Source organism: Dendropsophus ebraccatus, chromosome 11 (genome assembly GCF_027789765.1).
Source record: "Dendropsophus ebraccatus isolate aDenEbr1 chromosome 11, aDenEbr1.pat, whole genome shotgun sequence".
Classification (NCBI taxonomy): domain Eukaryota; kingdom Metazoa; phylum Chordata; class Amphibia; order Anura; family Hylidae; genus Dendropsophus; species Dendropsophus ebraccatus.
This window is the reverse complement of record NC_091464.1, coordinates 11,784,283-11,856,371: the sequence shown is the minus strand read 5'-3', so window position 1 is coordinate 11,856,371 and position 72,089 is coordinate 11,784,283. Positions and strand designations below refer to the sequence as shown.

Below are 72,089 nucleotides of genomic sequence, written 5' to 3'. Positions count from 1 at the left end.
CGTTTAGAATTCCCTACTAGAGTATATGAAAATGAGTTGAATAAAAGGATAACCCATTTAAAGGGTTTGTCTTTTTCTTATGGTGCTACAATGAATGTGATATATGTGGTTGGTATGTAAGCATCTTTTATTGAAATCATCAGAATTCTATGCAGAGTTATTATTATTTCTTTTTTTAGAAAGCCGGTGGTTCCAGAGCGCTGTACATATGATGCAAGGGCTGACAGTCCACCAGGTGAGGGGAGGGAGACGGTGGGCGAGGGGGAGCAGCTGGTCACAGCGGGGTGCAGTGGCGGCAGGATTATTGTGGGTTGTAGCCTATTCTGGGTTATCAAGTCACTTCTGAAGGTCTTAATGGTTGGTGAGAGCCGGATGTGTCCATGAAATGTTCTTGTGTACCCGATGGGGAGAGGAGGTGTCAGCTGCAGCCAGACTTCACTGAAGCTGAATTATCCCTCCAAGAACAAAAGGGTCAGGTGGCAAAAATCCTGCCTTCTCTCCATTGGCATCATCCACTCCACCAGCTTCAGTATAAGATGAAACCCTTCATGTCGATTCTTCTCTAAATCAATATCATCTGTCAGTAGAGAATAAGGAGGCTCCATAAAACTTATACTGTCAGCCAAATCTGCTGGTGGCGGTGGTTTAAAAAAACATGGCCACTTTCTTCCAGAAACAGCACAACCCTTGTCCTCACTTTGCATGTTGCTTTGCAACTCAGTTCCATTGAAGTGAATGGAGCAGCATTTTCTAGTCCTAGATAACCCCTTTAATATAAGGGTTATGGGCACTATATGTACACATTGTGATCTGATCATTTTCTCCGCAATATGGGCTAGCGTCAGACGCGGACTGACCATGCAGGGTGCTGCCAAAGGGCCCGGAGCAAAGCAAGGACCACTGTACTCCACCTAGAATTGCTACCCTATACTTTTGTGGATAACTGGGACATATTGTGGATAAGGGAACATATTTCTACCTGTAAGGGGCCCAGGCAATTCTAAACCTGGTCATACATTTTAGATCTCTTGCAATACCTCCCCATACACACACGGCTTGGCCAATCATCCAGGCAGTCGGAATGGGGAAATGGGAGGAAACAGTTGGTTTATCTCCCTGAGAATAAAAGGACACATTACACTTACCCGCCGTCCTTTTTTTGAACCACCACCTGGTTCCCACACATGGCGCCAGTTTATTCCTGAGCACCGGTTGGGCATGAAGCCCTGGGGGTGGGGCTGACAGCCCCCCAGTGTGACGATCTCCCCTCCCCTCCCCTATGTGACGTGGCTCCATTGATTCTAATAGAGCCTTCTCACGGAGGGGAGGGGGTTTCGTCAAACTGGGGGGCTCTCACCCCCATCCCATCAGGGCTTCATGCCCAACCGATGCTCAGGAATAAACTGGCGCCATGTGCGGGAACCAGGTGGTGGTTCAAAAAAAGGACCATCCGCATGCCGGCGCCAGTCTATTCATGTAAAAAAAAAAAAAAAGCAATGTACCTAGCGGTACATTCGCTTTAAGTCCTTTTGTGGCTTAAAGGCTAATACAGTGGCACCTTGGTTTAAGAGTAACTTGGATTGAGAGCGTTTTGCTAGAAGAGCTCACAGTTTTTCAAAATTGTGACTTGGTGTAACAGCATTGCTCTGGTTTAAGAGCTCCTTGTACTGGGTGGGAGGGCGGGTGGAGGAGGGACATGGTCTGTATAGCAGGGTCTACAGCCCTGTACTCTGACCCAGGAAGTCTCCCTCACCTTCCAAATCATAGCAGATCCACTTCAGGCTGGGGCTCACATCAGGGGACAGGACTGTAGAGATAATCTCTTCATAGCTGTAAACCCTCTATGTGCCCACATATGTCCTGCTCATTCCTTCATGCTCCCTCCAGTCTCTGTCAGATATAATGTGCCTGCACTTACACTCAGCTATACACACTGCTGCTATTATGTGCCTGCACTTACACTTAGCTATACACACTTCTGCTATAATGTGCCTCCACTCACACTCAGCTATACACACTACTGCTATAATTTGCCTGCACTTACACTCAGCTGCACACACTGCTTCTATAATGTGCCTGCACTTACACTCAGCCATTCACACTGCTGTATATAAAGTTTCTGTCACTGTCCTCCTGCACAGCTTTGTGATTCTCCTTTCCTGATTGGTCCATGCTGAACACACCCCTCTTCCCCATTGCTGTCATGTGACGACACAGACCTCTGACAGCAGCCCTGCTTCTCTACTCTAGCCTGTTATACTACGCTACTACATTATGGGGATCCTGTATCTACAAACTGCTGCTGTTTCTTTAGGTTTATGCCCTTACTATACATTATACTCCACATGCTGATTGCTATACTTGTACAGTAACCAATTGTCGGCATTTTATTAATTTCTTATGGGAAAATTTGCTTTGGTTTAAGAGTGATTTGGATTACAAGCGCGGTCCCAGAGCGAATTATGCTCGTAATCCAGTAAGGCCAGTGCTGAATGGGTTAGTAAGATGTTTGCGAGGCTTTTCCTCTGGGATGTATTGTGACATAGACGATCCCCCTCCCTCGCTCCCCCTCTCCTATTACCTTCACTGCCCCCTCACTCTCTGCCTGTGCTATAGGAAGCCCACCCGCTCTTCACCTGCCTCATCACTGCCCTCTCTCCTCATCCTCCTCCTCTCTACCTTGGTTATTCACATTGACCACCCCTCCCTGCCCTTCTCCCTCTTCATCTGTGGGTTTTCCTTAGTGAGGGATCCCAGAACTGTCACACAGAGCTGGGAATCTGCAGAAAGCATCAGAAAGGTAGGGGGACGGAGCATCGCTGCATCTGTACAAGTGTGTGTGTCGGTGTGTGTGCCGCTGTGACATTGTGCATGGAGGTCTTTGTATACACTGTGTATATTCCTTTATATATCAACGTATACTTTTCATTTACTTACACCTAGTAGAGCCTTTTATAGCTTTTATAATGTGCATACGGTATATTTTATAGTAGCATACTACTATTTACATGTGCACATACGGTATATTATATAGTAACAGACTACTAGTTACATGTGCACATACAGTATATTATATAGTAACATACTACTATTTACATGTGCACATACAGTATATTATATAGTAACATACTACTATTTACATGTGCACATACAGTATATTATATAGTAACATACTACTATTTACATGTGCACATACGGTATATTATATAGTAACATACTACTATTTACATGTGCACATACGGTATATTATATAGTAACATACTACTATTTACATGTGCACATACGGTATATTATATAATAACATACTACTATTTACATGTGCACATACGGTATATTATATAGTAACATACTATTTACACGTGTACATATGGTATATTATATAGTAACATACTATTTACATGTGTACATACGGTATATTATATAGTAACAGACTATTTACATGTGCACATACGGTATATTATATAGTAACATACTACTATTTACACGTGCACATACGGTATATTATATAGTAACATACTACTATTTACACGTGCACATACGGTATATTATATAGTAACATACTATTTACACGTGTACATACGGTATATTATATAGTAACATACTACTATTTACATGTGCACATACGGTATATTATATAGTAACATACTATTTACACGTGTACATATGGTATATTATATAGTAACATACTATTTACATGTGTACATACGGTATATTATATAGTAACAGACTATTTACATGTGCACATACGGTATATTATATAGTAACAGACTATTTACACGTGCACATACGGTATATTATATAGTAACATACTACTATTTACACGTGCACATACGGTATATTATATAGTAACATACTACTATTTACATGTGCACATACGGTATATTATATAGTAACATACTACTATTTACATGTGCACATACGGTATATTATAGAGTAACATACTACTATTTACATGTGCACATACGGTATATTATAAAGTAACATACTACTATTTACACTCTTTCAGTGAAGATTTTTGTCCTGCACCTTGGAATGGTCCCTATTGTTTTCATCCCAAAATATGAGACCGACCCCTGCAGATCCCACCCTGATCCTGATGTGTGGGATTTTTATAGACAATTTTTTCTAGTCATTCCAGTGTTTGTTGGAGGGACTTATGAGATGTTTTCATGTTTTCTTAGGTTCCCACCTTATTCAGCTTGTCCCTCTCAGCCCCTCCTTGAAAAACAGGGGGGACCCTCAGTGTGTAAGAGCGGATCAGGCGGAAGAGAGCACGGCACAAGATATTCTGCAGCCACAGGGGGACAAAGAGAGAAGGGGGACAGACACAGACCTGGCGGAAACCTGTGAGTATCATATAGAAGATATCATTGCATTGTGAGATCAACAAGAAAAGGGAAAGGAATAGGGAAGAAGAGGGGAGCAGCCGGGGGGGTGACATGGTGAGTTCATAGGGTATTGTTGTATCTTCTGGCAGTGAAAGAGTGGAGCAGCAGATCAGAGAGCAGAATGCGCAGACCATCCTGCCATCTCATAATTACAAGGGGGAAGCACAAATGGAGGGAGAAAGAGACGGAGGTAACTGAGCCTAAAAGATGGGCAAGGTGCTTAGCAGGGGGAGGAAGAGGAGGGTGAGTGGTGAAATTGGCTACATTTATTCTGCCCGGGGGGTAAAGCTGCTGAAAAGAGGTGTTGTGTATGTACAATATATATATATATATATATATATATATATATCACAAAAAGCTTTGCAAGCAAAATGGTTTGTGTTTCGCCGGTCAGAACAAAATAATAAAACTAAACCACAATGGACTAAGCTATAATTACTTGGTGGGAAGCAATAGCACAGACAATAGACTCTACAGCCAGGAAAACTAATAGCGGAGGCCTTGGTAAGGGTTAAGGACAAGCCCAGAGTGGCAGGAAGGCCAATGTATTCATGGTCAGAGAGGGAGGGGAGAGGGAAGACATAGGGTATGAAAGAGACGGACAGGGGCCGGGGAGGACAGCATTACACTGTACACTATGGATACCATATTATGTCTCCATGATATATAGCAGATATAGGCAGCTTTCATGCCCCCTGGGTGTTCTTCTGTATTACTATTCCATTCTTTGTAGCTCCAGATTGGGAAGTCTTTGTTTATGTGACCGATGTCCAAGAGCTTCCAAACTATCCGAGTATTTACACGAGGAGGGATAAATGTACAGATGGTGTCAGTCAGTGCTGAAGTCACCTGCACCTGTCACAGATCCTGGCTGCCAGCGTGCCCCCTGTACTCAGGCAGGGGTTAGTGCTGCCATATAGTTCTACCTGGAGGGTCTCTTGCATGGGAAAATTGTCCTGTAAAATGTAACATCAAGGAAAGTTTGCCGCCATTGTGGCTCGTGAAAGCGTGTTGGGCCATTACAAATTCTTTTCTTGTTGTTCCTCCGGTAATATAGTGTGGTGGTCACAAGAGAAATGACAGGCCATCTTAAAGAAGCATTCCGGAATCTTTTATTTGCCCCTCCACTACGATGATCGGTGTCCCGCGGCGCGGCTTCCTTCCAGTGCTGTGTCGCCGTCCAAATCCCACGCGCGTTCACGTCACCACTCTTCTGTCTCCATGTTGATTGAAAGCCAGAAGTTACGCTCTCCAATGCATTCTATATGGGAGAGCGTGACTTCCGGCCTTCAATTGACATGGAGACAGAAGACGGGTCAGAAGGGCGGTGACGTGAACGTGAGCAGGATTTGAATGGCGCTGCAGCACTTGAACTAAGCTGCGCTGCAGGACACCGATTATCGCTGGTGAGTATTCCGCCAATGCACAGTGGGGGGAAATAAAAGAAAATTCCGGAATGCTTCTTTAAATGGGGAACCTTCGGCCCTCCAGTTGTTGCAAAACCACAATTCATATTTGCCTGGTCATATCTTGATTCCTGAGATATGACCATTTATGTAAATATGCTAATTAGCTAGTCTGGTGCACTGGAGGGGCGGGGCCAGCGCTACCCTGTGCACCGCTTCCCCTCCCATTGATGATAGTCCTCATTATTATTCATCTCAACCCGTCATCAATGGGAGGGGAGATCAGTTCACAGGGGGGCACTCACCCTGGCTCCAGTGCACCAGACTAGCTCATAAGTATAGTTCCAAAAAACATTGATATCTCCCTATTTTTCTCCCTATGACGGGACAATTGTCATCTGTCTCATAAGGGTTTTTACCTTCCTCTGGATTAGGGTTTAAAAACATATAGCTATGTTCCCTCTATGTCTTTGGCTAATTTATGGCCGACTTTTTTGGACCGCCGCCATTTTCCTGCCAGATAACGTCCGTTATTTCATAACGACAGGCATTATTTGTGAGATCACGGCTTTTATTCTGAAATACCGGACGTTATTTGCAGTGAAAACGACCGTGTGAACAGGGACATGGTGTATCCAATTAACAAGTGTCATTTAAAGTGTACTTAGAGGGTAAGTTCATACACGGTAAAATAAAAGTTTTAAAAATTAAGAAAGAAAAGAAAAAGAAATGGCTATATATCTCAAAAGCAGGTGGTAAATAATGAGCATGTTCAGTACTTGGACGGTCACAATCAATTACAGATGTAATTCTATATGGGCGCATACACTGCCAGTCAATTTCCCATTGATGGAGCGCATTATTAGGCTGTGTTCAATATGACGCTATGCCGTAGGTAGCGCTAAACAACGGCCGTTGTTTATACAGCGTGTGAACAGAGCCTAATGCTGGGTTCACACTACGTATATTTCAGTCAGTATTGTGGTCCTCATATTGCAACCAAAACCAGGAGTGGATTGAAAACACAGAAAGGATCTGTTCACACAATGTTGAAATTGAGTGGATGGCCACAATTTAATAGTAAATAACGGCCATTATTTCAATATAACAGCCGTTGTTTTAAAATAACAGCAAATATTTGCCATTAAATGGCGGCCATCCACTCAATTTCAACATTGTGTGAACAGATCCTTTCTGTGTTTTCAATCCACTCCTGGTTTTGGCTGCAATATGAGGACCACAATACTGACTGAAATATACGTAGTGTGAACCCAGTTATACTGAAAATACGGCTGCATTTTTACCTCAAAATTACTGTTGTATTTTACCTTTATTTTATGGCATAGCCATGAAGTTATAGAAAAATGATTATAGTGCAGCACTGTGCACAACAATCATTTTTCAAAATGATATTACTAAATGCATTCTGGATTTTCTGATATTCCAGATTGAGAAATTGACAATAAACTTGACAAAAATATGTTTGCAGGTTTATAGGGAAGTGACATTCCGTGCTATTAGCCGTTTAATCCTCATGCTAATGAGGCATTTTGGTGCACTGGGGACTATTACCCCCAGTGCACCAATCTGCCCCGACCACCCCACCGAGGCAGTAGTCCCGCCCCCAGTGCACCAATATAGCCTCATTAGCATAAGGATTCAACTGCTAATAGCACAGAAGCGATGCAGATGATGGAGGTAAGATAATCACCGTCATCCTTACCGCCCCCTGCGCTATAGGGACTGATGTATAGAGTAAGAGCAAACTGTGATGAGAACAAGTCCATTATGAAACAATAAAATCCGATTATGGACTGCTTTACCCGGCCATAACATGGGAACATTAGTGCCGTTACATTACTGCCAGAAACAAACCAATATAAAGACACAATGCCATGGGATTATATATACACCTTGCTGCAAGTCAGTCTCTAGTCGATTGTGTATGTATTTATAGTAAGGTTCAAAGCCAGGAATATTGAATTTATATTCCCCTTGAAGCAAGTTTTCAGTGCGGCAGGAAATCTATATAGCTATATACTGCAGATGAATGAAAATGATATATTATGTTACAGAAGAAGTATTTACAGATTATCCGAAGAAACATCCCCCCGCCTCCCAGTAAGATTGGATTACCGCTGTGCATACGGCTAGGAGCTGGCACAAATGTTATCACTTTCCTACAGGAGACATAGCAGGAATATTCCACTACAAGAAAGATGAGGGATGGGGATTTATCAGATTAAGGGTCCTTTTAGACACAAAGATTTCTCGCCTGGGGGGCCGCAAATGAGTGGTGATCAGTGAGATCGGTGATCACTGATCAGCGAGATCGTGGCTGGTTTGCGGTGCTTTTACACAGCATAAGAAGTTGGACAGATGGGCTGCAATGTTCCTTGTATCGCTCATGCAGCCCTGGAAACTGATAGCACAGGTATTAATATAGGATATACTGTACATATAGGATATGTATATATTGGGGTCTGGGATTTGTATATATCTGTGCTGTCAGTTTCTAGATCAAAAGCAGCAGTGTATACTTACCATCCACGCTGCTTGTGATCCGGTATTCTGCTCTCCGATCCTTGCTCCGGCTGTATCTTCAGATCCTGCCTTCTCCAGCTGTCAAACGTTCCGAAGGAGGCGGGGCTTGAAGTTACAGCCGCGGCCGAGGATGAGAGAGCGGGATGCAGGATCACAAGCAACGTGGCTGGTAAGTATAAACTGCTGGCTGGGATCTGGAAACTGTCAGCACAGATATATCCTGTACATATCCTTTATTTACAGTATATCCCATAAAAAGATCTGTTCTGTCAGTTTCCCTTTATCTTTCGTGGCTACACAACCCCTTTTTTTTCCAATAATGATAAATTTTAAAGCAGGCTCAAAAGATATGATCAGCCGATAATCGCGTGCTTGTCCATTCTTCAGATGATCGTTGCCCCTTTTACAAAGACAGATTATCGGCTGCAGTAAATCTGGCATGGGGGTGAGGATTACGCTGGTCTTGGGTATGACGGTCTTGGGTATGCTGGTGTTGGGTATCCCAGTCTTGTTTATGCAGTCTTGGGTTTGCCGATCTTGTGTATGGTGGTCTTTATGCAGTCTTGGGTATATGGTCTTGGGTATGCCAGTCTTGGGCATGGTGGTCTTCTTTATGCGGTCTTGGGTATATGGTCTTGGGTATGCCAGTCTTCGGTATGGTAGTCTTCTTTATGCGGTCTTGGGTATATGGTCTTGGGTATGCCAGTCTTCGGTATGGTGGTCTTCTTTATGCGGTCTTGGGTATATGGTCTTGGGTATGCCAGTCTTCGATATGGTGGTCTTCTTTATGCGGTCTTGGATATGTGGTCTTGGGTATGTCGGTCTTGATAACCCCCCCCCCCTCCCCCCCGAGGTGTTTATCAATAACTAAGCTATAAAGAAACCAATCATGATATAATCATGACAGTTAAAAAACAGTCACAATCCACAATCACACAATTTTTTGTCCACTTGACAGACTTTTTTTGAATGGCCGTAATTTTGTACCCAAATAATGTCCGTTATTTGTGGAATAATAGATATTATTTGTGCACAAAAAAAAAAACAGCCTTCCAAAAAATGTCTGTCAAACGGCCAAGAAAGACGTTGTGTGGTTGTGTCCCGAGTGTCATCGAGAACTATATATACTAAAGGTCACCTGGAATCTAATAATATAGTCATTGCTTATATGGAGAGGGCACTGTGTATAGACATGAGGATTTAATTACTTGTTTATTACATAATAAATCCTGCTAATGGACCCGGACCCCCCAGCGTGCCACCGGCCCTCTCACTGGCCATGATACAATGAGCTGGGTACTTTACTTTACCAGTCACTGAGGCCGTATATTACTGGGGTATGACCGTTTTTAGGGACTGCTGGGTTAAATTGACAAGTGTCATGTATTACTAGGCATGATGGGAAGCCTAATTGTCATTTTAGTAAATCTGATTCATTTACCTATAACCCATTTGTTGCTAATCTTTCATTTATTTCATGGAAATAATTTATTGGGTTTTCCCATTAAACATTCTATACTATTTAAATTTTACAGCATTTGGCAGAGCTGAACAGTCAGTATATAACAAACAAAGGTACAGTATATATATGTACCAGTACCAAGGGACTTATACAACTTACATTGTTCTGTTCATCTGTTCTCCTTATATGTAGGAGAATGGGCTTCTTCTGACCTCCAGCTGCTGAGTGACAGCTGTGTGCTTATACACAGTATATATACGTAGTATAGATAGACAACTGCCAATTAGCGACCGGTGGACAGAGTGAGTGGGTGCTCATAAATATGGAGGACTTCTGAGCACACACACAATGAATTCTCTGACATTCCTGGGTTTTCCACTATATTCTGACCATTCCTCTGAGAGGGATTGGAAATAGCAGAGATAGCGGTTGTTTGAACCCTGATCTATTTTGTATATAAGGTGTGTGTGGATGAGCGCGATCTTAACCGTCCAAGAGTTAGTTTGTTCTCAACGTTTTGACACGTCCTTCAGATTAAGCCCTTTTTTTGTTCTGTCTTTCTCTTTCTTTGTCATTTTCAAGTCAGGACTTTTGAGCCATTTAAAGGCAGATTTAGGGTCTTATTACACAGAGGCATCATTTGCCAAATCAGGCCAATTCGGCAGATTATTGTTCCATGCAATAAAGACAATGATCACGTCTTTTGGCCCTGCCTAAAACTCGACTGATAACTGCGCGTCCCTACATGTAAGGGCCCTAATACACGGGACAATTATTGTGCAAATTATCGTTATAGTGTTCTGATTTAAATGATCGATTTGTGTAAATGCAGATAACGATCAAACGACCAGCGAGAAATCGTTCATCATTCGTTTGGTGCTGACACCAAAATCATTGCAAATCATTTGCTGTAATTCCACATTTGTTCGCTAATGTAAGGGTCCAATCACAGATTTCATGTTGCAGATATGTAGTTGCAAACAGCAATGTAACTAAATGATGGACCACACGCTCCCCAGTGCTTCTGCCCGCTCCCTGGTATCTTCCTGGCTTCTGCCTGCTCCCCGGTATCTTCCTGGCTTCTGCCCGCTTCCCGGTATCTTCCTGGCTTCTGCCCGCTCCCCGGTATCTTCCTGGCTTCTGCCCGCTCCCCGGTATCTTCCTGGCTTCTGCCCGCTCCCCGGTATCTTCCTGGCTTCTGCCTGCTCCCTGGTATATTCCTGGCTTCTGCCCGCTCCCTGGTATCTTCCTGGCTTCTGCCCGCTCCCCGGTATCTTCCTGGCTTCTGCCCGCCACCCGGTATTTTCCTGACTTCTGCCCGCTCCCCGGTATCTTCCTGGCTTCTGCCCGCTCTCCGATATCTTCCTGGCTTTTACCTGCACCCCGGTATCTTCCTGGCTTCTGCCCACTCCCCGGTATCTTCCTGGCTTCTGCCCACTCCCCGGTAATTTCCTGGCTTCTGCCCGCTCCCCGGTAATTTCCTGGCTTCTGCCCACTCCTCCTGCCCGCTCCCCGGTATCTTCCTGGCTTCTGCCCGCTCCCCGGTATCTTCCTGGCTTCTGCCCGCTCCCCGGTATCTTCCTGGCTTCTGCCCGCTCCCCGGTAATTTCCTGGCTTCTGCCTGCTCCCTGGTATCTTTCTGGCTTCTGCCCGCTCCCCGGTATCTTCCTGGCTTCTGCCCGCGCCCTGGTATCTCCCTGGCTTCTGCCTGCTCCCCGGTATCTTCCTGGCTTCTGCCCGCTCCCCGGTATCTTCCTGGCTTCTGCCCGCTCCGCAGTATTTTCCTGGTTTCTGTCCACCCCTCGGTATCTTCCTGGCTTCTGCCCGCTCCCCGGTATCTTCCTGGCTTCTGCCCGCTCCCCGGTATCTTCCTGGCTTCTGCCCGCTCCCCGGTATCTTCCTGGCTTCTGCCCGCTCCCCGGTATCTTCCTGGCTTCTGCCCGCTCCCCGGTATCTTCCTGGCTTCTGCCAGCTCCCCGGTATCTTCCTGGCTTCTGCCCGCTCCCCAGTATCTTCCTGGCTTCTGCCCGCTCCCCGGTATCTTCCTGGCTTCTGCTCGCTCCCCGGTATCTTCCTGGCTTCTGCCTGCTCCCCGGTATCTTCCTGGCTTCTGCCCGCTCCCCGGTATCTTCCTGGCTTCTGCCCGCTCCCCGGTATCTTCCTGGCTTCTGCCCGCTCCCCGGTATCTTCCTGGCTTCTGCCCGCTCCCCGGTATCTTCCTGGCTTCTGCCCGCTCCCCGGTATCTTCCTGGCTTCTGCTCGCTCCCCACAGCCTTTATTAGAACTGCGCAGCCCGTCTCTGAAGTGACAGGCCACTTAGCCAATCACTGACAGAGATAGGACAGCACCACGGCCAGTGATACGCTGAGTGGTCTGTCACTTTAGAGACCAACTCTGCAATTCTTGAGGTGGCTGCGGGCAGAAGACAGGAAGACACCGGGGAGTGGGCAGTTCCTTTTTACTTTATCTTTTGGTCCCGTCACTCCGTTAGCTCGGCAGGTTCTGCTAGAATAACAAGGCTGCATAGAATATTTATTTATTTACTGCAAGGATATTACCCTGCTCATTCATTTAACCTGGGATTGATTCAGCAAAAATGTTATCTCTCGATGTACCAGGCCAGAGTATCCCCCCAGCCCAGACTATACCCAGGGTTAAAGGGGGACTATCATCAGGTTTGTCGGATCTAACCTGCTGATAGCCCCCTATTGCGCATTGTGCAAGGGGTCCGGAAATGCTCCTAATGGTGCTCCAGACTGAGGATTACACTGCTAACAGCACAGGAACGGTAGGTTAGAGACATACCGTCCTCCTCGAAGTCCCGTGTACAATAGGGGGCTATCAGCAGGTCCTTAATGTGGCCGCAGCTAGATTATACCCTGGGTCTATTTTGGCCTAGGCCAATTCATACCCCCTCAGGCCATATTATACCCCCAATAAATCAGTAGTATTGGGAGATATACCCAAGAATTACTTAATTTTTCAAAATGTTTTTGGGGATTCAGTTTTGTCTGCATGAGAAGCTACTGACGTAAATCTTAAAAGTCTAAACACATTGGAGACATCGGGGAGATGTTGTGCTCATCATAAAAATCTTCATTCATTCATAAAAATTTTCATTAGCGCCTTTTTTTTTTTTTTTTACACTTTTGCGCTGGGAGGGGGCTTAGTTTTCTATTAGCTTTTTTTTTAGATTTATCATGTGCAAATTTTCACTTTTTGCACAAAACATTTTGCAGCAGTACTCCACTCCTACCTTAGTGTAGTTTTTTTTTTTGCCAAACAGTTTTAGGCAAAAATTGTGCTCGATTGATCAAGGCACTTGGGTCTAATGATGACTTTTGTGCAAGAATAGTAAAATTTTGCGCAGCCCATAAAATGCCCCTCCTGCTCCAAAAAAAATTGTGCCGATGATAAATTCCCCCCATAGACTATTATTACTTCAACCAGAAAAACTTGACTGTTCGTAATATAAGGAAGAATGTTATCTTATAAGGGTGCGTTCACATGTACAGGATCTGCAGCAGATTTGATGGCCTAAAATTGATTTGCTTTGAATCTGCAACTTCAAATCTGCACCATCAAATCTGTTGCAGATCCTGTACGTGTGAACGCACCCTAAAGGTGCGCTTTACATGGGCCGATTATCGGCTAAATGTTCATGGGTCGCCTGATCAGCGTACGACCTGTCCATAGGAGATAGCTCACTTTTCAACAAATTAAAAGAGAAAACCAGCGGAGTGACACCTTTATGGCTTTGAGGGATATAGGCAGCCCCAGGTATAGAGTTTATCCGCCGGGGTATATTCTGGCCTGGAGGGGTATAGTTTGGCCTATGCTATTTTACACCCTGGGGTATAGTTTGGCCTAGGATGGTTTATCTCATGGGGTATACTCTGGCCTGGAGGGGTATAGTTTGGCCTAGGCCATTACAGCCCAGGGTATAGTTTGGCCTAGGCTATTACAGCCCAGGGTATAGTTTGGCCTAGGCTATTACAGCCCAGGGTATAGTTTGGCCTAGGCTATTACAGCCCAGGGTATAGTTTGGCCTGGAGGTGTATAGTTTAGCCTAGGCTATTACACCCCGGGGTATAGTTTGGTCTGGAGGGGTATAGTTTGGTCTGAAGGGGTATAGTTTGGCATGGAGGTATATAGTTTGGCCTAGGCTATTTTACACCCCAGGGTATAGTTTGGCCTAGGCTATTTTACACCCTGGGGTATAGTTTGGCCTAGGCTATTTTACACCCTGGGGTATAGTTTGGCCTAGGCTATTACAGCCCAGGGTATAGTTTGGCCTAGGCTATTACAGCCCAGGGTATAGTTTGGCCTAGGCTATTACACCCCAGGGTATAGTTTGGCCTAGGCTATTACAGCCCAGGGTATAGTTTGGCCTAGGCTATTACAGCCCAGGGTATAGTTTGGCCTAGGCTATTACAGCCCAGGGTATAGTTTGGCCTGGAGGTGTATAGTTTAGCCTAGGCTATTACACCCCGGGGTATAGTTTGGTCTGGAGGGGTATAGTTTGGTCTGAAGGGGTATAGTTTGGCATGGAGGTATATAGTTTGGCCTAGGCTATTTTACACCCCAGGGTATAGTTTGGCCTAGGCTATTTTACACCCTGGGGTATAGTTTGGCCTAGGCTATTTTACACCCTGGGGTATAGTTTGGCCTAGGCTATTACAGCCCAGGGTATAGTTTGGCCTAGGCTATTACAGCCCAGGGTATAGTTTGGCCTAGGCTATTACAGCCCAGGGTATAGTTTGGCCTAGGACAGTTCATCTTCATACTCTGGCCTGTGCCAAACTATATCTGGTAGGGGGGTAATTTGGCCTGCTACACTGGAATATCCCTTTAACTGAGGCAAATGAGGACTAAAAGACATTTGTGTGGATTCTTTTATGACCTCCTGGATTTGTATCAGTGCTGCTAGACCCTTCATTGATTGGCTAGTAAGCTATTTCCTGCTGGGTCAATAAAAGCAGAAGGAAGAGAAGAGCACAGAAGGATTGGGGCAGGTGAGTATACATTTTATATGTATTTATGTATGTTTTGTTCATATTTGTGATATGTATAGCTGGGAGCAGAGGGGTTTATATTCACAAGCATAGACGCATAGCTGGAAACCTTCCAGAGGGAAGAGAGGAGCTCGCTCTGGTTCAGCGTCTCTACTAAGAAGAGTGAAGCAGATGATTAGAAATAGTAGAGCTGCTAGAATCCCGGAGGCAGCTTGTGGTTAGTGTGTTCCTGCTAAGACTTTCCCTCTAATTCTGCTTTGATTGGGCTGCAAAGTAGCGAGTCTACAGAGTTCCCCATTATTAATGGGAGAAATATTACTAGGGAGACAAGTGGATATTGGATTCCACCTTTGAGCTGTACCAGGATCCAGCTTACTGCTCCGGGGAGAAGGACAAAGGGACTAGCAACATCACAAAGAGCTAGAGTAAGAAGGACAAGCATCACTACCCACCCTTGTAGACGCCAACTTTGAGGGTTACTCTGCTCCATTCTTAAAGTGATACTGTCCCCCCCCCTCCTCCCCGCTCTTAACTTAGATGCTGCACATATGATATATACCTGTATAAAACCTGTCTGAGTCTTCTTTCTGCTCTAAAATCTCTTCATTGAATTGGTGGACAGTGTCACATAGGCGGGGCCTAAAACGAGGGGGTCCAACTGCCATGAAGCCCCGCCTAGGTGACACTGTCCACCACATAGAACTGCACATAAGGTCCCTATTATCGTTTCATGTGAATACAGGAAATGATCGAAATATTGTTTGTGTAGTTGATCGCACCTTTTGAGCTGAACCTAAAATTGTCGCTAATCACTCGCTGTAACTCCGCATTCGGTCACTAATCCTTCAGTGTAATTCCACATTGTTCCTTTATTTGCTGGGATCAGAGGGAGTAAACAATTGTAGTAATGATAATGACTATCGTTCTGTGTAATATGTCTTGGAAGGGAGGGGGGAGGAGGGGGAGACAGAGAAAAAATCTCACACACAGGTTTTGTGTCTTCAGCAGATATCAGCAGATCAGAACTGGGGGAAGGAGACTGAATGAATAGATAATAACGAGTATTATCCAATAGGACATGTCCCTGCACACATTGACACTGTTCATTCTGTACATAGTCAGTGTGGAAGATATCTAGCAGCCTAAGAAATTAGGAAAATTAAATTTTTCCTAATTTATTTTAAATCCATAAAAAAGCTAAATCATACCTGTAAATTCATGTGCAGAATATGGTACTACTAATACCTTAGTAGGCCTCTAGTCATAGCTGCTCAATGTCAGATTGCATATTGGCACACAGAACTGTTCATACAAATCAGCTGCTGTATGTCCTGCAGAAAGTGGTATATTTTTTCCAGTATGACACAGCGCTCTCTGCTGCCACCTTTGTCCATGTCAGGGACTGTCCAGAGCAGCAGCAAATCCCCTTAGAAACCTCTCCTGCTCTGGACAGTCCCTGACATGGACAGAGGTGGCAGCAGAGAGCACTGTGTTCTACTGGAAAGAATATACCACTTCCTGCAGGACATACAGCAGCTAATAAGTACTGAAAGATTGAAGATTTTTAAATAGAAGTAATTTACCAATCTAAATAACTTTCTGGCACCAGTTGATTTGAAAAAAATAAAATAAAATTCAGTTCCCCTTTAATTGACAGCCTGAATGCAGGAAGCAGCCGGGCACTCATACTATCAATCACACCTAGCTGGCAGGATGACTGTATGACAACTGTAATGAGAATGGCCATGTCTCTTCCCCTGTGATGTGCTTTCAGACAGCTGTTCCTCTTATTAGTCAGGGCCTAGAGCCAGGGAGTGAGGCACCATGGACCTAAGCAGATAGACATAATTTATCATTGTTTATTACTGGATCATTGTACAGTTCGGAAGACCTATCCCGTACTTTATATCACATGACGTTCTCTAGGAGCAGTATCCTAAATAAAAAACGATGACAGCTGCCTGTGGGTCTGGATCCATACTAACTAGAGATGAGCAAATTTACAGTAATAAGGAAAGGATCCACTCATCAGCCGACTGCCTTATAACTGACTGCCGCCCTGGCCGTTCCTCCCCGGGTGCTGGGAAAAGCTGGATCCAGTCCTGGGAAACTTCTCCCAATTTCTCAGGACTGGATGCAGCTTTCTCCAGCACCCGGGGAGGAGCGGTAGTCAGTTATAAGGCAGCAGCTGATGAGCGGATTGCAGAGATAACAAAGCACCTCGCTTCCTGTAAATCCGCTCATCTCTACTGAACCATACAGGCTCGGGGCACTGCCATGTATGAACAGACCAGCCGTTCCAATCAGTATATCAGAAAAGATAAGTATTACCTGGAATGGCTGGGAAAGAAGATACCTGGGAACCTGTGATGCCAGGGTCGATGTTCTGTATAGTTCTGGCTGTTTTACCTTAAATTCTGGCTGTTTTACCTTAAATTACTCCGTCTAAAAAAATGTAGTCAAATAAGTAGGAAAATAAAGTATAATAAACAGTAGTGTGGAGCGGACCTGTCAAAACCTTTGGGTTTGGCAATGTTTTCCTTACCCGGACTCTCAGCATTTACGGAAGATGGATGCAGCCTTAGGAAGTCCTGGAAAACATGGATACAGCCCATGGCCTATTTTCCTGGCAGCCCCAGGACGGCATCCAACTTCTGCAGCCGCAGGGAATCAAACAGGTTCGGAAAACGTTGTAGAACCGGAACATTTTGACAGGTCTGCTGAACGCTAGAAAACACGTAGCCATTTAGACCAACATTTATGAAAGGTCCTGCTGGGGCATACGCCAGGGAGAAGGCGCAGATTCGCCCCTTCTCTCTGCCATACGTCTGCCATATCAACCGCTTACCTGATGCTCGGGCGGGGGGGGCTCTGGGGGTGCGCCTCATTTATAATGGCCGGAGGGATATCTAGCTGGTCCTGTGTTTCAAGACTCTTTAATGAGGCTCCCCAGGCTCTTCTTTTGCATATTCATGTTTCCCAGGGAGCAATGCACCTAGGATTTCACTGCATTGAGCGCTTTCACTAGCAGACGGCAGTGTTATCTTTGACTCGTCTCCCTGAGATCAGTGATTTATTTTTTATTTATCACGATATAGCAGGTGTAGATTTGGTACATCGGGCGAGTGCGCCTCTTAGTGAATTCGGCAAGGGAAAAGAGGACGAGGCCTAATGTAAGACCAGTGTACTCGTACGCCGGTCTTGATAAATCCCCCCACCATAGTTCTTATTTCTGAACTGATGTTCCTATTGAATCTGTCCCTTCCTTATTTTATAAAAGTTGTCTTTGCTGTAATCCTTGGTACTTGGCACCTGCGGAGTGGAGGGTGAGTGTGAGTGGAGGATGGCAGCAGGTGCACAGATTGGGAGCTGCTTCATGGTCCGGTTGGGAGGTGTAGAGATGGGGAGCACATAATAGCCTGTTGCATTTCTGTTTCACGGACCAGAAACAGCTGAATGAGGCCTTTGTTAACTTGCTCCTTCAGGAATAGAGAAGGCAAATTACCTGACCCCCCTTCCCTCTAGCTCTGCCTCCAACCCCTCTACTCCCCCCGTTCAATCTCACCCACTTCACCCCCCATCTCCCCTCCTTCATCCATCTCAAGTGTTCGCTGCAGGCCTGATGGGTCCCTTTCTGGGAGACTAGAGGAAAGGACAAGAGCGCAGACGTAGGGAAAGGGGAAAAGCTGATCTGGAAAGAGACAGAAGTGAAGGAAAAGGTGCAAGACTGCAAGAATATGAGAAAGCTGAGACTTTCAGGAAGAGATGATGGAGGAGAAGCCATGAGTTGTAACTGAGGATGTACAGGAGCAGGTAAAGCTGCCGCCGTGGGGTGGGATCTCTCAGACAAAGACGTTGGGGTCTACTTATCACAAATGTAGGGGTTCTTAGGGGGGGGGGAAGCCCTTGGCCCACCGCCAACGGGGAGTTCTCCAGATGTCACTGGTTATACTGGGAGGCTGCTGGGTACTTATATAAGGTTATATCATCACCAGTCCATATGGAGGGGGGGGGGTAAGCATCAAACTAAAAGGCTCCCCTCCTCTTCTCTATCTCCAGATACTTTCTACCTGAAGGTTTCTTTGTTAGGACGTCATTTCTTTAGGTAAACTAGAGTATATATGTGGAGTATATATGATGCCCCTTCAGTATACACAATCCTGTCTGATATTGGATATATACTGATATACTGAGTCTTTGTGTGTTTTGTGACTTTGTGTGTATATTGTATAATCCATAGTCCGGTATACATGTATCTGGGAGACCCCCCTGCTGGGGTATATGGCTTTTTATTCCTATGTGATTGCATTGCTACCTCACGTAGGGCTGAAAGCCATGCACTGCACAGGGGACGATCGCCATTGACCGTGCACAATACTTCTATACACATTCACCACCCATGATCCCATCCATCCGGAGGCTTCATTATTATACCTGTTATATATATACGGTGCAATATGGACGGAGAGATCAGAAACAAAGTTTTATAGAACGTGGATAACCATGAGTGTATTCAGGATGTGTTCTATTAGCTGTATTAGGCAGCAGCTATAGGAGGGGAGACGGGGCTGGTGGCCTCTTTGTCTTGGGGCCCATATGGGGCTACAGCAGTAAGGCCTTGCTTATAGGAGCCTGCCTGCCTAAACACATTGGGTAACACTTATTATTCTCTTTGCGCCTTTATTTTGGCCAATTTGGTGTTTTTGCGCACAGTGTAAAATTTTAATCAACATTAAGCAGCTTTTTTTTTTCCAGCTCGGAGGGGGCTTGGTGTGGGCGTGGCATCATGTTAGGCTGGGTTCACACTACGTTTTTGCAATCCATTTTTTTCATCCGTTTTTGCATTTGTGTGCATCCGTTTTGATCCATTTTTCCATTATAAAAAAAACCAAAAAATCAAAACACATCCGCTTTTTTAACATACACAAAAATAAGGTCAGCTGTGTTTTTGTGTACGTTAAAAAAACAATTTGATCTTGTTTTTTTTATAATAAAAGCCAATGGAAAAACAAATCAAAACGGATGCACACAAATGCATCTGTTTTTCATCTGTGTTTTGCAAAAACGGATGAAAAAAAACGGATTGCAAGAATGTAGTGTGAACTCGGCCTTAGCTACTTTATTAGCCAGATTTATCACGTGGGATTTTTTTTCATTCTTTTTCACAGCAGAACTCCACTCCTACCCTGGCGTAGCTTTATTAGCCCAAAAATTGTGCAAATTGTTAAAAAAATGTGCAAGATATATTTAAGGCCTAATGATCAATTTTGAGCAAGGTCTGTAAATTTTTGCACAACACAGAAAAAAATGTGCAAGCACAAAAACAATTGCACAGATGACAAATGTGCCCCATTATGTTCGGCCTGTCCCATGATACAAATGAGCCTGTCCCTGCTTACTGTACATAAATTAAACATGGGGGTCATTACATTCATCGGGGTATGATGACATTGCCTGCCTGAGGCCTAGTTACATATTTTCCTGCCATAGACTCAAGTTAAACATGTGCATTATGGGAAATATCTAGAAATATCAGCAGACATTATACTCTGTGCCCTATGGATGGTAGGGATGTCACTGAGACTGAGGCCCAGCATTAGTACCATAGTATGTATATGCTGCTTATCATGTGTGAGGACAGGCCGAGATCTGAGTTAGTTGGTTGTCCTCCTCTGTATAAAGGAGGCACTACTATAGAATAGGGGAACAATAGGTAGCTGATGGTACTGCTGTATATACACATCCGATTATGTTACCCATAGGGGACCTCAGTAGATGATAATGCTTTCCAAATAATAAACTGTATATTTTACTACATTATTCATAGTGAACAGAGACTGAGAACAGTGGAAAGACTTTCTACATTTCACATATATAACCATGTAAAAATTAAAGGGGTTATCCAGCATTGCAAATACATAGCTGCCTTTTTCCAGAAACAGCGCCACTCTCCTCCAAAGCTTGGATGTGGTAGTGCAGCTCAGTTCCACTAAAAGAGAATGGAACCAAGTTGTAATACCACAAACAACATAGAGGAAGCTGTGGCGCTGTTTTTGTTTTCTAATTACCCATCCATCCATTCTTCTATCTCTTTATCTCATCTCTATCTGTATAATATCTATTGGGCAACATGAGGACTACACCATAGCCAGTGGCGTAACTGCCAGGGTCTCAGCGGTCGCCGCCACAAGGGGGGGCCCGTAGGTCGCCTATGAACCACTCTTGTGACCGCAAGCATTGTTTTGCTTGCAGTCACAAGAGGCCAACTCCGTCTGCTGATGCACGGCTGCCGGGGGTGTCGCGTCCTATCCCCGCATCATAGAGATCCCTGTGGCTGTGACTTCCTGCACAGGGAGCGCACGTTAGAGCCCCACCCACCCCCATAGGTCTCCTCCTCTTTAACCCCTTAAGGTCCAAGCCAATTTTCGTTTTTGCGCTTTTGCTTTTTCCATTTTATGTTTAAAAGTCCATAGCGCTTGCATTTTTTCACCTAGAGACTTATATGAGTGCTTATTTTTTGCGAAACCAATTGTACTTTGCAATTACAGGCATAATTTTTCCATAAAATATGTTGTGAAACCGGAAAAAAATCATTTGCGCTGTCAAATTGAAAAAAAAACGAATTTGTTTTGATTTCGGGGAGTTTTGCATTTACGCCGTTCGCCCTATGGTAAAACTGACTTGTTATGCATGTTCTTCAAGTCGTTACGATTACTATGATATATAACATGTATAACTTATATTGTATCTGATGGTCTGTAAAAAATTCTAACCATTGTAACAAATATACGTTCCTTAAAATCGCTCCATTCCCATGCTTATAACGCTTTTATCCTTTGGTCTATGGGGCTGTGTGAGGTGTCAGTTTTTGCGCCATGATGCGTTCTTTCTACCGGTACCTTGATTGCGCATATACGACTTTTTGATCGCTTTTTATTACATTTTTTCTGGATTTGATGCGACCAAAAATGCGTAATTTTGCACTTTGGGATTTTTTTGCGCTGACGCCGTTTACCGTGCGAGATCAGGAATGTGATTAATTAATAGTTCGGGCGATTACGCGCGCGGCGATACTAAATATGTTTATTTATTTATTTATTTATTAATTTATATTTATAAAATGGGAAAAGGGGGGTGATTTGGACTTTTATTAGGGGAGGGGATTTTTTATTAATAAAAACACTTTTTTACTTTTTTTTTTACATGGACTAGAAGCCCCCCTGGGGGACTTGTATATAGACAGCACTGATCTCTCATAGAGATCAATGCTGTGTATATACACAGCAAAGATCCATGAGATCGGTCATAGATTACTATGGCCTGCTGCAGACCATAGCAATCTATTGCCGAGCCGGGATCAGCGTCATTCCGACGCTGAGGCCCGGCACGGGCAGAAGAACCCACTAGACACCAGGGATAGTGTGCATAAAGCACTTCAATGCAGCTTTCAGGTTTGACAGCTGCATTGAAGTGCTTAATTAGCCAGCGCGGCAACGGGACCCGCCCCGGCTAACAGAGGCACTGCCCGGCTGCACATGTCAGCCGGGATCAGCGCCGTTCAGAGCGGGGTCCCGGCGGGACCCCGCTCTGAACACCCCCCGCGGCGCCATGACGTATCAGATACGTCATGGGTCGCTAAGGGGTTAAAGAAGTAAAAAAAAAAAAAAAAGCCATACTTACCTTCTGTGCGGTTGCAGTACTGCAGTCTTCTGATGTCAACTCTCTCCCTGTTCTGTGAATGCACGAGTGACATCACACAGCTCTAAGGGAGGGAACGACCTATTGTTGCCATAACAGTGATTGGCAGGGTGGAGAGCCAATGCTCTCATCTCCTTGTCAATCACCCTGCTGCATTCAACTGTATGTTATCCTGGCATACAAGCTCATACAGCTAAATGGTCAGACACAACATTCGGCAGCCGTGTGGGCCCCCCAGGAGCACTGGTTTCTGGCCAGGGGCCACCTACAACCTGTAGAAATTTGTTAAGTCTGTCTGCGAAAGCAATAGCCTTTGTGGACAGCATTAACTGGCAAAATCTTCAGTGGGCCCCCTGCCTGTGTGGGCCCAGGAGCAGCTGCCTCCTCTGCCCCCACCAAATTACACTACTGACTGTGATACAACATATCCACCTCAGTTACTGTCTATGTATTGATAGAATTAATAAATGAAGGATCTCGTCACAGGAGGAGGAGGTCGTAGGTATAAGCAGCATGTAGAGACCTAATGGACACCAATTGGGTGTTGCTGCTACCCGCACCACCAGTCTTATTGCCATTGTGCACTTTTGTGCAGGCAAAGATAAAGAAATAACAATACAGATGTGAATAAAGCTTAACTTTTATAGCTTTACGTATCTTGCGACTTCTGACTAGAGGGACTCCAGGGGAAAAAATGTTTCCCAATCCACTGGTGTCAGAAAGTTATATAGATTTGTAAAGTACTTCTATTTAAAAATCTCAAGTCTTTCAGTACTTATTAGCTGCTGCATGTCCTGCAGGAAGTGGCGTATTCTTTCCAGTCTGACACAGTGCTCTCTGCTGCCACCTCTGTCCATGTCAGGAACTGTCCAGAGCAGCAGCAAATCCCCATAGAAAACCTCTCCTGCTCTGGACAGTTCCTGACATGGACAGAGGTGGCAGCAGAGAGCACTGTGTCAGACTGGAAAGAATACAACACTTCCTGCAGGACATGCAGCAGCTGATAAGTACTAAAAGACATATAGATTTGTAATTTACTTCTATTTAAAAATCTCCAGTCTTCCAGTACTTATCAGCTGCTGTATGTCCTGCAGGAAGTGGTGAAATCTGGACTAGCCCTTTAAAGCTGGGCTAGGCATTTTTTAAAGGCCATTAAGAAAGCCAAAATAGTTTTTCTGGCTCAAGAATACCAAGAATTCCTCAATAGAAATCCTAGAATCCCATGAAAACGCCTTATCTAATTTGCACAAAAATTAACAATATTACAGAAAAATAGGGGTGTTTTTTGTGCCGTTTTTTCAGCCCCCCTAAAAATGTCATGCCGAATTAGTGTGAGAGGAAAGCCTAAAGCTAGTAAGAGGCGATGTACCATTACCAGCTGAGCTCATGTAACACAGTGGGGTGATAGTGACCTGGACATACATATTACATTGCCTCCACACTCTCTAATTCAGGCCGGACAAGCATATTTGATTGGCAGCTCTCTTTCCTTATGCACCCGTGCACATGAACGCTTGGCTGGGCTGAGCGCTCCTGTGTTCTGAATGGAGTGGGAGAGAATAAGCACCTGCCAGACTTATCTCTCCAAGAACAAAAGGATCGGGCAGTTTAAATTCACCATGCCCAATTGTTCTCTTTATCTGTTGGGGAAACATTGGAAAACCACCATATACATCATGTACATTAGATACTCAGCTGGTCCCCCCTTGACTAATCATGTGGCTTGGCTGCACGAATGGTTGCTGGATTGTTTTTACGGTCTTTTAAATGCATTGTTATCTGCCACACATTCACTGTTTAGACAGGGAGATGTGCGGCTGATGGCAACAATTTATATGGCAGCACAAAAGATTCAGTCAGGCGACCAGTTAGCATTTGCTTATCGGCTGATCGCTGCCTTTAAAATAATCTGCTGTCAGCTACACAGCTCCCTGTGTAATGGTAGATGTGTGGCTGATGGAAGAGAAGAGCCGCACTAGCAACGTTTTAGGTGTGTATTAGGGCCCTAATAGATGGCCTGATAGAGAGCCTATTATATTGCTCAATTATTGTGCAGCTGGATGTGTTTTTATATATACTACTGTGTGTATATACTGTATGTATATATATATATATATATATATATATATATATATATATATAGTTAGTGATGTCCGTGTAAACCTTACTTAGTAAATAATAAATGTTATACTTACCTGTCCACACTCCCTGGTGTTCTCCCGCCCGTGTCTCACTGGCCAAGACGGGACAGTGCCAGTGATTAGAAACAAAATATAAGACAGCGCTCCATAGCGTAATTCAGACAGGGCTGAAGTGGTGAAAGTAAGCACATAGAACTCTCACCTGAGTAGGTTGTGCCGGTGTAAGGCACAACTCTTACTGATAGCATGTGAATGAACCGCAGCCACTCCCGACTAATCCCCACAGGGATTAAAGACAGACAGTATCCTCCTCCACTCCAAGGTGGGTAAAACAGGCGCAGGTCCAAGGGGTAATAGTGATATAAAATATCATAAAATTTATTAAAAGAATTATGCCAGCGACACAATGCGTTTCGAGACCGGTCCAGTCTCTTTATCAAGTGTCTAATACCATAATAATACAAAGGCACATATATATAGAGAGAGAGAAAAATTTTTTTTTTAGGGTGGAACCACCACTGCTTACATCATCATAGGGAGGATCAAGCAAGGGTTAACCCTTACCCTCCAAAAACATAATATGCTTCCATAAATAACTCTCTCATGTATATAAATCCACTTTGAAAATAGACATATTTTTATCATTATAATCTCGGACATAATCGACAATGACTGTGCATAAGTCCAAATCAGCAATTATAACTGATGGACTAAACAAGGCAAACAGTGATTGGCTGAGGGGCCTGTCACTTCAGAGACCGGTGTAGAAGTTTAAGTGGCAGCTGTGGTAAGTGTGAAACAGGCAGGAGGACACCAGGGAGCGTGGACAGGTAAGTATAAAACTTTATTATTTTCTATTTACTTTAATCAGTTGCCAACTGCGCACCTCTTATTACATAGTGCGGTGTGCAGTCAGCAGATATGCTGAAAGACAAGAAAGATCAGCAGATGATCGGCTCCTCAGCTGATCGTTGTCTTTATTACACAGGGTGATATCTGCCTAATTGGGCAGAACGGCCACGGCTTGGGCTGTGTAGTACTTTTTTTGTGTCAGACAAACCTGTACGTATGGAGTGCCTGACTCTCCCAGAGAGAAGGAAATGTTGGATTTCCACTTCTTTTCACTCCTAATTCCTCTTTTTCTTGGGAAGTAAGCCGCCACCGAAGGAGTCTTACAGTAGCAAGCTCTCTTCTCTCTATCAAAGGGTTAAACACGTATCTCCTATCTGCATAGGATATAAGGTGGAAAGTGTCAGATAATAGGAAGGGGGCTGCTGGGATCCCTGCGATCTCGAGAATGAGGACTAGAGTCGTCTTTTAGAAGTCAGGCGTGTGCCTTGCTGCACTACTGTCCATGGAGCTTCTAGACAGCGGACATTGTACCTCCTATTCTCATTTTTTTTATATTAGGGGGCTTCCCTATCATAGGACGCCTATCCATCATCCTATGAATAGGGAATCAATAATCATCTTTAATAATCCTCTTAAAGTGTACCTGTCACTGTCAGAGGTACATGTCAAAGGTTTTTATCGGTCAGGGTTTGAGTGATCAGACCGCGACCGATCAGTAGAATGAGCAGCTGGGCGGCGATCCTCTCTCTGCGGAGACGTGCCCCATAGACTTATACTATCAGGCCATCTCCTCTTGTGACACAGAGCCGGGAGGGGAATGAGCTGAGCGGGACTTCTCCAGGCTCGCTCTCCCAATCTGTTGTGGTCTGAATGCTTAGACCCTGACCGGTCAAAACTTTTGACATGTCTCTCTAACATTTTTTTTTGGACAGTGCCTCTTTGACTTGGAATACTCCTAAAAGGGGTTTTCCGATTTAAAGTTATCCACAGGATAGGGGACCAGTATGGGAATGTGGGGGGTCCGACCTTTATGCCCCCCAAGAATCTCTAAATCCCGTGACCTGCAGCTCCAATCATTCTCTGTGGAGCCAGCGGAGAGAGTTGAGTACAACACTTGGCTTTTTACGGCAGCTGTAAAGAGAATGAATGGAGCTGCAGGTCATGCGACAACCCACAGCTCCATTCATAAAAAAAATCTGTGTACCAATCTAGGGATCCCCGGGGGCATGGAGGTTGGCCCGTTACTTACACACAGTAATGCAATAAGCATTGTGCCTATTACCAGGTAATAATGTCTCTATGGCACTATGGCAGCATCCAGCCTTCTCCGGACACTTTAGAGGTGTGGTCGGGGCATTACATGCAATATGACGGCCGTTCAGTGTTTTACACACCAGATTCGCAGCACTCGGTGATCTTCATCTGTTATTCTATATTTGATGCTGTGATGAAAGGTTTATGGTGCGCTTCCAACCATTCCCACCAGAGCTGATGACTGTGACTATTCTCCTACAGGCAATTTACTGCTTGTCTGCTCTTTATTTAAAAAGATGACTATAGAAATCTATCCAGACGTACGCTGATGATCATCTTGTCACTTTAGTTCTTTAAATAATATTCCGATTGCTGATGTTAGAGGTGGGCAGATGGCAGGGAGCACATATGCAGGATTGTATCTGGACTCCCTGCCCTACAACCACTAACCGGCAAAGCTACATGCTCCTTTTCAATCACCCTTGAGGATCTCTAACATCTGTTCTTCAACTTCTTGCTGTGACCTAGAAGGAACAGCAGTAGAACTAAATATATTAAAACTCCCCCCCCCCCCCCCCAAAAAAAAAACAACAACAAACAAACAACAAAAAAACAGCAGGCTTGGCTGACATTCGTAAGGCCACCTTAGGGTTATGTTAACTGGTAGAATGAAGGTGCTATGTGGTGATACAGAGCACCAGGAAGAGCCGAGCATGCACACGGGCACATGCTGCTCACAGTGCCCTCTATTACTAAATGGCAGATACCCAGTTCTATCTGTCTCTAGCAAAACTTTGGAGTGAGAGAGCATCAGGAGCAATGAAGGACACTGCAGCCAGTGGCGTAGCTACCATAGAGGCAGGGTAGGCAGCTGCTGTGGGGCCCGTGGGGGAAGGGGAGCCCAGGGATGCACAGGGAAAATAAGAGCTGTCCTGTGTCTTTCTGCTTAACCCCTTATATACTGGAGTGTATAGGTGACCCAGTGTTCACTTATATGCTGCAAGTAGGGTTAATAAGTAGAGGATAAGGAGATCTCTGCTTCACTGCTCTGATAAACCCTGACCTATGTTCTCCTGCTGCTGCAAACAAGTAGGAAATTGTGTGGAGCTCCATCCAAAGGTCAGGGGTTATCAGTGCAAGAGCAGTGAAACAGAGATCTCCTTGTCTTCCTTTTTAACTCTTTTTTGTGTGTGTTGCAGCATGTAAGAGAACATTGGGTCACTCACACACTACAGTACATAAGGGGTTTAGCACAAGTCTGCTCATGCACCTACAGTATGTATTCAACCATGAGGGCTCCTAATGGGCCCTTATAGTTTAAATACAGTGGACTGACAGCACAAGCAGCTATCAGCTCTCTGCTCTGCCAGTAACTTTTGTAGCTGCAGGCAGGATTCTGCCTCTGGTTACAAGAGATTTATTTTTTGGCCACATTACCGAGCCTATATATTTATATATATGCAGTGCTTTGGAGGGGGGCCTCTTAAATCTTAGCTACGCCCCTGACTGCAGCTATGCCATTGCCTTTACAGCTACTATGTACAGTAAGGACAGGGCACAGCTACAGCAGTTTAGGGAGTGGGCCCTACACAAAGGGGGACAGAAAATAAACAGCCCATTTTTACCTCTCTGTGCTTCCCCGATGTCATCCTAGGTCATTTTCCGGTCCCGATTAAGTGATTGTTTCTCCACTTCCCAGAGGGACTTCTCTGAGGGTAACAGCCCACTCAGCCAATCACTGACCACAGCACTTGCCCCTCTCAGTCAGTGATTGGCTGAGCAGGCCGACACTGCTGAGACGAATCTGTCTCGGAAGTGGAGGCAGGGACCCGAAAATTATGTAGGACATCGGGGAGCACGGAGAGGTAAGTATAGGCTGTTTGTTATGTTCTCCCCAAGGGCAGCAACATATTAAAAGTTTTGTTTGAGCGGAAAACCACATTAAGGCCCCTTTTTGTTCACACAATGTAACTTTTGTATTAATCAGGGCCGTTGTTGCCGATTTGCAACAATGGCTGTGATTAATTCAAAAGTTACATTGCACTACAGTCAAAGGGAATCCCGGCTGGAGTGTATACACAAAGTATACGCTCCGGCCAGGATCCCTAGCGGCCACAGGAAAAACCGACATGTCAGTTTTGTGCAGCCAATATTCATTGAATAGCAGTCGCATAACCCTGAGAACTCACACAATGGAAAGTGCGGCCGGTACTTCAGTACCAACCGGATGAACTTCATTTGTGCTGAATCGGGATCCGGACGCACTTTCACTGAACTTCACTGACACCGGCTGTTCTGTGACATGGGCGGGTTAAAGAACGGCCGGTGTCTCACAGTGTGTGAACCCGGCCCAAGGTTGTGTTCACACGTACAGGATCCGCTGCAGATTTGATGGCCCAGATTTGATTTACTTTGAATCTGCAGCATCAAATCTGCTGCAGATCCTGTATGTGTGAACGCACCCTAATAAAGTAAATTTAAAAAATAGTTACACTGGTCAATGCCAGGAACTGTCCAGAGCAGCTGCAAATCCCCATAGAAAACCTCTCCTGCCCTGGACAGTTCCTGACATGGACAGAGGTGGCAGCAGAGAGCAGTGTGTCAGAATGGAAAGAATACACCACTTCCTGCAGGACATACAGCAGCTGATAAATATGTGAAGACTTAAATTTTTTTTAAATAGAAGTAAATTACACATCTATAAGACTTTCTGAAACCGGTTGATTTGAAAGAAAAAGATTTTCGCTGGACAACCACTTTAAGGCTCCCTTATAAGCAACAAGCGTTTCTAGAAACCCTCAATACTAGGCCCAAGTAAACGTGTCAGTGACAGCTGATGACTGGGAAAACGCCCACTCAGCTTCACATCTCTCTGTGTAAACGTGAGAAATGCAGCCAATAAGAATTAATGCTAATGGACGCACAAATGATGTGATCGTTCGTGCGGCCTGGCAAATTTATCTTGCCTTGTAAAGACACTGCAAACACGCGATGATCTTACTGATCAGAACTCATTTGCGGTCGCAAATGGCCGAAGATTCGGTCATGTAAAAAGGATCCTTAGAATAAGCAGACCATAGTCTCTTCCCCAAACAATTGGTCCTTCCCCTCCATCACCCTAATACACAAAACAGATCTTGCTGCTGTTAGGGCTACGGCGGCGTCCCGTGCTCCGGACCACCGCCGCACCCTCTCTCCCGCATCTGCAGCAGCCGGTGTCCCTAGGTAGGGACCCGGCGCTGCTGTTGCTTCGGCCCCGGGGGGCGCCTCACCTCACCGCGCTCCTGTCCGTCGCTGTGCCGGCCGGCGCGCGCGTCCCCGCCTCCTAGGGCGCGCGCGCGCCGGCTGTCTCGGACTTAAAGGGGCAGTGCGCTCCTAATTGGCCTGTATGTCTATCACTCCCCTATAAGTTCCAGCCCTGCCCCCTTCCAGGTGTTGGAGCCTCTACATGCTTCCCATAGCGTTTGGCCCAGCTCCCTGTTGTTCCTGATTCCTATCCGCTACCTGGTCCCTAGTCCTCGTTCCTGGTTCCTGCTCCCCTGTTACACTATTGCTCCTGTGTTCAGCCTGTCACCTGCGGTTTCGCCTACAGACCTCTGCCAGCACCATCTCCTGCCTACTGCTCCTGCCACGCCTCGCCTGCCATCAGTAGCAACCAAGCCAGGGGTAGCGACCTGGGGGTCGCCTGCCGCAGCAAGTCCTTTCCGCCTTGCGGCGGGCTCTGGTGAAAACCAGCGGCCCCTTAGACTCCGCTCCCTGGTGACGTCAGTGCCATCGCTAGTGACGGTCCAGTGGATCCACTACTCCAGGCGTTACAGCTGCTGCCTTGATCTTCACTCAGCACCGAATTGTATTTGTCACATGGACTGGAATATTTAAAAAATTAAAGGGGTTGGCCATTTTATAGTAAAATAGTTCAGTGTACAGTATTAGTAAGTGTACTTACAATATATACTGGCAGCAGCTCCTGTCCATAAGATGGCTGACATGGAGGAGCATGTGACCATGCCCCGCCCCCCAGTGTCCTGCATAGGCATATACAGGCTCAGTGGTGGACACTGGGGGGTGGGGCATGGTCACATGCTCCTCCTTGTCGGCCATTTTATGGACAGAAACACTACAGAGCAGGGCAGCCCAGCCTGGGGGAGGGGAGTCTGATTTTAGCTCTATGAGGTACACAGGGAGCTGCTGTCAGTATATACAGTGAGTACACAGGGAGCTGCTGTCAGTATATACAGTGAGTACACAGGGAGCAGCTGTCAGTATATACAGTGAGTACACAGGGAGCTGCTGTCAGTATATACAGTGAGTACACAGGCAGCTGCTGTCAGTATATACAGTGAGTACACAGGGAGCTGCTGTCAGTATATACAGTGAGTACACAGGGAGTTGCTGTCAGTATATACAGTGAGTACACAGGGAGCTGCTGTCAGTATATACAGTGAGTACAGGGAGCTGCTGCCAGTATATACAGTGAGTACACAGGGAGCTGCTGTCAGTATATACAGTGAGTACACAGGGAGCTGCTGTCAGTATATACAGTGAGTACACAGGGAGCTGCCGTCAGTATATACAGTGAGTACACAGGGAGCTGCCGTCAGTATATACAGTGAGTACACAGGGAGCTGCCGTTAGTATATACAGTGAGTACACAAGGAGCTGCCGTCAGTATATACAGTGAGTACACAGGGAGCTGCTGTCAGTATATACAGTGAGTACACAGGGAGCTGCCGTCAGTATATACAGTGAGTACACAGGGAGCTGCCGTCAGTATATACAGTGAGTACACAGGGAGCTGCCGTCAGTATATACAGTGAGTACACAGGGAGCTGCTGTCAGTATATACAGTGAGTACACAGGGAGCTGCTGTCAGTATATACAGTGAGTACACAGGGAGCTGCTGTCAGTATATACAGTGAGCACACAGGGAGCTGCTGTCAGTATATACAGTGAGCACACAGGGAGCTGCTGTCAGTATATACAGTGAGTACACAGGGAGCTGCTGTCAGTATATACAGTGAGTACACAGGGAGCTGCTGTCAGTATATACAGTGAGTACAGGGAGCTGCTGTCAGTATATACAGTGAGTACACAGGGAGCTGCTGTCAGTATATACAGTGAGTACACAGGGAGCTGCTGTCAGTATATACAGTGAGTACACAGGGAGCTGCTGTCAGTATATACAGGGAGCTGCTGTCAGTATATACAGTGAGTACACAGGGAGCTGCTGTCAGTATATACAGTGAGTACACAGGGAGCTGCTGTCAGTATATACAGGGAGCTGCTGTCAGTATATACAGTGAGTACACAGGGAGCTGCTGTCAGTATATACAGTGAGCTGCTGTCAGTATATACAGTGAGTACACAGGGAGCTGCTGTCAGTATATACAGTGAGTACACAGGGAGCTGCTGTCAGTATATACAGGGAGCTGCTGTCAGTATATACAGTGAGTACACAGGGAGCTGCTGTCAGTATATACAGTGAGTACACAAGGAGCTGCCGTCAGTATATACAGTGAGTACACAGGGAGCTGCTGTCAGTATATACAGTGAGTACACAGGGAGCTGCTGTCAGTATATACAGTGAGTATACTTCCACTTACTATCTTACTATAAAGTGGCCAACCCCTTTAAGGATTTGACCAGATATTGTCATGGTGAATGGCACTAACCTGTAATACTTTTGGAATTACTACATTGGACTTGTACTATTGTTAGCAGACCACCACTGACATATACTAATTGTCTAGGAGGGCTGTCATGTCCTTAGAGAAGACCCATCTACTTGTACTGAGGGCTATCCGCAATGGACTTTGTCCTGGCTCTGTCTGCAGGTAGATAGAATGTAGAGAGCTCTGGACCGGTTTGGTTGCTATGGGCTTCACACCAGCAGGGACACCTCTTTGGCGGGGTACCCCAGCTGTGCTGGGAAGAAGCTGCTGTTCTACCAATCGGTTAGCATCCTAGCAGAGGAGGGAGGAGCATGACTTATCCTTCCATATCACAGTGCATACTACAGAAATATAAATATTTGTAAGTATGTCTTTTTTTTATTATTTTTTGCTTTCCATAGAATGCAATGAATGTCAGACGCACAGTTATCACCTCTGACATATACACGAGTCAGTCTACCCATTAGAATACCCATTGTGTTACATTTCCCAGTGCAGTAGGATTTTACTGGTTTAATTACCAGTTCTATTTAATGATGTGAATGTGACTGAGAATCTCCTGAATCCCAGGAATCCATAAAGAGCGGCAATATCATCGGGTTCCCCATGTCTTGACCTTAGTGAATAGATATTTAATTGTCTATTAAATAAAAAGCTCGGCTGAGACTTGAGGGCTCATTAGGGCTAAGAATAGCGTCCGTCTCCCGTCCACTGGTGTGAATAACGGCCCTGAGTCCGGACGACAGTACTAGAGCCAATAAATGGCCGTACATAGATAGGACTCGCAATGTTACCTTTCTTTCTTTCTTGCTCTTTCTCTTCCTGTCTAGATCGATTTGTCTATATCGATTCCTCGTTCCTTGTATCGAAGCTTTTACATTTATTAAAGATAATTTTTTCCACCTATTTGTAAATCATTGTCCGGACTGTTTGATGTCAAGAAATCAGATTAGGAATGAATAGAAGATGAAGAAACAGTCATTGTTAATGTGTACACAGATTTAATATATTCCCGTCTACTTTCAGACACGCAATAATATTGAAGGCAATTAGAACTTTATATCGGAGAAGTTGCAGATACGCCGCTGTATTCTGCATTATGCGCTATTGATCAGTTTTCTTGTACTGTTTCTGCTATTCGTACAGTGGTCTTGTCCTCCTGCTATGCTGCTCTTAAAAGAGTGTTCTGGCTAAAAAAAACCTTTATCTGATTAAATGTAAATGCACCTTTAGCTACTGTCAGTAATATACAGTACTTCTATTTGCTGTCTTATGCCGATCCTCTTCTTTCGGCGCGTACTCACTCCCCTCAAGTGGCGAAATCTTCATGGATCCAGGTCCTCTCTGTCTCACTCTTCTTTTGCCCCCTCTCCTTGGAGACAGAGGACATGTGATCTCAGTTTCTGTGGGACGGGTCAGCTAACCGATGACTAACCCGGCCCTCAGGAGACGTCACAGACATCACATGACCTCCATCTGCAGGGACCAAAGGGGAAACATGTTGTGTATTTGTGTTTTTTAAAATAGATATTTACAATTTCTCAAGTGAACGGCTGATTCCTGCATTCTGTAATTAGACGCCAGTGTGTTTACTGTACAGCGCAGCGCATTAGGGGCCGTTCACACTACGGAATTAGTGCACAGTTTACAGCGGAGTCTGGGTAGCGGACTTGAAGTTTCACCTGTCAATTGATTAAATAGGATGATGTCTCACGCGCATTCTGCCATCCGCCCAAAGAATTGACATGTCAATGGGATATGCGGAACTTAAAGTGGAGTCTGCCGGGCAGACCCGCTTGAAATTCTGCTCTAATTCCGTAGTGTGAACAGACCCTTATGAGGCAGGGACTATTAGACAAGGGCGGGTAGACTAGTCTAGTAAACGAAGCATGCGGCATGCTGGGAAATGTAGTCTCCCAGGCAGCGTCATCTTGGAAATGTACAAACGTTAAGAAAATTTTATAACTAAGGATTGTAGTGGTGTGGAAACATGGGAGAGGTGTCAAACTGAGCCCTGGGAAAAGGTGACTGATCCTAGGGGGCATTGGGATTGTTTTTCCAGAATCGCCAGAATAAGGAACCAGTATTCCAGCATTTAAAAAACTGCTGGGTGCTGGGGACCTAGAAACATGAAGGCTATACTCCTATACTCCTGCCCCCTGCAGGTGCTGTGGTCCTCCGCTGCTTTTATTGTCTGGTTTTTATATTCTACTGGAGAGAATGAGAGGGGTAACATGATTCCCTATGAGAAGGAACCCTGGCCCTCCAGCTGTTGCAAAACTACAACCCCCATAATGCCTGGACAGCTTTAGCTTTGGCTGCCCAGGCATGATAGGAGTTGTAGCTTTGCAACAGCTGGAGGGCCGAAGGGTCCCTACTCCTTGCGTATACGATGACCGGGGGTGGATGGGGGGGAGGTTAGCTTGATCATCTTTGGCCTAACAAGTAAAGAAATCAAAAATTGTTATGTGTAAAAGCACTTTGACTGAGAAGTATAAAATAAATCAGTTATCACTTCTATTCCTGCTTATTTTTCCATCACCATCTGAGTTTTCTCAGTTTTTTCCCTCCTCCCCTGAAGTTTAATTTTAGCTCCTTAGGTTCAGAAGTTGGGAAACCCCCTGTATTAATATAACCACAGGGTGGGGGGATTCCCGGTGTACGTTTCTATATTGTGGGCAGATGGGAATGCTCTGGGGTCAGTATTCATGTCATAAAAACACTAAGAATTTTTTTTGGTCAAAATGGAAAATAATTTGTGTCACTTTTGGGCCTTTTTTTAAATGACTAATTCTATCAGTTATATATATAATATATGGGACGAGCTGTAACTTTGTTCTCTTACTCCAGGTACACTTGGACGTCATCCTGAGTCCCAACGCTACAGTCCATGCCTCAGTTTACCTTTGCATGTTTCTGTGGTCTTCATGGATTCTGCAAGATGAAGCCAAAGAAAGAAGAACCGCAAGCTGAGCAGGAGACTTCAGTATGAGGGACATAGACCCCCCCTCTCAGGAGGGGGACTTCTACCAATGAGTATGTAGGCGCTCATACAGTACCAAAGCTGGCACCGCTCGCAGGGTATGAATTTCTGGCATCCAGAACTAAAGTATGTAACTATGTGCTGTTCCCTTTGTGAGGGAATCTATGCCACTACATAATGGCAGCAACCTGCAAAGCCAGAGAAGCGCACAATCTTAAGCCTGTTTAAAGTAACTTTTTAAAGTATCTATCGCTATTCCTGTCCTGAAACAATCCGAGCCAATGCAGAGAAATCCACTACATACTATCAGCCATATATACGGTAGTTATGTATACAGATGTTATTGTGCCCAGAGTGACCCTATAAGTAATAGTGATTAGTTATAATACCCACAAAGGCTGTGGCTGCCCTGGCTATCTGAGCTTCGGCCTTGAAAAACTCATGATCTATGTCAGTCAGACAGTTGTGATACTTACCTTATGCCCAGCGCAGGTGCAGCAATGCTCATGAGGAGACGGATGCAGTATTAGAGCACAATGCCTTCCCTTTTAGTGACCTTTTATAGAGATATATATCTAATAGAATGCATAATACATGTAATTGTTACTCTAGGATGTATATGACACGCTCACAGTACGCTCATTCTAACTACACACTTAGCTTTCTTGAAGACTATGGGCATCTTTGACATGGTAACAGCGACTGACCCAGAAACAACAATTTAACAGCTATGTTAATTTTGATATATTATGCTGTTTTCCTCATATTGTCAGACATGCTGGATGTGATGTCTGCCAGGTCCGTGCAGCTCTCATGTCTCACTACAGCTCTCTGTTCTGCTCTCTAGCTCTTCTTCGTGCTGTTGGACACTGATGGTGAGGAGCGTGTGTGTCCCCATGCAGAGTCTGTAGGATGTCCTCTCCCTCTTGTGTCTCACAATTTTTATATTATCTATAATTTTTACAGAAGAAATGTACGTAATGTCTGCAAAAAAATATGGCACAGCTTAATTTAAGTATCACCTTCCCATTTTATAAAGATCCGCCAAAAATATGGGTTACGGGTGCACTAGTTAAATTTTTTGCGGATTGCAGGTGACAATTGTTGACATAACATACGGTCCTAAAGAACTACTGAACGTGTGAATGAGGCCTTAGGGCGCATTTACACACACAGATTTATCTGACAGATTTGTGAAGCCAAAGCCAGGACTAGATTTGAGAAGAGGAGAAATCTCAGTCTTTCCTTTATGACCTTTTCTCTGTTTATAGTCTCTTCCTGGCTGTCAGATAAATCTGTCTGTGTAACGGCCCCCTTAGGGCCCGATTACACAGAGCGATAAGCGTCTGAATCGGGATAATTCGGCCGATTATCCCTTCATGTAATAGAGACAACGATCAGTTAATGACAGCGGTCATCGGCTGATCGTTGGTTTAGGTTTGGACCTAAAATCGGCAGGCACTGATGGTTGCCCAAACACCTGATACATTACCTCTCTCTGCTCCCGGTCTTCTCTCCTCTGCTCCGCAGCTTCCCAGACTGTGGAGCACAGGAGAGAAGACCGGGAGCGGAGAGAGGCAATGTAACAGGTGTTTGGGCAAGGGCTGCATGGACATCGCTAACGACGTCTATGCAGCCCTTTTTGCCCATCTAAAAGGTCCAGTAAACAAGTGTTGTTCTAGTAAATCTAGTAAATGATTGACCCGTGTAATAGGACTCAAAGAGAGGAGTGCAGAGAGAGAGAGAGAGAAAGAGAATGAGAGTTAGAGCCTAAACAGCCCAGAGTAGCAGGACATCCGGTTATGTGGAGGAGTTGCACAGTTGCACACACTTTGCAGCACATTGATAGTTTAATTGTGAGGACTATTTAAAAAATATATATATACTATTTTTAGGAAGAGAATGAACAATAAAAATATTCAGTGCAAAGGTATTCCTAGTAGATTTCTGCAGGCATGTGCATTATTCCTGGAGTTCTGCTTATAAACTCATTCTACAGAGTGACATAGCATGACAATGACGGTCTGCCATCTAATAGCCAGAAGCATGTTATCTAGCACAGCTGATAGAGACTTATGCTGCTAATTGTATTTTTTTTACTATGTATAAGCCTAAATATGATTTATATACATATATTATAGTTAGCTTTATGAAAAGCAAATATTTATTAGTTGTACTACATACTATATTTGTATGGGTGCACGCTGAGTAGAATGTAGGAATTTCTTACACATTGCACATATACATGCAGTATATAGACTATTGGCAGATAACTGCATGATATGTTATAGTATTGGCTCTATATTGTATAAACCTTAGGAAGTATCAATATTCTAGAGTTCGGCTTTGAACAACCACTCTGTATATACCTCGTAGGGCATATTCAAATAATTAGTGTACTGTCCCTCTAGAAAAACGCTGACAACAGCAATAGGTCTACTGTTCAAAACTAGAGATGAGCGAACCCGATCGCTCTTCATTTGATTGGTGGTGGCTGACGTTGGATAGAGCCCTAAGGCTATCTGGAAAGCATGGATACAGCCATAGGCCATAGACTTTATCCACCAGGACTCCCTATGGCTGCATCCAACTTCTTCAGCCAAAGGCCACACACATGGGTTTGTACGGACCCGATTGTGGCCAAGGTTCAATCGTCTCTAATAAAGAGCATCCAAACATCAGCTTAAAGAGGCATTCCCATCCACAGTATTGGAAATAACAAGTAGATTGATGGGGGTCCAATCATTGGGACTCCCACCGATCCTAAGAATGGGACATGATTGTCCCTGGAGTGAATGGAGCGCACTGTGCAGGTGTGGACACAGCCTTATTCACTCTCCACTAAACATTCTTGAGGTCTGAACTTGGAGAAGTTCAGTGATCCCATAGATCAGATGTGTCAAACTCAGGCCCTCCAGATGTTTTAAAAATACAATTCCCATCATGCCTGGACAGACAAAGCTAAAGCTGGAGAGCCTGAGTTTGACATCCCTGCCATAGATGATTGAAGTAGTGACTGCGCATTCACAGTGTTTTCTATTCATTCCAGGGCTGTTCCCAGTGGTTGGACCCCCCCCCCCACCACCACCAACACCACCAACACCACCACCACCACCACCAATCAGCGTATACCCAATCCTGTGAATAGTGAATAACTTAATGGAATGAAAACACGTCTATAAACTTTACCATTGATCTGGTTGAATTAAATTTGTTATCCAGGGAAAGAACTTTTTATTATATTTGGCAGAGGGTGTATGAAATCTAAAAAAGAAGCCATACTCCCCTACCCCTATCTCCTGCAGCTGCCTTTCCAACAGCTCCCAATCCACACAATGGGCCAAGTGATTCTCCAGATATATGTGTATGTGTGTGTCTATATATATGTAAAAGAGCATCGTTGGGCTGCCCAGTGTGAGAGCACCTTCGGGTATACTTTGTCAGTGTAGGATTCATTGAATCAGCTGTTAGTTATACTGCGTCATTTAACACTGCATGCGTTTTTTATTCAGTACTGTACTGTGTGAGAGCAGCCCATCTAGGAAGTCATTACCTCTAATTAATTTAAACAATTTTTCATTGTGGTAGGAGTATTCAGCTGAAAGAGGAAAATGCCATTATGAAAATCTATTGCCATAAAGGAGTGTCTACAACAATGTTTAGATAGGTGATATGTGTAATAGTAATGTTCACATGAATATTCAGAGAGAGAACAAACACTCTCAAAAAGAGATGAGCACAACTGGAGCATGCTTGAGTCCGATTGTTTGGGATTTGACTCCCGGTGGCTGAAGAAGTTGGATGCCACCCCAGGGAGTCCTGGAAAACATGGGTGCAGCCATAGGCCATAGACTGTATCCATGTTTTCCCCGACTCCCTAAGGCGGCATCCAACTTCTTCAACCACTGGTTTTCAAATGCAAAACGATTGGACTCCAGCATGCTCCAGTTGTACTTAGCTCTAGTCTTTACTAGAGATGAGACAACTTTTCAAAAGTTTTTACATGACACTGGATACATTTAATGCCTATCTGCTCCGGATTCTAGTTTACCCTGCAAATGATACCAGCTTGCTTTCATCAGCCATGCGGGGAGGAAGATTTTGGTACAATGAACTTAGTTTGCAGTATGAGGGCATAGAGATACCATAATAGAAGGGGGCAACATACACAGTCCAAAGGAACAAAGGAGAATAGTCGAAATCAGATTTTCCTTATTGTGTCGTGTTGTTAAGGTGGTTTCCAAATCTACGAGAACACAAAATGACCCATAACTGCTCTGGTTATATCTGGATTTTATTCTAGATCTGTTAGATCTGAGAGAAGGAGAAAAACGTGACCGTCTAAAGACCTTATTACACGGGGTGATCAGATCAGCAGGACCTTTCAGGTCAGCTCTTGCTTGCTTCTCGTTCCCCACTCCCTGCAGGCACTATTACATGCACCGAGAGCGAGCGGGTAAGTATGGGGGGGGGGGGGGGCGGGGAGCTGCGGGGGGTTGCCCGGGTGATTGTTGAATCGCCCTGGAGGCCTATAGAAGATAGTGGCGTTCTGCTGCCGCTATCTTCTCACAGATCGTTGCTATTTGGATTGTTGGTCTTTTAACATGTTGAAATACATTGATTGACAACGATCAGCTGACATTGTGCACGTAGGCTGACCATTGCCTTATTACATGAAGCAATTATCATCCGTAATGGCCGATAATCGCTTCGTATTATAGGGCCTTAAATTACGGGGATCAAACTCAGGCCCTCTAGCTGTTGTGAAAGCCAAAGCTTTAGCTGTCCAGGCATGATGGGAATTGTAGTTTTGTAACAGCTGGAGGGCCTGAGTTGGACACCTGTGGTCTAACTTATTCCGCCCATGTGATCACACCATAATCAGCAAGATACATCGTGATACATATGATAGCAGAATATACACATAGGACCCGAAAAGACGTCTACTAGATTACAGACAGGGTTCTTCAGAAATACTGCTGTGGTTGTGGTTATAATGCAGCCATATTATATGCTGATATATAAACAATGTAAAAATCCCAATAAATAATAGATCAGTATACTTGATACCTCTTTACTTTCTATTTCAAGGAAAGTGTGCAGATCATGAATAAATGACCTCTGTTATTATTATCTCTGTACATAATAGTAGTGACTAGAGATGAACTAACTGAACCTGCCGAATCCAGATTCACTTCCAACTTTGCAAAAAATGTGGTTCTCTAACAAACTTTCTGTAAGGTTCAGAGGGTTCGGCAAGATGGCGCCACTCATGGAAAATAAATACATAAACAAATTCTCACTTGTCTGCGGTCCCCGGTGTCTCCTGGTGGCTCTCTGGTCCCGTCCTGGTGTCTTCTGTGGTGGAGGGTGCTCAGCCAATCACAGGCTGATTAGGATAGGACAGCACCGCAGCCTGTGATTGGCTGAGCGGGCATCACTCTTGTCTCAGGAGAGGCAGCCCACTCAGCCAATCACAGGCCTCATCAGAGGTAAAGAGGTATCAAGTATACTGATCTATTATTTATTGGGATTTTTACATTGTTTAAATATCAGCATATAATATGGCTGCATTAACATTACTAAGAATGGGATTCTGGGCATATACATGTGCAGACACAAACGCGGCAGTATTTCTTTTGCCCGGACAATTTAACAATCACCTGGGCAGCCTCCCGCTCCCTGCGCCCTCCGCTCCCCCCCACTTACCCACTCGCTATCGACACGTATAATAGCGCTGGAAGCGAGCAGGGAACGAGGAGCAAGTGAGCGCTGATCTGACAGGTCGGCGCTTGTTTGCTCATGCAGATCGCCCCAGATAATAAGGTCTTTAGACAGTCACGTTTTTCTCCTTGTCTCAGACCTAACACTTAGGATTAGCAGATCTAGACCAATACTATCCAGATATAACCAGAGCAGTTATGGGTCATTTTGTGTTCTTGTAGATTTGGAAACCACCTTTACAACACGACACAATAAGGAAAATCTGATTTTGACTATTTTCCTTTGTTCCTTTGGACTGTGTATGTGGCCCCTCATACTGCAAACTAAGTTCATTGTACCAAAAGGGAAAATCCCTCATCTTCCTCCCCGCATGGCTGATGAAAGCAAGCTGGTAGCATTTGCAGGGTAAACTAGAATCCTGAGCAGATAGGTATTAAATGTATCCAGTGTCATGTAAAAAGACTGAGCTCAACGATTCTCATGGAGACAAAAAGCAAAGCAGATTTGTGTCAATGAGATGTGACTCCCGAGGTCAGATAGAATTCCCTGAAGATCTGGTGAAATAGTGGGCTACAATGTGAGTGAGCTCCATTCTCCATCAATAAACCTATGGCACACTCATGGGAGGCTTTAAAGGGGTTATCCAGTGCTACAAAAACATGGCCACTTTCTTCCAGAGACAGCATGACTCTTGTCTCCAGTTCAGGTGCGGTTTGCAATTAAGCTCCATTCACTTCAATGGAAATGAGTTACAAAACCCTGCCCAAACTGGAGACAAGAGAGGCGCTGTCTCTGGAAGAAAGTGGCCATTTTTGTGTAGCGCTGGATAACCCCTTTAATGATCTCCATTTTCTTTACTGGGTCGGGTGTGATGGAAAATCACTGCCTGACCCCTTTGTTCTAGGAGAGATAAGCCGCAGTCAGAGAACTCAGGAGAGCTCGGCCATGCTAGACGTATGGGGAAAGGATGAGAAACTCTGATGGCTCTCAACGGTTTATGAGAGAGTATGGCCACCTTTAGAAAATTGGTGTCACCTTATGCAATGGATGGTCTGTTGGGCCCCCACCAACACCAGGGCCCAGATGCAACTCCTTTCTGTTAACTCCCTTTAGCTACGCACCAGTACGCACCATTTAAAGGGGAACTCCGGATAAGAAAAACTTGTTTTCTATTAAAAGTTCAATAAAAGTCTATACAATGTATTACTGTATCTGTACGGTTCTGCCACACTGGTAGCTGATAGAAATCTAGGAAGTGAAAAAATATGGCCTCTGTGCGGATCCACATTGTCTCCTGCTCCCTCTGCTCTTCCCCCTTAGGAGACAAATATTCCATGCCTCTGTCTCACATTGTGTGTGTCTGCTAGACACAGGCTGATGATGCAGACAGGGGGCAGGGTGTGATTTACCATCTCTGACCGGCCAGAAGCAGGTGTTTCAGCTTCGCTGATTGTGCAAAAGTCTACAGAGAAATTGAGGCTGTGTTCACACATGTTGGAGTGTCATTGCAGTACTGCAGTATCTGCACAAAAATGATGCAGTAACACAATTAGATAATGCTAAACAGCACAGAGGATAAGAGATGGCCCTGCCAATCCCACCTGCACAAGAAACAAGGCATAAATAACATATCCCATGTAAGATAATATCAGATAAAGTCCTTTTTGTGGGAATCAACTTCAAAGATAAAAGATGCTCGATCATAATATGTGTGTGGAGATGAAAAGAAAAAAAATTTAATTGAAAAAGTTCTTTGCTTTATTCCAATATCAGCGTTACAGGTATAGAATACAGTGAGCTGTGCGGGTGGGACCACAATGAAATGATAAAGTACTGCAAATAATTCAGTAACACAATGAAACTGCAATGTGTGAACACAGCCTAGATGTTCTGCAACAGCTGTGGGCGGGGAATAGGCAGGGTGGGGGGTGTGATGGAACAGCTGAGGGAAAGCATTGCATTCTGAAACCTGTAGTGCTGAGTACATCTGCTCAACCAGGGAATACAGAAACACAAAACAGAACAAAACCCCCCAAAACAAATGGATTTTTGGTAGGTTCAAAACTGGGATAGATAGGTAAGTATTGTTATATGCTTCTGCAGAAGTTTCATTTTTTTTTTTACCTCTACCCGGAGTTCCCCTTTAAAGGAGGCCTCTGGCAAAAACAAAGAATACAGTGCAGGAAGGGAATGAGGGGGTGGACATAAAGATAGTATACTTACCAGTCACCATGTCCCTGCAGCGCCGAGTCAACAGGCTCCTCTCGGATTTCATTTTCTCCCAGCTTCCTGGTACATCCCGACTTGGGTGAAAGTACCCACAGAGCCAATCAGTGACTGAAGCAAAGTGGAGCATTGAGCAGCTGGGTTGTGACGTTGCAGGAGGGAGAGAAGGAGGATCCGGGAGCAAGACCGCAGCGCTGTGGGAGCACAGGGACAGGTAAGTATACATTCTTGATTACCTTCCCCCACCCCCTGCAAGGAGGCATTCCAGCCTCCAGCACCTCTGGAGTTTGGAGACACATCTTTGACTGTTTGCAGAGAATAAAAGCATTTCTCTACATTATAGAAGCACAGACATGTATAAAAAGGTACCATGTTTCTCCTTGCAGTATCAGCAGTTGTAATGAGAGTTGCAGCTGACAGATTCCCTTTATTATTAGCAGACCCAACACAAGGACCTAGTGAGGATAGGGGCACCGCATGGTAGTGAGACCAGATGAATTAGCATTACTCAGTTATCTGGGTTTCCTTGATCAGTAGCCAGATCTCTTGTCCACAGTATAGGGCCTTTTACATGGGCCGATTATCAGCCAGGTGTGTTGCTAGAAATGCTCCTGCAGCCGATAATCGGTCTGTGTAAAAGTAACAGCGATAACCTTAGTAAAGGGAAAGCACCCCATCCTCAGCTAATCGCATCTTTTGACCATGCTTTGAAATGAGTAGTTATTGTTTGCATATCTTCCATGTAAACAGGGTTATGTAAAGCTGATAACAATTAAGAAACTGACAGCACAGATATGTATATATTGGGGTTTGGGATATGTATATATCCGTGCTGTCAGTTTCCAGATCACAAACAGCTGTGTATACTTACCATCCATGCTGCTTGTGATCCGGCATCCTGTTCTTCCATCCTTGGCCACTGCTGTATCTTCAGACCCTGCCTCCTCCTCCAGAATGAGTGACATCCAGAGGAAGCAGAACCTAAGGATACAGCAGTGGCTGGAGGACTGGAGAGCGGGATTCCGGATCACAAGCAGCATGGATGGCAAGTATACACCGCTTATGATCTGGAAACCGACATCATGGAGATATTATATATATATATATATATATATATATATATATATGTGTGTGCTTTTAGGTTTCAGGGCTGCACAAATAATACAAGAATCATTTGTACAGCCCGGCCGCTCGATTTCTCGGGCTATGTAAAGGCTAGGCAAATGAGCGCTGATCGCCACCTGTTGGTGGCCGCCCATGGCTGAGAAATCACATACTATAAAAGGACCATAAATCAGTATCTGTTTGTAGTTAGAAGTCAGTGATTCCACGGTTATAGTAAGGCAATAATTTGCTAGGGTTACATGACATTCTTGCAGGTGGACCATTGCCTTCAAGGGAAGGCAGCACTGGACATGTTGGATTTAAACCTGTCCAATATCTGGTTCTTTTGAGATACAGACAGCATCTGATGTGTCTGGCAACCGCTTATCACCCTGTTCCAGCTGATCTGAGTGTATGGAAGAGTCGGGCAGGATAGCTATAAGCCAACAGTTTTATCAGGTCTGTGCCGGCTGACCATGAGACTGACTCTCTCGTACACAGCGGCATAGAATACTGCAAACAGCCTGTGACCACCGAAATCATTGTATGAGTAAGTCACAGCCAATTTAAATTTTTGGGGTTTTAATTATTTTGCCCTACCTTCTAAGAGCTGCCCATAACCAATTGTACCTTGTATTGACACCCTTTACATTACCATAAAAAAAAACTGCTAAATTGAAAAACTGCAAATTTGGGTAAAAATGGCATTTTACTTTACTCTGTGTTTCTGTACAGTGACAACTAAAAACAATGTTTTTTTTGTTTTGTTTTTTTACTACAGGGTTATTCAAAAAGGATGGTACAAAGGTAAAGGTCTGTAGTCATAGGGCTATTCCCATCTCAAATATCGTATGTTTAAAGTGACTCTGTACCCACAATCTGTCCCCCTCAAACCGTGTGTACTGTCAGATAGCTGCTGTTAATACAAGATCTGTCCTGGGGTCCGTTCGGCAGGTGATGCAGTTATTGTCCTAGAAAACAACTTTTAAACTTTTTGGCTGCTTTTTTCATTTTAATTTTTATGCGATATGATCTGGCCAAAAACAGAATTGTAACATTTAAATTTTTGGGGGGGCCATTCAATGTACAGTTTATATAATATTGTGTTTTTATAGTTAAGACCTTTCTGCATGTTGTTTTATAGTCACTCCAAAAGTCCTATCTAACTCAAAGGATCACAGCCCAAGAAACAGACACACACAGCTCCATAGATTAAAAAAAAAAATAAGAAATTACCGGGGTCAGAATAAGCCAGAAGAAAGCCTTTTTTAAGTTAAAATTTGTTAGCAGAACAGAAAATATAACAAAAGATACAGAATGGTTATAACTATAAATGTCAGTTTTACCACATGTAAACAATACAAAACCATCCCAAATTTTCATAACTGCATTTTGTTTTTTTCTTTTGTTTTCTCAATTTTACCTGTTTCACGTTTCATTTTATAGTAACATGAAGTATGCCAATAAAGTGTACAATTGGTCCCACAACAGCCCTGATATGTCTCTGCGAATGGGAAAAAATTGTCTTGGTTGTTAAGGGGTTAAGGATTTTTCTTCCAGCACACTTACATTTACATATACCTTTCTTCAGCTATTATACCATGCTGTATCATACCTGATAAAGAGACTGCAATAAGAGTTCTTTCAAGTCTCTAATATATATATTTTTTACCATGATCATTATAAACCTGATCTCATGTAAGAGGCGACATATTGCCGTTACCTTGCCGTAATCTCCAACACACTTCACGTTGATGATTCCCGAATCCTTGTCCGTACCACAATCACTAATCTGTTTAATGCCCATCATTCTGAGATTTGCTCGAGTGCTTTCATTTCATTCTCCGCTGTATTATTCTCATTCTAGTCACACATTTCATTTGGTTCAGGCGCAGCCTTAATATCTTCTGCACATTGCTATTTCATTCACACTTAGGTATTTTAAACAAATTGACGTCTTATTACAGCCAAATCCTGTAAACCAGAGCGATGTCTCAAGAAATGTCCGTTCTTATTTTCCGGCAAGCACTTAATTTCAGGTGGTTCCATGACTTTCGATGACATCACAAGATGGTGCTCTGTTCTCACCCATAGCTCCTTATAAGAAAATAATTCACTACTGATAGGTTTGTAACAAAAAACAGTAAATGTTTCACCTACGGTCTTTTAACGGTGGCCGATTTCTCGGCCACAGGCTGCCACAAATGAACGCCGATCAGCAAGAACGGCACTTGTTTGCAGTGCCTTTACATGTCATGAGAAATCAAGCAGCCAGGCTGCACAAACAATCCATGTATCGTTTGTGCAGCCATGAAAACTGACAGCACAAATATACATATATCCACTCTCCCATTTCCAGATCACACAGCAAATCTTACTTACCTACTGTGCTTCAGCTACAATCCAGCATCTTCTTCTCTGGCTTTCCTGTCCAGCTGCTGTGTCTTCAGGCCGCGGCCTGAAGATACAACAGCTGGATGGGAAAGCCAGATGATGGTTTGCAGCAGCACTCTAGGTAAGTATGCACTGGTGTATGATCTGAAAATGGACAACACTGATATATACAGCAAGGATATATGTCTTTATTGTCATCGGCCTCACATCCTGTTTACACGGGAAGATGTGCAACCAATGCTGATAAATTCTGAAACCTGTTCTAAAGACACAATCAGCCCAGGATCAGGAATTTCCCCAATCCTTAGCTGTTCGCTGTCACTTGTATACGGACTGATGATTGGCTGCAGGAGCGGTACTTGCAACCCTCCTGGCTGATAATCGTCCCTTGTTAAAGGCCCTTTAAAAAACCAATGCAATATAATAAGAAGAATATACACCAAACACATACTGTATTCTTTAGGTTTCAGGAGTCATCTGTGTTATAAAATTCAGCGAAATCTTTTGAGACTTGAGTCGGTATTCATCAGAACCCTAAAAACATGTATCGAGTGAAGTGATAATTTTGTTACGCAGCTTGTCAGATGTAAGAAGACGCCTGCAGTGTGGCCCGGTATTACTAACCGTCCTGTCAGTCCCATCTCCCTTATCTGTATATTTTATACACTCCTCTAGTACATATTGATACAGTGCCTTTTACTTCCCCAGAGCTTTACCTTTTACTTTGCTATGTAGCAGCAGTCGGAAGATTGCTTCATATATTTATAAGATACAGTCAAGAATCGGCTAGTCTAACTGAGTTTCAAGTAAAATTGTTAATGTTTATGGCATAACACTAAGTTATCCCTGGCTAGGTATATCACATCATCATATTATCTATTGTAGCCAATCAACTTCTGTGTCTTCTAATAAATAATAAGTAGTGGCCTTAGGTTCACCAATACATATATATATATATATATATATATATATATATATATATCCAGTGTTGTCTGCATTTGTGCTTATTAGCTCAGAATTTTAAATCACCTGCTGCATTTATTCCCTGTCTGCTCTTCCTGTGGCATCATTCATCAAAGGCAGCAAGCTGTAAAAACACCTCATTGTACCTCAATGTCCCAATAAAGATATGTATGTATATGTGTACATGATAAGAAAACTGTGATGTAGTCTGTAAGGACTGGTCCGAGATGTGACATCACTCAGGGAGTGGGGCTAGAGCCCAGAGACTAAACCCAGCCGGGAAGCTGGAGATAAACGCTTGTGTTCTTCATCTATTCTGCACTATGCCATCCTTCTGTTGTTCTGCCTGGAAATTTATTACGGACTGTGTAGGAACAATAGATGTTACAGTTGTCAGTATATTCCAAAGCATTCTGGAAGAATAAATGAGGAACAAGACAATGCGGAGATGTAAGGAAAAGTTCTGCTTCACAGGGTTTTCCTAAAACTGACGGGCAGATGTGGTAACGTCCTCTTTTGTGTATATCTACAAAATCAGTATGGCATTACACACTAGTTATTGTATACACACGGTTTGATAAAGATTTGTACAGCATATACTTATAATATACAGATATTATATGGAAATGAATGAATAAAAAAGAATAATAAATGAAGTATCAGAATATTAGTCAGGTGTGTTATTTTGCAATTATTTGAAGATATCAAAGATTATACCAACCTCAATGAGCAGCCACAGCAACCTGGTGACTGCAGTCTTTGGGGACACGGGCCGGAAGTATTGCTGGGTCTGTATCCTGCGCACAAAACAGTAAAGGAAAAAAACTGATGAAATCTAAGTAAATCCATCATATGTTGATTTTTTTTTAAAGAAAAACATGTATTCTCTCCTACCTGGTCAACCTTGCAGCACCACTTACCACCTGGGCCCTGGTCCTACCCCCCCCCCCCTACCAACGCACCAGCACACTAGAGCATGACCCTAGAGCGAACGTGTGAATTCTCTATATAGTAGACCTGCGTAGGCCCCCTATAGTAGATGGCATTCAGTGCAGCCCCTATAATAGATGGTAATTATTGTACATATAACATTGTCAAAAAAACAAATATAGGGAAAATAGGTAAAAAATTTTTAATAAAAACATAATAAGTGGCGGATTGTCAATAATCCTGTTCTATATGCCCAGTCAAGTCTTATTATTATGGCCACTTTCCACATGGGCAGCAGATGGGTCATGAAGGAAGTCATGTGACATGAGCTGTCTTAGTGGGTTTGTAAGGTGGGCAATGGGCCGTCTGCACACATAATCCTAGCTGCCATTATGGGTAAGAGGGGCGATTTATTGCAAAATGTTAGTATTTCTGAAACAGTTTGTGAACTGTTCACACTTAGTACTGTGTACTGTGAGTGGAAAAATAGCATCATTGCGAACGTGCTGTTAATGTGAGAAGTTAAAGGGGTATTCCAAGAAGAATTAACTTGTAGCCTATGCATGGGATAGGGGACAAGTAAGTGATCACAAGGGGTCCGACCTCCGAACCGAATCCCCCGCTGATCTCTGTATTCCCCTCCCAGATTCTGTTATGAATACAGCAGCAGGTACAGCATGTGACCCGCAGCTCTATACATTCCTATGGAGCCGCTGGAGAGAGACAAGTAAGCTGCAAAAGTGCTTCCGACACCGCCACAGGAATAAATAGAGCCGCGGTCACATGCTGTACCTGTGTCTCTATTCATAACACAGAAGCCTTGGGTCAATATAGAGATCACCGGGGTGGGGGGGGGGGGGACACGCTAAAGTGTAGAAGCTCATCGCCTACATGAACCAGGGGGGTGCCCGTCCTGTCTCTAAAACAACAGTACAAGGAACTCTACCGTGTATGGAACTCCAAAGAAGACAGACGACCATTACACTATAATTTAATCTATGCTGATTGGCAAAGGGTTGTCTTTTCCAATGGGTCATGGTTTCTGCTTCCTCGAACAGAATGGACGTTGGCTTGTCAGGTAAGATACGCTTTAGAGAACAAGCACCCTGCAAGTATTGCTGGTAGAACACAAACGTGGGGGTCTGGGGAATGTATTTATGGCATTCTTTGGGCCTCTTCATCCAAGACAATGAGATATCTCACATGGCTAGATATACCTGACATTAGTTGGATAGCAGGACCAAGGCTTCCCAGATCCCTTATCCACAGTGATGGGCAGCAACAATGTCTGTAACTTTATCTGGAGTGATGTTTGTGCATTACACAACCTATTGATTTCTATGGGTACCGTGTTCTGCTCCAGTTACCTTGTAGTAGTGCTGCAGAGAAACTGAATACTTGATGTTGGGTTTAAGCAAAGATTACAGCTGATTTCTGGAGACTCCAACTGGGATCATATTATCTGCTAGGGATGAGCCAGGAAAAGGCATTTTGGTGCCTAGTCAACAAAACCAAACCAATAATAGCCAAAAAATATGGCCACATCATAACCATTACCACCATTACCAATAATACAACTATACAAAGGACATGTAATACTGCCATACCATGACAACACAACAACTAGATAATACAGCCACACTGTTACTAAAGAGAACACCTTATACAGACCAATAATACCCCCCCTATATACCATACCATATATACTATACAGTGGTATATACCAGCTCTACACAGGTGCTCTGTAGACCTAATAAGTGATTACATTGTAGCTACATCCAGTTACTTACAAGGGGCAATTTTCTTGCAGTTGTGCCCATTCGTAATTTTCTCTACCTTGCCCAGACCAACATGATGAATTTTAATAAAATCTATAAAAAATCTGTAGGGGATTAAAAGCTCATTAAATTCCTTGTAGAATGTAGTTTAGTGTTGTTGTTTTTTTTTTAAGTAGAAGGGGGGGGGGGGGGGGGGGGGGGCTAATTTCTTTTTTGCATTAAAAAAACCATGGCAACATCTCTGGAACTAAGAGGAAGATCGATGACCAAAACCATTAAAATCAGCGCTGAGCCACCGATCTGATGGTGTGTAACACTTATGTGAGCAGCCTTGATGATATATTTACTTTAAAGTGAATGTACCATCAGGCACAACACTTTTTTTTAAATTAGTCAATGTTGTTTTTTTTTTTTTTTTTTTTAAACATCAGTCTGTGCTGTTCTTTAGCCGTTCACTGGCCCAACTATGCACTGGAGGCAGGCCTGCGGCCCCCAGTGGGACCATATCCCCTCCCTTCGGTGACGCCGCTCTATAGATTCTAATGGAGCCGCTTTACAGAGGGGAGGGGATATCGTCACACTGTGGGCTGGTGGGCCCATCCCCAGTGCATAGGGCCGGTGCACGGCCAAAGAACAGCACAGAGCACTGAAACCAAACGGTGCTTCAAAAAAAGGACTGAGTCACCGGGATCCTCGCAAAACTACAGTTCCCATCATGCCTGGACATACAAAGCTAAAGCCTTACGTGTTCAGACATTATGGGAAATCTAGATGTGAAACAGCATGAGAGACGGAGTTTGAAACCCATGGTCTAGAGCGTTCATTCAAAAAAAAAAAAAAAAACTCTAATTAGGCTGAACAAAGGGTGACAGAATATGAGAGTCTACTAACCTGTTTCCCCGAAAATAGGACATCCCCTGAAAATAAGACCTAGTAGAGGGCTTTGCTGAATTGCTAAATATTAGGCCTAGCAAAGTTTTTGTTTGGAAGCATGCCCACTGAACAGAACACCAGGGCATGCAGCTGGAATTCTTTTAGCCCACCGCTGTTGCCCCCTACCTTTACCATCCGTTGGAGAACAGCTGCATGAAAGACATGAAGACCGCTACCTGCCGCCAACCCTAATGTTCACTGCGGCCGTCACTTGTAAATGTGCATGTGTGGTGTGTGCCCCCGGTGATGTTGTGTCGGAGGATTGGCTGGTCACTTGCTAGGTGGTGAAGTGTGACGCCACTCCGGTGGTGGTTGGCCGAGATACAGCCTGACCTTGAGGTGTTATATCGTGCCGATTGGGCACACAGGTGTGAGGCCACGCCTGCTTTTATTTTACATGGCCAGTTGTACCTTTTTCCCCTGTGGTCAGTGTCCTGCCGGGCTGCGCGGTCCCTTGGGATAGTGTAATCACTGATGGACAGAGCGGTGTAGTGACCCTCCCGGACTATCGGATCTGCCACCCACACATGTCCCAGGGTTGTCGGTGTGAGGCGAAGAATCACAGAGCCTCTTTACCATAAATAAATTTGTTTTTTTACTGGAAGAATACGTGCTTGTGGCAAGGTTACCCGATTATGATGTTTCTCTTGATACAGCACTTGATAATATACTTGATAACACTTGTAGACAAATACTTGACAATACAGCAACTGAATCTGGAATAGGAATATAGTGTAAAATACAGTCGTGCTGACTGAGTAGTGTGCTGAGTGATACAAAGAAGCAGAGTAAAACAAGAGTCCGTGGAGCCTCGGTTGCGAGTCTCAAAACACGGGATAGCCAGATATCTCTAGCCTGTTGCCAACGGGGTGCCTCCATGATGGGGAGAACACCACACCACCCTGATAAATAACCCCTTAAGTCCCACTCGGTTGCGAGTATTGGAACATAAATAGGGAAACAACAGGGTGGCCCAATTTTTCATTGCCCCAAAGAAGCAGAGCAGCAGAGAGGAGGTAGAAGAATACTTAGAAGAAGAAGAACACTTGTGTGCGTGTATTGACCTTTTGTTACCACCACCTTCACACCACCTTATGCCCACAAGATTTGTCTGTACTGTCCAAGGGTTTGACACAAGACCTTGTTACCTGGGATTAGCAGAATGCTGAGGGTTCCCTGCTGACAACTGCGCTGCAAGATAGAGGTCCTGGGCTTTGCACAACTGCATACTGTTGTGTAGCATTACTGAGAAGAGAAATGTTAGGCGTGACCTGTCTAACGTCTTACCCATACGGGATTATGACTAAAACTGACCTAGGCGGGGGACCTGGCAGAGGGCCAGGGCCCAGAGAGGACCACTGTAGAGAGCTGTCTAGCTTGCGTCCTTCCTCTACAATGTTCAACACGAAAGACCTTTACACTTCCTCTACCCATGTGACTTCCTTCCTCAGCGTGACTAACGTGCGCTGTGAGTTGATAAAGAGTGCAATTGAAGAAGTAGAGAGAGAGCTGATAGGAGAGAAAAAGAACAGATTCCCATTAGTCTGCAGATCTGTGTGACATATAAAGAAACAATAACCCTTTATACACTTCAGCTGTGCAGCATTTGAATACACATATCTAATACAGCGCCATCTAGTGGCGAAACTTCATCACTACTTTCATCACCACATAAGTACAAAAAGTACAGACTTTTACGAAGGGTGTATATAACAGTAACACCAGTGGTAGGACACCAAACAGGCAAGGCACTAATAGTCTGCTGTTATCCCGTCACAGCCACAGGTAGTGCTGCACACTGTCTGCCATTAACCCATCACCTGTCACCATACCGTACGTTGTCCTTGCTGTGTTCTATGGGTGTGCTGTGGTTAGCTCCCCCCCGGTGGCTGGAAGCCTCCATACTGTATGCTCTGTCCCTGCTGTGCTGTATGAGTGTGCTGTGGTGAGCTCCCCCCGGTGGGCAGAAGCCTTCATACCGTACGCTCTGTCCCTGCTGTGCTGGATGAGTGTGCTGTGGTGAGTTCCCCCTGGTGGCAGAAAGCCTCCATACCATACGCTCTGTCCCTGCTGTGCTGGATGAGTGTGCTGTGGTGAGTTCCCCCTGGTGGCAGAAAGCCTCCATACCGTACGATCTGTCCCTGCTGTGCTGTACGAATGTGCTGTGGGGAGCTGCCCCTGGTGGCCGGAAGCCTCCATATCGTACCCTGTACCTGCTGTGCATGTGACATGTGAATTCTTCTTCATGGAAAAATAAGGCATCACCTAAAAATAAGACCTAGAGCATCTTTGGGAGCAAAAATTAATATAAAACACTGTTTGGGTATAAAGTATCACAATGAATGGGATGTACTCTGCAGGAAAGAAAATACTCATACTGGAAAGAACACACCACTTCCTGCAGGACAGCTCATAAGCACTGGAAGACGTGAGATTTTTTTTTAATAGAAATCATTTACTAATCTTTATGGCCTGGTTCACACTACGTAAGACACCAGCCGTTCTGTGACCCGGCTGGGTCACAGAACGGCCGATATCAATGAAGTTCAGTACTGTACAGTACTGGACGGATAAACTTCAATTCTATTGAATAGGGATGCGGGCGCACTCTCCATTGTTTGACCTGTCAGGCCTTTGTGCGGCCACAAGGGATCCCGGCCGGAGCGTTCCCTCTGACTGTAGTACAGCGTAAGTTTTGTATTAGTCACGGCCGTTGTTGAAAACCGGCAACAACAGCCTTAAGTAATACAAAACTTACACTGTGTGAACATAGCCTAAAGCTGTTTGCATAGGAGGAGTGGAAAGACCTTATATTTTTCTAAACAGAATTGAGAGCAATTACATTTGATAAATGTGTTAGAAAAAAAGGGGGGGGGGGTTATTTTAGAAGCCAGATTTAATAAACAACTACCCTATAACCCTGTACATTCATATCAGCTGTGTATGCACAGAGACAGGGAATGAGATGCAGCCAGTCACCTTTGAGAATATCAGGCATGTTGGACTTTCTAAAATATCCGAGAACTGCTGGACCGCTATCATAGACATTACATTGCCTGTCAACATTGCCAAAATCGGTACGTTCAGCGGACATTTATACTGTGTATCACCTACTTGAAATTGCTGTTAGCAAGAACAACAGAACAAAAGGACCCAGTTTTTTTCTACATCCAAATTTTCCAGCTCCAGCCTCGGCCCGTGACAGTAGGAAGTGCTCCAAGCCCTGAGCGGACAATGGGATTTCTATGGGTGTGCAGTGAGCGGTCCTGCTGGATCTCAATATGTGGTTCACAGTTTGTATAGTAACATACAAGGCTAATGATCTAGCTTACAGAATGGCATTGCCCAGATATAATAGGTAACCTCCCATAATGCTGCTCAGATATAATAGGCAACCTCCCATAATACTGCCCAGATATAATAGGTAACCTCCCATATTACTGCCCAGATATAATAGGTAACCTCCCATAATACTGCCCAGATATAATAGGTAACCTCCCATAATGATACTGCCCAGATATAATAGGTAACCTCCCATATTACTGCCCAGATATAATAGGTAAGCTCCCATATTACTGCCCAGATATAATAGGTAAGCTCCCATAATACTGCCCAGATATAATAGGTAACCTCCCATAATGCTGCTCAGATATAATAGGTAACCTCCCATAATACTGCCCAGATATAATAGGTAACCTCCCATAATACTGCCCAGATATAATAGGTAACCTCCCATAATGCTGCTCAGATATAATAGGCAACCTCCCATAATACTGCCCAGATATAATAGGTAAGCTCCCATAATACTGCCCAGATATAATAGGTAAGCTCCCATAATACTGCCCAAATATAATAGGTAACCTCCCATATTACTGCCCAGATATAATAGGTAACCTCCCATATTACTGCTCAGATATAATAGGTAACCTCCCATATTACTGCCCAGATATAATAGGTAACCTCCCATAATACTGCCCAGATATAATAGGTAACCTCCCATAATACTGCCCAGATATAATAGGTAACCTCCCATAATACTGCCCAGATATAATAGGTAACCTCCCATAATGATACTGCTCAGATATAATAGGTAACCTCCCATAATACTGCCCAGATATAATAGGTAAGCTCCCATAATACTGCCCAGATATAATAAGTAACCTGCCATAATAATACTGCCCATATATAATAGGTAACCTCCCATATTACTGCCCAGATATAATAGGTAACCTCCCATATTATTGCCCAGATATAATAGGTAAGCTCCCATAATACTGCCCAGATATAATAGGTAAGCTCCCATAATACTGCCCAGATATAATAGGTAAGCTCCCATAATACTGCCCAGATATAATAGGTAACCTCCCATAATACTGCCCAGATATCATAGGTAACCTCCCATAATGCTGCTCAGATATAATAGGCAACCTCCCATAATACTGCCCAGATATAATAGGTAACCTCCCATATTACTGCCCAGATATAATAGGTAACCTCCCATAATACTGCCCAGATATAATAGGTAACCTCCCATAATGATACTGCCCAGATATAATAGGTAACCTCCCATATTACTGCCCAGATATAATAGGTAAGCTCCCATATTACTGCCCAGATATAATAGGTAAGCTCCCATAATACTGCCCAGATATAATAGGTAACCTCCCATAATGCTGCTCAGATATAATAGGTAACCTCCCATAATACTGCCCAGATATAATAGGTAACCTCCCATAATACTGCCCAGATATAATAGGTAACCTCCCATAATGCTGCTCAGATATAATAGGCAACCTCCCATAATACTGCCCAGATATAATAGGTAAGCTCCCATAATACTGCCCAGATATAATAGGTAAGCTCCCATAATACTGCCCAAATATAATAGGTAACCTCCCATATTACTGCCCAGATATAATAGGTAACCTCCCATATTACTGCTCAGATATAATAGGTAACCTCCCATATTACTGCCCAGATATAATAGGTAACCTCCCATAATACTGCCCAGATATAATAGGTAACCTCCCATAATACTGCCCAGATATAATAGGTAACCTCCCATAATACTGCCCAGATATAATAGGTAACCTCCCATAATGATACTGCTCAGATATAATAGGTAACCTCCCATAATACTGCCCAGATATAATAGGTAAGCTCCCATAATACTGCCCAGATATAATAAGTAACCTGCCATAATAATACTGCCCATATATAATAGGTAACCTCCCATATTACTGCCCAGATATAATAGGTAACCTCCCATATTATTGCCCAGATATAATAGGTAAGCTCCCATAATACTGCCCAGATATAATAGGTAAGCTCCCATAATACTGCCCAGATATAATAGGTAAGCTCCCATAATACTGCCCAGATATAATAGGTAACCTCCCATAATACTGCCCAGATATCATAGGTAACCTCCCATAATGCTGCTCAGATATAATAGGCAACCTCCCATAATACTGCCCAGATATAATAGGTAAGCTCCCATAATACTGCCCAGATATAATAGGTAACCTCCCATAATACTGCCCAGATATAATAGGTAAGCTCCCATAATACTGCCCAGATATAATAGGTAACCTCCCATATTACTGCCCAGATATAATAGGTAAGCTCCCATAATACTGCCCAGATATAATAGGTAACCTCCCATAATGCTGCTCAGATATAATAGGTAACCTCCCATAATACTGCCCAGATATAATAGGTAACCTCCCATAATGCTGCTCAGATATAATAGGCAACCTCCCATAATACTGCCCAGATATAATAGGTAAGCTCCCATAATACTGCCCAGATATAATAGGTAACCTCCCATATTACTGCCCAGATATAATAGGTAACCTCCCATATTACTGCTCAGATATAATAGGTAACCTCCCATATTACCGCCCAGATATAATAGGTAACCTCCCATATTACTGCCCTGATATAATAGGTAAGCTCCCATATTACTGCCCAGATATAATAGGTAACCTCCCATAATGCTGCTCAGATATAATAGGCAACCTCCCATAATACTGCCCAGACATAATAGGTAACCTCCCATAATACTGCCCAGATATAATAGGTAACCTCCCATAATGCTGCTCAGATATAATAGGCAACCTCCCATAATACTGCCCAGATATAATAGGTAAGCTCCCATAATACTGCCCAGATATAATAGGTAACCTCCCATAATACTGCCCAGATATAATAGGTAAGCTCCCATAATACTGCCCAGATATAATAGGTAACCTCCCATATTACTGCCCAGATATAATAGGTAAGCTCCCATAATACTGCCCAGATATAATAGGTAACCTCCCATAATGCTGCTCAGATATAATAGGTAACCTCCCATAATACTGCCCAGATATAATAGGTAACCTCCCATAATGCTGCTCAGATATAATAGGCAACCTCCCATAATACTGCCCAGATATAATAGGTAAGCTCCCATAATACTGCCCAGATATATTAGGTAACCTCCCATATTACTGCCCAGATATAATAGGTAACCTCCCATATTACTGCTCAGATATAATAGGTAACCTCCCATATTACCGCCCAGATATAATAGGTAACCTCCCATATTACTGCCCTGATATAATAGGTAAGCTCCCATATTACTGCCCAGATATAATAGGTAACCTCCCATAATGCTGCTCAGATATAATAGGTAACCTCCCATAATACTGCCCAGACATAATAGGTAACCTCCCATAATACTGCCCAGATATAATAGGTAAGCTCCCATAATACTGCCCAGATATCATAGGTAACCTCCCATAATACTGCCCAGATATAATAGGTAACCTCCCATAATGCTGCTCAGATATAATAGGTAAGCTCCCATAATACTGCCCAGATATAATAGGTAAGCTCCCATAATACTGCCCAGATATAATAGGTAAGCTCCCATATTACTGCCCAGATATAATAGGTAACCTCCCATATTACTGCTCAGATATAATAGGTAACCTCCCATAATACTGCCCAGATATAATAGGTAACCTCCCATATTACTGCTCAGATATAATAGGTAACCTCCCATATTACTGCCCTGATATAATAGGTAAGCTCCCATATTACTGCTCAGATATAATAGGTAACCTCCCATATTACTGCCCTGATATAATAGGTAAGCTCCCATATTACTGCTCAGATATAATAGGTAACCTCCCATAATGATACTGCCCAGATATAATAGGTAACCTCCCATAATGATACTGCCCAGATATAATAGTTAACCTGCCATAATACTGCCCAGATATAATACATAACCTCCCATAATACTGCCCAGATATAATAGGTAAGCTCCCATAATGATACTGCCCAGATATAATAGGTAACCTCCCATAATACTGCCCAGATATAATAGGTAACCTTCCATAATACTGCCCAGATATAATAGGTAACCTCCCATAATGATACTGCCCAGATATAATAGTTAACCTGCCATAATACTGCCCAGATATAATACGTAACCTCCCATAATACTGCTCAGATATAATAGGTAAGCTCCCATATTACTGCCCAGATATAATAGGTAACCTCCCATAATACTGCCCAGATATAATAGGTAACCTCCCATAATACTGCCCAGATATAATAGGTAACCTCCCATAATACTGCCCAGATATAATAGGTAAGCTCCCATAATACTGCCCAGATATAATAGGTAACCTCCCATAATACTGCCCAGATATAATAGGTAAGCTCCCATATTACTGCCCAGATATAATAGGTAAGCTCCCATAATACCGCCCAGATATAATAGGTTAGCTCCCATAATACTGCCCAGATATAATAGGTAAGCTCCCATAATACTGCCCAGATATAATAGGTAACCTCCCATATTACTGCCCAGATATAATAGGTAACCTCCCATAATACTGCCCAGATATAATAGGTAACCTCCCATATTACTGCCCAGATATAATAGGTAACCTCCCATAATACTGCCCAGATATAATAGGTAACCTCCCATATTACTGCCCAGATATCAGGGCCGGACTGGGACTTAAAATCAGCCCTGGCAATCAAACCCCAGCAGCCCACATACCATATCCTTCCCTATATATCATGGATAGCCGTGTAAAATACGAGCTGTAGCAAATTCTGCTTCATTTAGCCATGTCCCCACTACTCCCCTAAACATGTGAACCCCACCATCAGCACCTAAAAATAATGCTATAACATGATCTGCTGATGATTTGATGCGGCATATATATGCATTCATTTCAACTGATTAAATAAGAAGCATCAAATCCGCATTTGATTAGGTATGAACGTGCCCTTACAGGAAACCTGTGGGCTCTATACCAGGTACACAGCTGTAGATCCCAGTGTATAGGTCAGGGACTGGACCTTTAGTCCAGTGTAAACCTCTGTAACCATTCTTTTCATTACCAGCTGAAGTGTCACAGAGGTGGAGCCACAGCAGCACCTTCTGCCCCGCACCTGCCTGCTCTGACTGATGGACATATAGGGTGCTGCTGCTGCCGCTGCTGTTGTGAAACTTTAGTTGGAAATGAAAAGGACAATTATATAAGTTTACACTGGACTAAAGGTCAGTGATATCTCCTCACACCTGTCTGCTGAGATCTACAGCCCTAGACCTGGTACGGACCTCACAGATTCCCTTTATAGGAGAAAAACATGGCCACCTTCTTCCAGAAACAGTGTCACACTCTTCTTCAGTTTGTGTGAGGTATTGCAGCTCAGTTCCATTGAAGTAAATGGAGCCAAGTTGTAATACCACACACAGTCTGAGGACAGGGTGGTGCTGTTTTTGGACAAAAGTTACTATATTTTTTAAATCCCTTTTATCCTGACTATGTCTGCACTCCATATAATGGCGGTCAAAGCTACATAATAAGCTGCTAGATAGCCATTTCCTACTGGATATCTATCTATCTATCTATCTATCTATCTATCTATCTATCTATCTATCTATCTATCTATAGTATCTATCCCCTATCTATCTATCTATCTATCTATCTATCTATCTATCTCCTATCTATCTCCTATCTATCTATCTCCTATCTATCTATCTATCTATCTATCTATCTATCTATCTCCTATCTATCTATCTCCTATCTATCTATCTCCTATCTATCTATCTCCTATCTATCTATCTATCTATCTATCTATCTATCTATCTATCTATCTATCTCCTATCTATCTATCTCCTATCTATCTATCTATCTCCTATCTATCTATCTATCTATCTATCTATCTATCTCCTATCTATCTATCTATCTATCTATCTATCTATCTATCTATCTATCTATCTCCTATCTATCTCCTATCTATCTCCTATCTATCTCCTATCTATCTATCTATCTATCTATCTATCTATCTATCTATCTATCTATCTATCTCCTATCTATCTCCTATCTATCTCCTATCTATCTATCTATCTATCTATCTATCTATCTATCTATCTATCTATCTATCTCCTATTTATCTATCTATCTATCTCCTATCTATCTATCTATCTATCTATCTCCTATCTATCTATCTATCTCCTATCTATCTCCTATCTATCTATCTCCTATCTATCTATCTCCTATCTATCTATCTATCTATCTTCTATCTATCTATCTATCTATCTCCTATCTATCTCCTATCTATCTATCTCCTATCTATCTATCTCCTATCTATCTATCTATCTATCTCCTATCTCCTATCTATCTATCTCCTATCTATCTCCTATCTATCTATCTATCTATCTATCTATCTATCTATCTCCTATCTATCTCCTATCTATCTATCTCCTATCTATCTATCTATCTATCTATCTATCTCCTATCCCCTATCTATCTATCTATCTATCTATCTATCTATCTATCTATCTATCTCCTATCTATCTATCTCCTATTTATCTATCTCCTATCTATCTATCTATCTATCTATCTATCTATCTCCTATCTATCTATCTCCTATCTATCTATCTATCTATCTATCTATCTATCTATCTCCTATCCATCTCCTATCTATCTATCTATCTATCTATCTATCTATCTATCTATCTATCTATCTATCTATCTCCTATCTATCTATCTCCTATCTATCTATCTCCTATCTATCTATCTCCAATCTATCTATCTATCTATCTATCTATCTATCTATCTATCTCCTATCTATCTCCTATCTATCTATCTATCTATCTATCTATCTATCTATCTATCTATCTATCTCCTATCTATCATCTATCTATCTATCTATCTATCTATCTATCTATCTATCTCCTATCTATCTATCTATCTATCTATCTCCTATCTATCTATCTCCTATCTATCATCTATCTATCTCCTATCTATCTATCTATCTATCTATCTATCTATCTATCTATCTCCTATCTATCTATCTCCTATCTATCTATCTATCTATCTCCTATCTATCATCTATCTATCTATCTATCTATCTATCTATCTATCTATCTATCTATCTATCTCCTATCTATCATCTATCTATCTATCTATCTATCTATCTCCTATCTATCATCTATCTATCTATCTATCTATCTATCTATCTATCTATCTATCTATCTTTTTTCTGTGCATGATAACACTGTCATAGTTAACACCAGTAAGCAAATATTATCCCCATACTGTACACGTTACTGCCATACTGTCACTAAGCAAACCCACCAATATTTCCTATACTAACAGTATATAAGTAACAAATAATATCACCCCACCATGAGCACGGCCATTATCACCACATAGTGACTAATACCGCTACACTGTGACTGAATACAATCCACTATATACAACACTAAAATTACCAATAATACGAGTAATACCATCACACCATGCCCACTACTCCCACCATACGGTGACTGGATAATACCACTATACCATCACACCATGCCCACTACTCTCACCATACAGTGACTGGATAATACCACTATACCATCACACCATGCCCACTACTCTCACCATACAGTGACTGGATAATACCACTATACAATCACACCATGCCCACTACCCTCAGCATACAGTGACTGGATAATACCACTATACCATCACACCATGCCCACTACCCTCAGCATACAGTGACTGGATAATACCACTATACCATCACACCATGCCCACTACCCTCACCATACAGTGACTGGATAATACCACTATACCATCACACCATGCCCACTGCCCGCAGCATACAGTGACTGGATAATACCACTATACCATCACACCATGCCCACTACCCTCACCATACAGTGACTGGATAATACCACTATACCATCACACCATGCCCACTACCCTCAGCATACAGTGACTGGATAATACCACTATACCATCACACCATGCCCACTACCCTCAGCATACAGTGACTGGATAATACCCCTATACCATCACACCATGCCCACTACTCTCAGCATACAGTGACTGGATACCACTATACTGGCACCAAATAACAGCCACTATCTAAAGACCAATATTCTCCCAAAGCAGCGACAATAGAACACAGATGTTACACTCTGTCCCTCCAGCTGTTACAAAACTACAAATCCCATCATGCCTGGACAGCTAAAGCATGACGGGAATTGTAGTTTTGCAACACCTGGAGGGCAGGAGTGTGACACCCCTGATACTGAGGCAGATCCCAGCTGTATAAAGGTTCTGCAGACCTTACAGGTGATTATAGTGCAGTTACATCCTGTCACTCACAGTCGGCGTCTTCTCTGCACTTTTCTTTTTCTTCTCCATCTGGCTCCGGTCATCAGGAAGGCTTCTCTGGCCATGACTCCTCTCCACGGGATCTGTCAGACAGACATTTTAGGCTTCTTGCTCCAGCAACATCCTCATCTATAAATCCCCCCATATAGAATAGCCCCCCCTGCATCCCCCCATATAGAATAGCCCCCCTGCTGTACATCTCCCTATATAGAATAGCCCCCCCCGCATCCCCCTCCCATATAGAATAGCCCCCCTGCATCCCCCTCCCATATAGAATACCCCACCTGCATCCCCCTCCCATACAGAATAGCCCCCCTGCATCCCCCCATATAGAAAAGTCCCCCTGCATCCCCCTCCCATATAGAATAGCCCCCCTGCATCCCCCTCCCATATAGAATACCCCCTGCATCCCCCCCATATAGAATACCCCCCTGCATCCCTCCCATATAGAATAGCCCCCCTGCATCCCCCTCCCATATAGAATAGCCCCCTGCATCCCCCTCCCATATAGAATAGCCCCCCTGCATCCCCCTCCCATATAGAATAGCCCTCTGCATCCCCCTCCCATATAGAATAGCCCCCCTGCATCCCCCTCCCATACAGAATAGCCCCCCTGCATCCCCCCATATAGAAAAGTCCCCCTGCATCCCCCTCCCATATAGAATAGCCCCCCTGCATCCCCCTCCCATATAGAATACCCCCTGCATCCCCCCCATATAGAATACCCCCCTGCATCCCTCCCATATAGAATAGCCCCCCTGCATCCCCCTCCCATATAGAATAGCCCCCTGCATCCCCCTCCCATATAGAATAGCCCCCCTGCATCCCCCTCCCATATAGAATAGCCCTCTGCATCCCCCTCCCATATAGAATAGCCCCCCTGCATGCCCCTCCCATATAGAATAGCCCCCTGCATCCCCCCATATAGAATAGCCCCCCTGCATCCCCCTCCCATATAGAATAGCCCCCTGCATCCCCCCCCATATAGAATAGCCCCCCTGCATCCCCCTCCTATATAGAATAGCCCCCTGCATCCCCCCCATATAGAATAGCCCACCCTGCATCCCCCTCCAATATATAATAGCCCCCCCTGCACCCCCTCCAATATAGAATAGCCCCCTGCATCCCCCTCCCATATAGAATAGCCCCCTGCATCCCCCTCCCATATAGAATAGCCCCCTGCATCCCCTCCCATATAGAATAGCCCCCCTACATCCCCCTCCTATATATAATAGCCCCCTGCATCCCCCTCCATATAGAATAGCCCCCCTGCATCCCCCTCCCATATAGAATAGCCCCCCTGCATCCCCCCATATAGAATAGCCCCCCTGCATCCCCCTCCCATATAGAATAGCCCCCTGCATCCCCCCCATATAGAATAGCCCCCCTGCATCCCCCTCCTATATAGAATAGCCCCCTGCATCCCCCCCATATAGAATAGCCCACCCTGCATCCCCCTCCAATATATAATAGCCCCCCCTGCACCCCCTCCAATATAGAATACCCCCCCTGCATCCCCCCCCCATATAGAATAGCCCCCCTGCATCCCCCTCCTATATAGAATAGCCCCCTGCATCCCCCCCCATATAGAATAGCCCACCCTGCATCCCCCTCCAATATATAATAGCCCCCCCTGCACCCCCTCCAATATAGAATAGCCCCCTGCATCCCCCTCCCATATAGAATAGCCCCCTGCATCCCCCTCCCATATATAATAGCCCCCTGCATCCCCCTCCATATAGAATAGCCCCCCTGCATCCCCCTCCCATATAGAATAGCCCCCCTGCATCCCCCCATATAGAATAGCCCCCCTGCATTCCCCTCCCATATAGAATAGCCCCCCTGCATCCCCCTCCCATATAGAATAGCCCCCCTGCATCCCCCTCCCATATAGAATACCCCCCCTGCATCCCCCTCCCATATAGAATAGCCCCCTGCATCCCCTCCTATATAGAATAGCCCCCCTGCATCCCCCTCCTATATAGAATAGCCCCCTGCATCCCCCCCATATAGAATAGCCCACCCTGCATCCCCCTCCAATATATAATAGCCCCCCCTGCACCCCCTCCAATATAGAATAGCCCCCCTGCACCACATCCTATATAGAATAGCCCCCTGCATCCCCCTCCCATATAGAATAGCCCCCTGCATCCCCCTCCCATATAGAATAGCCCCCTGCATCCCCTCCCATATAGAATAGCCCCCTGCATCCCCTCCCATATAGAATAGCCCCCCTACATCCCCCTCCTATATATAATAGCCCCCTGCATCCCCCTCCATATAGAATAGCCCCCCTGCATCCCCCTCCCATATAGAATAGCCCCCCTGCATCCCCCTCCCATACAGAATAGCCCCCCTACATCCCCCTCCTATATATAATAGCCCCCTGCATCCCCCTCCCATATAGAATAGCCCCCTGCATCCCCCTCCCATATAGAATAGCCCCCTGCATCCCCTCCCATATAGAATAGCCCCCTGCATCCCCTCCCATATAGAATAGCCCCCCTACATCCCCCTCCTATATATAATAGCCCCCTGCATCCCCCTCCATATAGAATAGCCCCCTGCATCCCCCTCCATATAGAATAGCCCCCCTGCATCCCCCTCCCATATAGAATAGCCCCCTGCATCCCCCTCCCATATAGAAAAGTCCCCCTGCATCCCCCTCCCATATAGAATAGCCCCCCTGCATCCCCCTCCCATACAGAATAGCCCCCCTACATCCCCCTCCTATATATAATAGCCCCCTGCATCCCCCTCCTGTATAGAATAGACCCCCTGCATCCTCCTCCAATATGGAAAAGCCCCCTTCATCCCCCTCCCATATAGAATAGCCCCCTGTACCCCCTCCTGTATAGAATAGCCCCCTGCATCCCCCCATATAGAATAGCCCCCTGCATCCCCCTCCTGTATAGAATAGCCCCCTGCATCCCCCCATATAGAATAGCCCCCTGCATCCTCCTCCTGTATAGAATAGCCCCCCCTGCATCCCCCTCCTATATAGAATAGCCCCCTGCATCCCCCTCCCATATAGAATAGCCCCCCCTGCACCCCCTCCCATATAGAATAGCCCCCCTGCACCCCCTCCCATATAGAATAGCCCCCCTGCACCCCCTCCCATATAGAATAGCCCCCCTGCACCCCCTCCCATATAGAATAGCCCCCTGCATCCCCTCCTATATAGAATAGCCCCCCTGCACCCCCTCCCATATAGAATAGCCCCCCTGCACCCCCTCCCATATAGAATAGCCCCCTGCATCCCCTCCCATATAGAATAGCCCCCTGCATCCCCTCCTATATAGAATAGCCCCCCTGCACCCCCTCCCATATAGAATACCCCCTGCATCTCTCCCATATAGAATACCCCCCCTGCATCCCCCTCCCATATAGAATAGCCCCCTGCATCCCCCTCCCATATAGAATAGCCCCCTGCATCCCCCTCCCATATAGAATACCCCCTGCATCTCTCCCATATAGAATAGCCCCCTGCATCCCCCTCCCATATAGAATAGCCCCCTGCATCCCCCTCCCATATAGAATAGCCCCCTGCATCCCCCTCCCATATAGAATAGCCCCCTGCATCCCCCTCCCATATAGAATAGCCCCCTGCATCCCCCTCCCATATAGAATAGCCCCCCTGCACCCCCTCCCATATAGAATACCCCCTGCATCTCTCCCATATAGAATACCCCCCCTGCATCCCCCTCCCATATAGAATAGCCCCCCTGCACCCCCTCCCATATAGAATACCCCCCCTGCATCCCCCTCCCATATAGAATAGCCCCCCTGCACCCCCTCCCATATAGAATAGCCCCCTGCATCCCCTCCTATATAGAATAGCCCCCTGCATCCCCTCCTATATAGAATAGCCCCCCTGCACCCCCTCCCATATAGAATACCCCCTGCATCTCTCCCATATAGAATACCCCCCCTGCATCCCCCTCCCATATAGAATAGCCCCCTGCATCCCCCTCCCATATAGAATAGCCCCCTGCATCCCCCTCCCATATAGAATACCCCCTGCATCTCTCCCATATAGAATAGCCCCCTGCATCCCCCTCCCATATAGAATAGCCCCCTGCATCCCCCTCCTATATAGAATAGCCCCCTGCATCCCCCTCCCATATAGAATAGCCCCCTGCATCCCCCTCCCATATAGAATAGCCCCCTGCATCCCCCTCCTATATATAATAGCCCCCTGCATCCCCCTCCATATAGAATAGCCCCCCTGCATCCCCCTCCCATATAGAATAGCCCCCTGCATCCCCCTCCCATATAGAATAGCCCCCTGCATCCCCCTCCCATATAGAATAGCCCCCTGCATCCCCCTCCCATATAGAATAGCCCCCTGCATCCCCCTCCCATATAGAATAGCCCCCCTGCACCCCCTCCCATATAGAATACCCCCTGCATCTCTCCCATATAGAATACCCCCCCTGCATCCCCCTCCCATATAGAATAGCCCCCCTGCACCCCCTTCCATATAGAATACCCCCCCTGCATCCCCCTCCCATATAGAATAGCCCCCCTGCACCCCCTCCCATATAGAATAGCCCCCCTGCATCCCCCTCCCATATAGAATACCCCCCCTGCATCCCCCTCCCATATAGAATAGCCCCCTGCATCCCCTCCTATATAGAATAGCCCCCCTGCACCCCCTCCCATATAGAATAGCCCCCCTGCATGCTCTCCCTGTGTGGCCACATGTGAAGGGGTTAAAAAAAAAAAAAAACATTCTCACCTCACCTCGCTCCCAGCAGCTTCTTTCTCCGGATCTTCAGCAGCTTCTTTCTGCTGCAGCAGCGTGGCGGCGGCGGCTGCGGCTCTCTCTCCTCTAGGTCCTCAGCGGCGCGTCAGGGAAGTGACGTCACCGCTGGGGGCCTGGTGGAGGTGGCTGCAGACGTGCCTGCGCGCGGCACGTCTGCGGCCCTTGGCACTTGGGGGAAGCACAACGGGGCGGAGACACGCCACCGCAGCCCCCTCCCGCCACCACAGCCCGCTCACCTCACCCCGGCTGGCCCGCTCCTGACGTGCTCCGCCAATCAATGAGGGGCCGCTGCGGCCCCACGTTGATTGGATTGGAGGAGCATGTCAGGAGCGGGCCGCAGCGGTGATTTTTTTTTTTTTCCATTAGACAGCCTGGGCGGCCCACGGACTAGTAATCTGGCCAGCCCAGCGGGCATTTGCCCGCCTTGCCAGATTACCAGTCCGGGCCTGCCAGATATAATAGGTAAGCTCCCATAATACTGCCCAGATATAATAGGTAACCTCCCATAATGCTGCTCAGATATAATAGGTAACCTCCCATAATACTGCCCAGATATAATAGGTAACCTCCCATAATGCTGCTCAGATATAATAGGCAACCTCCCATAATACTGCCCAGATATAATAGGTAAGCTCCCATAATACTGCCCAGATATAATAGGTAACCTCCCATATTACTGCCCAGATATAATAGGTAACCTCCCATATTACTGCTCAGATATAATAGGTAACCTCCCATATTACCGCCCAGATATAATAGGTAACCTCCCATATTACTGCCCTGATATAATAGGTAAGCTCCCATATTACTGCCCAGATATAATAGGTAACCTCCCATAATGCTGCTCAGATATAATAGGCAACCTCCCATAATACTGCCCAGACATAATAGGTAACCTCCCATAATACTGCCCAGATATAATAGGTAACCTCCCATAATACTGCCCAGATATAATAGGTAACCTCCCATAATACTGCCCAGATATAATAGGTAAGCTCCCATAATACTGCCCAGATATAATAGGTAAGCTCCCATAATACTGCCCAGATATAATAGGTAAGCTCCCATAATACTGCCCAGATATAATAGGTAACCTCCCATATTACTGCCCAGATATAATAGGTAAGCTCCCATAATACTGCCCAGATATAATAGGTAACCTCCCATAATGCTGCTCAGATATAATAGGTAACCTCCCATAATACTGCCCAGATATAATAGGTAACCTCCCATAATGCTGCTCAGATATAATAGGCAACCTCCCATAATACTGCCCAGATATAATAGGTAAGCTCCCATAATACTGCCCAGATATAATAGGTAACCTCCCATATTACTGCCCAGATATAATAGGTAACCTCCCATATTACTGCTCAGATATAATAGGTAACCTCCCATATTACCGCCCAGATATAATAGGTAACCTCCCATATTACTGCCCTGATATAATAGGTAAGCTCCCATATTACTGCCCAGATATAATAGGTAACCTCCCATAATGCTGCTCAGATATAATAGGTAACCTCCCATAATACTGCCCAGATATAATAGGTAACCTCCCATAATGCTGCTCAGATATAATAGGTAAGCTCCCACAATACTGCCCAGATATAATAGGTAAGCTCCCATAATACTGCCCAGATATAATAGGTAAGCTCCCATATTACTGCCCAGATATAATAGGTAACCTCCCATATTACTGCTCAGATATAATAGGTAACCTCCCATATTACTGCCCAGATATAATAGGTAACCTCCCATATTACTGCCCTGATATAATAGGTAAGCTCCCATATTACTGCTCAGATATAATAGGTAAGCTCCCATAATGATACTGCCCAGATATAATAGGTAACCTCCCATAATGATACTGCCCAGATATAATAGTTAACCTGCCATAATACTGCCCAGATATAATAGGTAACCTCCCATAATACTGCCCAGATATAATACGTAACCTCCCATAATACTGCCCAGATATAATAGGTAAGCTCCCATAATACTGCCCAGATATAATAGGTAAGCTCCCATAATACCGCCCAGATATAATAGGTTAGCTCCCATAATACTGCCCAGATATAATAGGTAAGCTCCCATAATACTGCCCAGATATAATAGGTAACCTCCCATAATACTGCCCAGATATAATAGGTAACCTCCCATAATACTGCCCAGATATAATAGGTAACCTCCCATAATACTGCTCAGATATAATAGGTAAGCTCCCATAATACTGCCCAGATATAATAGGTTAGCTCCCATAATACTGCTCAGATATAATAGGTAAGCTCCCATAATACTGCCCAGATATAATAGGTAACCTCCCATAATACTGCCCAGATATAATAGGTAACCTCCCATAATACTGCCCAGATATAATAGGTAACCTCCCATAATACTGCCCAGATATAATAGGTAAGCTCCCATAATACTGCCCAGATATAATAGGTAACCTCCCATAATACTGCCCAGATATAATAGGTAACCTGCCATAATACTGCCCAGATATAATAGGTAAGCTCCCATAATGATACTGCCCAGATATAATAGGTAACCTCCCATAATACTGCCCAGATATAATAGGTAAGCTCCCATAATACTGCCCAGATATAATAGGTAAGCTCCCATAATACTGCCCAGATATAATAGGTAAGCTCCCATAATACTGCCCAGATATAATAGGTAAGCTCCCATAATACTGCCCAGATATAATAGGTAACCTCCCATAATACTGCCCAGATATAATAGGTAACCTGCCATAATACTGCCCAGATATAATAGGTAAGCTCCCATAATGATACTGCCCAGATATAATAGGTAACCTCCCATAATACTGCCCAGATATAATAGGTAACCTCCCATAATACTGCCCAGATATAATAGGTAAGCTCCCATAATACTGCCCAGATATAATAGGTAAGCTCCCATAATACTGCCCAGATATAATAGGTAAGCTCCCATAATACTGCCCAGATATAATAGGTAAGCTCCCATAATACTGCCCAGATATAATAGGTAAGCTCCCATAATACTGCCCAGATATAATAGGTAACCTCCCATATTACTGCCCAGATATAATAGGTAAGCTCCCATATTACTGCCCAGATATAATAGGTAAGCTCCCATAATACTGCCCAGATATAATAGGTAACCTGCCATAATACTGCCCAGATATAATAGGTAAGCTCCCATAATACTGCCCAGATATAATAGGTAAGCTCCCATAATACTGCCCAGATATAATAGGTAACCTCCCATATTACTGCCCAGATATAATAGGTAAGCTCCCATAATACTGCCCAGATATAATAGGTAAGCTCCCATAATACTGCCCAGATATAATAGGTAAGCTCCCATAATACTGCCCAGATATAATAGGTAACCTCCCATATTACTGCCCAGATATAATAGGTAAGCTCCCATATTACTGCCCAGATATAATAGGTAAGCTCCCATAATACTGCCCAGATATAATAGGTAACCTGCCATAATACTGCCCAGATATAATAGGTAAGCTCCCATAATACTGCCCAGATATAATAGGTAAGCTCCCATAATACTGCCCAGATATAATAGGTAACCTCCCATATTACTGCCCAGATATAATAGGTAAGCTCCCATATTACTGCCCAGATATAATAGGTAACCTCCCATATTACTGCCCAGATATAATAGGTAAGCTCCCATAATACTGCCCAGATATAATAGGTAACCTCCCATATTACTGCCCAGATATAATAGGTAAGCTCCCATAATACTGCCCAGATATAATAGGTAAGCTCCCATAATACTGCCCAGATATAATAGGTAAGCTCCCATAATACTGCCCAGATATAATAGGTAACCTCCCATATTACTGCCCAGATATAATAGGTAAGCTCCCATATTACTGCCCAGATATAATAGGTAAGCTCCCATAATACTGCCCAGATATAATAGGTAACCTGCCATAATACTGCCCAGATATAATAGGTAACCTCCCATAATACTGCCCAGATATAATAGGTAAGCTCCCATAATACTGCCCAGATATAATAGGTAACCTCCCATATTACTGCCCAGATATAATAGGTAAGCTCCCATATTACTGCCCAGATATAATAGGTAACCTCCCATATTACTGCCCAGATATAATAGGTAAGCTCCCATAATACTGCCCAGATATAA

The 72,089-nt window shown here is 44.3% G+C and overlaps 1 protein-coding gene across 1 annotated transcript; it reads left to right on the top strand.

Annotated features, from left to right (window-relative positions):
- Positions 1 to 35,322: 35,322 nt before the first annotated feature.
- BLACAT1 (BLACAT1 overlapping LEMD1 locus) lies at positions 35,323 to 35,545 on the top strand. The gene has a single exon (XM_069945643.1). The coding sequence runs from the start codon at positions 35,323 to 35,325 to the stop codon at positions 35,422 to 35,424; it is 102 nt and encodes a 33-aa protein (XP_069801744.1). The 3' UTR covers positions 35,425 to 35,545.
- Positions 35,546 to 72,089: the final 36,544 nt, after the last annotated feature.

What these genes read in the sequence shown, in the direction of transcription:
- BLACAT1 (XM_069945643.1), top strand. Translation starts at nt 35,323, where the DNA reads ATGCCTCAGTTTACCTTTGCATGTTTCTGTGGTCTTCATGGATTCTGC.